The following is a 71576-nucleotide window of genomic DNA, read 5'->3' on the forward strand; positions in this document are numbered from 1 at the left end:
TAAGGTACCCTATTGTAGGTTTTATGCTAGTACTAGCTAGTAAAAAATGAGATCTTGGATACTATGAAGCATTGACACTAGACACGGGCTCCGAAGTCGACATCAATAATAATTTGAAAAAATGAATGAATTGAATGTAATCACGTATGAAGCATTGTGATTTTGAAAAATATGAAGCACCAACACCAAACACAAATTGACACGACGACACCGATAATAATTTGAGAAAATGAAATTGGATGTAATCACATATGTGATACCGTGTCGTTGTCCAGCATTGACACGTGTCGGATATCTGAGAAGTATCGGATACGTCTTCCACAAGAAGTGTCGGTGCTACGTGTAATGTAATAATTTTGATTATACATCTCAATTTTATTCTTTCCCTTATAATTATCATTCTCAACTTTTCACTTCTAGCAGTATTTTTCTGTTATGCATACACTAGTAAAGTAAAGATATTGTGTAAGATTGCGCAAGTGTGGGGAGATAATGGTCGGAAACAGAGACATGGAATTTCATTGCATGCAATTAGTGAATGGCTTTTCTTAAACTAAGCGACCAATTGACCATAGATTGATTAATTGCAATCATATTTTGCAGACCCGAAGAACTGAGTTTCGTAGCGCAGGACTGTCTGGATCAGTTAGGAGAATCGCCAAAACCGAAGGCCTTTTGGGGTTCTACAGGTAGATAGAAATCATAGGTAGGTGATTTATCTTTAATCAATTAATCAGAATCACCAATGTGAAGTTATTTGCAGGGGAAATGGAGCAAGTGTGGCAAGGATTATTCCTTATGCAGGCCTTCATTTTATGTCCTATGAGGAATACCGAAGATTGATCATGCAAGCCTTTCCTAATGTTTGGAAAGGTCCTACCCTTGACCTAATGGCAGGGTCACTCTCTGGAGGGACGGCTGTGCTTTTTACTTATCCACTTGACTTAATTCGGACTAAGTTAGCTTATCAGGTAAATTATATTTCTGCTCAGAAATCAAATCAGTTTTCGTCCATGACTTTGGTTGTATTTTGTGATTACATGAAGTGTTAACTTCATGTGAAATTGAAACTGCAGATTGTTAGTCCAACCAAGTTGAATGTTTCCGGGATGATAAATAATGAACAAGTTTATCGAGGGATCCGTGACTGTCTTTCAAAAACTTATAAAGAGGGTGGCATTAGAGGTCTCTATAGGGGAGTAGGTATGCATTTAAATCTGCTTGTGTCTGGAATTGGTAATTCAGCAGTATTGTATTTCACTGCTGTGTTGTTATTGTAGAACTCTTATGTTAATCATGGCCACAGCTCCGACACTCTTTGGAATATTCCCATACGCGGGTTTGAAATTCTACTTCTATGAGGAAATGAAGCGCCATGTACCTGAGGATTACAAGAAAAGCATCGTGGCGAAACTCACATGTGGATCCGTGGCCGGTTTATTGGGTCAGACATTCACATATCCTCTTGAAGTTGTCAGGAGGCAAATGCAGGTAACGTGCTTTATTTGGTCGGCTGGAAATTATAGATGGATATTGAGTAACATGATACAAAGTTAACTTGACTAGGTTCAAAACCTTGCGGCATCTGAAGAAGCCGAATTGAAAGGGACTATGAGATCCATGGTTTTGATTGCTCAAAAGCAAGGCTGGAAGACCCTGTTTTCAGGGCTGAGTATCAATTACATAAAGGTGGGAAAGTCATAGAACATTAAAGTAATTCACACTCTAGAACCGTTCTCTATAACTAAGCATTTTTTTTTTTGTTGCAATTCAGGTTGTTCCATCTGCGGCCATTGGCTTCACAGTTTATGATACTATGAAATCATACTTGAGAGTACCATCAAGAGATGAAGTGGACTAACAAAAGAATCAGTCAACCATCCTCACATTAGGAATAAGCTCCTAACTCCTCCAGGCTTCAAAACTGGCTTCTTCTTCTTCTCATTATATTCACATTGTTTTCACACATTATTTTAGCTGCACATTGCATTCTTTCGAATTGTAAATAGAGATAGAGGTTATCATGCACTATACCAACAAACAATACCCTGATTCAGATCTCATTGACTTCATTAAAGTAGGAAATAGTTTGTATGTGGTTTAGACATGACAAACTGTTTATGTACAATTAACAAATAAATTGTACTTTTTGAATGTGCAAGTAGAGATAATGATATAGAAATGTTGACACAGTCACATCCTTTCAGTTTATCTATGCAGCCACTGAAATTCTATTGCCTTCCAATTATCATTAGTTATTTTAGTTCTGAATTCAACAAGCAATGCTGAATAATATATATCCACACCGATTCAGCATTGCAACATGCTCATATATTTGTGTGGAAAAGAGGAAAGGAAAATTATTTACCATACAGTTGGTTACTTTAATTTTTTGTAGTCTAACAAACATGTACGATGTGACAAAGGAAATAAACTATATAGGTTAATTGATAGCTGAAATAAAACTTTGTTTGATTTCCCAAACATGGATTTCAACCTTACTCATTTTGGTAGCAAACAAAACAATCTAGCGATATATCACCAGATCAGAGTAACTACATTTGAGTACTTTTTACCAACACTACAAATAATATCTCCACTGGAACATTCTTCTTATTTTGGTTGGATTGAAGGGTTACCCATACGTAAAGGTGGGGTTTTTATGGGAGTGAAACGACGGTTGTTGGAGCCGTTTTGACGAGGGTGAAGGTTGGTGGCATGGTGATGAACTGCATAGGTGCAGAAAGGAGTGGAAGAAGATGAAGATGAAGCCATTGATGCTTCAAGTTTAAGCTCCATGGAAATAAAATAAAGTAAATCCATTCATCAAATAAAATAAAGTAAATTAATTTTGATGAGGAAAAATATGGTTATTAAAAAATAAAGGAAGGAAGAGATAATTGATAAGTTTGTCTGAATTAACAAATGGTGAATACGATCTTATAAATATGAACTACGATTAAAATAATATATTTAATTTTTTTAAAATAAGATATCAATGGTAAAATTGAGAGAAAATCATGATATGGTAAAATTGAGAGAAAATCATGATAAACTATAAGTTAATTGAATTTTCTTACCAAAATAAGTTATAAGGTGATAAAAACAAGTCATAACCTTCCTTTAAAAACAACAATTATAACCTTGTAAAAAGTAGTCATACATGATTATTAGCTCTGAACTTTTTTAATTAAAAGATTTAATTTAGCATATTAGTAGAGACTGCTAAATTAAAAGATTTAATATAATTTGACTATGTTGATAAAATATTGACTATAAATTTAACTTATGTTGTCGATATGAAGACCTCTTTAGAAAGTCTCCGAGATAACTCTAACCATATTAAGTCTCGAAAGTCGAAACACAATTCATTTAAGCTTTTTAAAAATTCATTCAACAAATAAAATAAAATAAAATAAATAGATAGATAAAGCAAAACACACATAAATGTTCTCTTTTTTGGGCCAAATATTACCATTCATTCATTATTTAGGCCAAATACACTACGATATGTTTTGATACGCATATCAGAGAAGTATCGGACAATTAATATTTATTTTTTTTTAAAAAATGACCGATACGTGTCAGGTACGACTAACTTGTACACCGACACGACTAACTTATAATCCGACATCGACGCTTCTGTCTTACATATTTCCTTTTAAAAAAAAAAATTTAAAAGAAAATAATAAGAAATAAAAATACAAGTCTAACAACGCTATCAAAAACATATTGTCTCTTCTTTTGATCATTTTCATTAATGTGAATGTTTATTTATTATCTTTTTTAGTTATGATTACACACTGGGCACATATACTATTAATTTTAAATTTAATTTTTTAATAACTTATCGAGACCGTATTGTATATGGGATTTTGAAAAATGTCCAGTATCACCGTGTCGGTATCGTATCGGTATCGTTTCAGGTATCATATGTGCACACTAACTAGGCATTATACTAATAATAATAATAACTACATAGAATAATAACTCACTAACCAAACCAGAGTACAGAGTACAGCTAAGCAGCATGTAAGTAAGTAACTAACTATATCCGACTAACTAACTTAACTACAGTTACAGCTAAATCATGTAAGTAACTAACTGTATGAATAACTAACAAGAAGAGTGTTATACAAGTTTCGTTTCTTATAGGTGAACCGTTGCATGAGCTTGCTTTTCAATATTCATTCTCACTCTTAACCATACATAAGCCATAGCAAACCATTCAACCGACTTGCTCCTTCATAGCAAACCATTATTCACCATTACAAACATAATCAATCGTAGAACTCTCTGGTTTAGGTATCTTTTTTATTTGTTTCTTGTTTCTTGTTTTTCTTTCTTTCTTCTTCTTCTTCTTCTTCTTCTTCATCTCTTCTAACAAGTTTTCATCTTCCTTCAGGTATCATTTTGTATCTTCTTTATTTCTTTCTTTCTTTCTTTCTTTCTTTCTTTCTTTCTTTCTTTCTTTCTTTCTTGTTTCTTTCTTCTTCTTCTTCTTCATCTCTTCTAACCCTTAACATTGTTAACTTATTGTCCTTTAACTGAACATGGTTTATCTTTTTTGTGCAGATGGCAGGGGCTAACAACATTCACAATCATCACCATATTTGGACTGAAGAGGAAGAAGATCAACTTCTTCTGGCAAGGGCAATTTTCCCTAACAGACGTGACTGGATAAGGATCAGGCAAGATCCAAGGTTTCATGCTTTCTTTGGCCACATGACTGTGGATGCTTTACGTGTAAGTGGTTTGTCAATTGTGCATTTCACTGTTATGGATATTGTTATGGTAATGAATAGTTTGGCTTCGATTTTATTAGTGTAAATTTTGATAATTGAATCATTGAAAGTCAATGTAGAGTTTTAGAGAATAACAAAAGCTGAGTTTTTGCATTCCTAAGTCCTAACCATTACTGTTACATAAGAGGGGAACTTAACTTAAACTGCTTAAACTAACTCGAAAAACTAATTCACCTGAATCAGTTAGTAAGTTAGTTACAGTTACAGACATAAGGTATCGTAGGTTCTATACTAGCTCGTAAATAATGTGATCTTGAATACTATGAACCATTGACACTATACACGGGCACCAAAGTCGACACCAGTAATAAGTTGAAAAAATGAATTAATTGAACGTAATCACGTATGAAGCACTGTGATCTTGAAAACTATGAAGCATCGACATCAAATACGAAACTGACACGTCGACACCGATGAGTATTTGAGAAAATAATTTAATTGGATGTAATCACATATGTGATGTCGTGTCGTTGTCGGATATCTGAACCATATCGGATACGTCTTCCACAAGAAGTGTCGGTGCTACATGTAATGTAGTCATTTTGATTATACATCACAGTTTTATTCTTTCCCTTATAATTATCATTCTCAATTTTTCACTTCTAGCAGTATTGATGTTTTCCCTCTTTTTTCTTATGCTTTTTTCTGCTATGCATACACTAGTAAAGTAAAGATATTGTGTAAGATTGCGCGAGTGTGGGGAGATAATGGCCAGAAACACAGACATGAAATTTCGTTGCGTGTAATTAGAGAATGGCTTTTCTTAAACTAAACGACCAATTGACCATAGATCGATTGATCACAATCATTCTTTGCAGACCCGAAGAACTGAGTTTTATAGCACAGGACTGTCTGGATCAGTTAGGAGAATCAGGTAGATAAAAATCATAGGTAGGTGATTTATCTACTATCAATTAATCAGAATCACCAATGCAAAATTATTTGCAGGGGAAATGGAGCAAGTGTGGCAAGGATTATTCCTTATGCAGGTCTTCAGTATATGTCCTATGAGGAATACCGAAGATTGATCGTGCAAGCTTTTCCTAATGTTTGGAAAGGTCCTACCCTTGACCTTATGGCAGGGTCACTCTCAGGAGGGATAGCTGTACTTTTTACCTATCCGCTTGACTTAATTCGGACCAAGTTACCTTATCAGGTAAAATATATTTTTCATCAGAAATCAAATCAATTGTCATCCATGACTTTGGTTGTATTTTGCGATTACATTAAGTGTTAACTTCAATGCGTTTGAAATTGAAACCGCAGGTTGTTAGTCCAACCAAGTTGAATGTGTTGGGGATGGTAAATAATGAACAAGTTTATCGAGGGATCCATGACTGTCTTTCAAAAACTTATAAAGAGGGTGGCATTAGAGGTCTCTATAGGGGAGTAGGTATGCATTTAAATCTGCTTGTGTTTGGAACTGTTAATTCAGCAAGCAGTATTGTATTCCACAGCTCCGACACTCTTTGGAATATTCCCATACGCGGGTTTGAAATTCTACTTCTATGGGGAAATGAAGCGCCATGTACCCGAGGATTACAAGAAAAGCATCATGGCGAAACTCACATGTGGATCTGTTGCCGGTTTACTTGGTCAGACCTTCACATATCCTCTTGAAGTTGTCAGGAGGCAAATGCAGGTAGTTTGCTTTATTTGGTCGTCTGGAAATTATAGATGGATATTGAGTAACATGATACAAAGTTAATCTAACTAGGTTCAAAAACTCGTGGCATCCGAGGAAACTGAATTGAAAGGGACCATGAGATCCATGGTTTTGATTGCTCAAAAGCAAGGCTGGAAGACCCTGTTTTCAGGGCTGAGTATCAACTACATAAAGGTGAGAAGAATCATAGAACATTAAAGTAATTCACACTCTAGGACCGTTCTGTATAACTAAGCATTTTTTTTTTTTTTTGCAATTCAGGTTGTTCCATCTGCGGCCATTGGCTTCACAGTTTATGATACCATGAAATCATGCCTGAGAGTACCATCAAAAGATGAAGTAGACTAACAAAAGAATCAGTCAACCATGCTCACATTAGGAATAAGCTCCTAACTTCTCGCAAGCTTCAAACTGGCTTCTTCTTCTCATTATATTCACATTGTTTTCACGTATTATTTTAGTTGCACATTGCATTCTTTCGGATTGTAAATAGAGATAGAGGTTATTACGCGCTATACCAACAAACAATACCCTGATTCAGATCTCATTGATTTCATTAAAGTAGGAAATAGATAGTTTGATTTCAACAGGACAAACTGTTTATGTACAATTAACAAATAAATTGTACTTTTTGAATGTGCAAGTAGAGATAATGATATAGAAATGTTGACACAGTCACATCCTTTCACTGTATTCAGTTTATCTATGCCGCCACTGAAATACTATTGCCTTCCAATTATCGTTAGTTATTTTAGTTCTGAACTCAACAAGCAATGCTGAATAATATATATCCACGGAGACCGATTTAAGCCAACCCCGCTTATTGGGATAAGGATTGGTTGTTGTTGAACAAACATGTACAATACGACAGAAAGAAAGAAAAATACTATATCGGGGGATTCATACATGAAACAAAACTTTGCTTGATCTTCCCAAACTAGGATTTCAATCTTACACATTTTGGAAGCAAACAAAACGATCTAGCAATATATCATCATGTCAGAGTATCTACATTTGAGTGCTTTTTACCAACACTACCAATAATCTACACAGGAACATCCTTCTTCTTATTCTATCCAAATTGTTGTTCACATATGTTAGTTGCACATTGCATTCATTCAGATTGTACATAGAGATAAAGGTCGTTATGCACTATACCAAGAAAAAGAACCTTGATTCATTGATTTCATTGAAGTAGCAAATAAATTTTATGTTGTTCAGACAGGATAATTAAAGGATAAATTGCACATTTTAAATGTACAAATGGCGATAATGTATTCGGTTTATTCTACGCAACCACCACCATATTTCTATTACGTTCCAATTATCTTTGGCTATTTAGTTCTCAACTCAATTAGACAAGCCATGATCAATAAGATATCTGCAGAAACTGATGTAATATCACAACATGCTCATGTTGTTCAAAAATGAGGAAAAGCAAATAATTAATTATACTGTTGGCCTTTTTAACTCTTCTAGTCTAACAAACATGCACGACAAAGAAAATAAGCTATACAGGTTAATTCATAGATGGAATAAAATTTTCTTTCATCTTTCCAAACATGGATTTGAACCTTACAGATTTTTGGCAGCAAACAAAATACAATCTAGCAATATATCATCAGAGTATCTACATTTGTCTACATTTTTACCAACACTACCAATAATCTCCACAAGAGCATTTTCCATCTTTGAAATGATGGAATCTCTTGTTGTCCCTCACAATGAGCTCCCTTCCAACAATCTTGGACATGATTTTGATAGCATTGTGACAGTCTCCACATATACGTAGATTCTTGATAATTCTAAGCGTAGTCCTCGGTGGAGTACTGATGAGACCATAAGCAATTGCCAAACGTTCACTATGATACTGCAAAGCCTTTTCTTTTTCCTCCTCATCAATGTCATGGAGAACGTATCTCGTATCAGGAACATAACCTGCTTCCCTCATCTGCCCAGTCAAACCTCTCAATTTCACATCACCCTCTTCTTTATAGGGCATATTACACCGATATTCACTCACTCTATTCTTCTCCTCCAGCATGTTAATTGCAGACTGCTTCTTTCTCTGAGGGAGTGGCACTTTATCAGCAGCAGCTTTCGAAGGATCAAGAACAGTTAACAGCTCATCAGCATGATCCTCACGTTCTAAGTCTCCATGAATTCTCGCAAAATTTCGCAGAGTCTCCCAAACCTCAACTCCGGCTTCAATTGGCATATTCTCAATAAACTCCTGAGCTTCATCCAACTGACCAGCACACCCCAAAATATTAACAACACCCAGATAATGCTCCATCCCCGGAACAATTCCACACTCCTTCATCGATTCAAACTGCATTAAACCTTCTTCCACACCGTCTACCAACGCACACGCCGCCAAAACCAATGCAAAACTTTCCTCATCAGGCACTACCCCTTGTTGCCTCATCTGCTTAAAAACCAACAAACCATCATTCCCTAAACCATTCACATTATACCCACTAATCATCAAATTCCACGAACCGACATTTCTCTCAGGCATTTTATCAAACACTTTCCGCGCATCCTTCACACAACCACATTTCACGTACAACCCAATCAATCTATTACACAATTCAACATTCCCTCCGAATTTTGATCTTCTCAAGAATTCATGAACCCTTTTCCCTAATTCAAGTGACTTCAAATCCGCACATAGTTTCAAAAGAGAAAGAAAATCACTATAATCTGCAAAAACACCTTGACCCATTAATTCTAAAATTTGATTTACGTTACCCTCTTGAAGAAAATGCGCAAAGTTTGCATTTTTATGTTGATTGCGGCTTTGATGATGGTTCAATTTTGGTTGGATTGAAGGGTTACCCATACGTAAAGGCGGGGTTTTTCTGGGAGTGAAACGACGGTTGTTGGAGCCGTTTTGACGAGGGTGAAGGTTGGTGGCATGGTGATGAACTGCATAGGTGCAGAAAGGAGTGGAAGAAGATGAAGATGAAGCCATTGATGCTTGAAGTTTAAGCTCCATGGAAATGCTACTGTTACTATCTTCTATCCATTCGTCAAATAAAATGAGATTATTTTGATGAGTAAAAAAACTATGGTTATTAAAAAAACAAATTAAGAGATAATTGATAAGTTTTTAATTAATTAGCTTTTATAAAAGTATTTTTTTTTTTGACAGAAGCTTTTATAAAAGTATTTGAACTTCGTCAATTTAGTTTTTACAGTAAATAAAAATCTAAACAATGTAAACATACTGCATAGTCTCTAAACTATATTAAATCTTTTAGGTTGTGTTTGGATCACCAAAGAAAGTAAAAGGAAAGATTGTAAGAGGAAAGATTGTTAAAGGAAAGAAAGTATGAAGAAAGTGAATGGAAAGTGACATGATTTGTTAGGTTGTTTGATTATAGTGAAAGTGAATAGAAAGTGGAAGGAAAGAATAAACTATATTTTGTAAATGTCATTTATACCCTTTTATAAAAATGATATATACACATGTATTATACAATTTTAATTTAATATAAACAAGATGATGGGTGGGTTTTATGTCTTTTCAATAAAAAGACACTTTCTGCAACGTTTCTCACCAAGTTGGAGTGGATTGTTTTTTGCTGCGGGACCCATCAAAAAGTTTCTTTCCATCCTTGTTTATAATCAAACCAAACCATGGAAGCACAAAATCCCAAAAACTTTCTTTCCTATTAGGCCCCCTTCCTTCCACAATCTATGGTTCCAAACAGACCCTTAATTTAGTAGTCTATGCTACTAATATGCTATTTTTTTTTTTTTTACAATCTCTGCTACTAACATGTTAAAAACTAAATTTATAAATTTTTATTTACTGTAAAAACTAAATTGACGAAGTTCAAATACTTTTATAAAAACTAATTAATTAAAAATTTATCAATTATCTCTTAATTAATTAAAAACTAAACTGATTGTTTATTCAATAATAAAGAGTTGTTTTATACCTCAATTAAATAAGTAATAAGTCATTTGTCCAATAAACATAGACATTTGATACTAAAAAAGAATTTTATCATTCTAAAATCAATATAATTAATAAACTCAATTTCAATTTTTCTCGATGTTTGTAGAACGGCTGGATGGTGAGTTAAGGGTGAAAGACATGAGGATTTTCAATGAAAGTTTGCTTTCAAAGTGGAGATGGCGGTTATTAACCGAGGGTAATCCTCGGTGAAAAATGTGTTGGTGTCGAAGTATGGTGTCGAGGTGGCGGTGAACCTGGATTTAAGTAGTGTTAGCACTCTTCATATTCTTAAAGCCTTCAAACTTGTTTCTTTTTCTCATTTTATTCACATATTATTTTGGATTTAAGTAGTGTTAGCACTCTTCATATTCTTAAAGCCTTCAAACTTGCTTCTTTTTCTCGTTTTATTCACATATTATTTTAGCTGCACATTGCATTCTTTCGGATTGTACATAGAGATAGAGGTCATTATGTAACCATACTGACAATACATTGATTCATATCTCATTGATTTCATTGAAGTAGGAAACAAATTTTATGTACCAAACTATATATATGTACAATTAAAGGATAAATTGCATTTTTTGAATGTGCATTGCAAGTTGAGAGAATGATATAGAAATTGTTTATTCACAGTAAATATGGTCATGTTCAACCATACTCACACATATTTATCTCTGGTCATCTATCTTATAGTTGCTGCTTTTTCATGGTCCATAATAGGCTTTTACATAGGAGAAAAATTTATATCTTTATTTAAAATCTCGTTTTTTAGTTCCTCCATTTTAAGTTGACATTCAAATATTTGATGATGTAAGTGTCTTTGATTTTACGACAATGTTTGATCAAATTATCATTTAATGTTTTTTTTTGAAAGGAAAAATTATCATTTAATGTAACCATGCCCGAAACTACTTAGCATAGGATAAATAATCAAACGGTAAAAATTCCTCTTCTGCTAGCCAAAGTGTTACTAGACCCCAAACATTTGCAGACATAAACAATTATTGGCGTAAGTAAAACATGTTAAACTTTTGTACCCAAAAAAAACATGATAGTTTTTTTTTTTTTTTTTAAATTCACTCATACTATTTGTTGTAATTCATTTACAATGCAAAAACAATTCTATTGATGCTGCATCAAAATTAAATTCTTTTTTTTTTGGTAAAAAAAATTCTTTATATAATGTATAATATAATATATATTCGAAAAGAGCAAGCAAAAACTTATAATCTGGTCTTCCAGCTCACCTTCCTACAAACTTCTAAATAATACACCTAAAAAGTCAATTTTGCTTATATTTAGAAATGGATGGAGTATAAGTTAATAAATATCTTACCAAAATACTCCCTTTGTTCCTTTTTAAGTTTTTTTTTTTAAGGAACTTCCGTTTCATTTTAAGTGTCGTTTTAGTATATCGTTGTCATATGTCATTTCTAAAAGGGTTATAAAACAATTCCCATAAGTTGCATTCATAACTAATTTATTCGAAATGTATCTCTAATGTCAATATGCTATATTTTAGCTAGTACCAAGTTGGAGGATTACATGGCATATTTTGAAAGCTAGTATGATAAGTTTTGGCCACACAATAACCAATTTTCATATAGTAAGTATCTAATTTCCAAATAATAACAGAAGTAAAAATAAATCCAGTAATCATATGCAAGTTTCAAATTCAATTTTCCAAAGCTATGTGTATATGCATCGATTGCGTTGTCTTAACACTTTCCTCCAACATCAATACTAATATAAACACACATATTAACATAAAAGAATATCATAGAACAAATAAGTAAGGTTATCTAACTATATCACACTATTCTAAATTAAATGTTATCATTCATATGGTTTACCAAATTAACTGGAGCTGTTGAGTATATCAAATCATTGATGTATATGTTTTCAGTTTTCACACACATAAATACATTTGCGTGTAAGTGTTAAGTTGAGTAAATTAAATCAAAATTACAAGGATAAAATTAGCAAAGAAATGATAAAAAGAAACTTTTACTACTTTTACTATAAAATATTAAGAAACCCTTTTATTAATTTCTACACAGTACGCATGATGTTCTTTTCTGATACCTTAATGTCCTCGAGCTACTGATTGGTTACCACTGCCACGCTGGCACAAGATCCCACTATATGATTGGTTCAACTATTTGCCATTTGGATCAAACCCTTTTTCTTAATGGTTAATACCCATTGAAATATCCACCTCCATGAACTAACATAAGACTCAAATATTCAATGTTACACAAACTTTTGACAAATCCAAACAGTAAAAAAACTCTTGACCAATAAAAAAAAATATTATATTGAATTGGCCAAAATTTGAGAACACTCTCATTGGCTATTTGAATTGTCGTACGTTGTCTCTGCCATTACCATTTACGAGAAAATCTTGTGTGGTCCTGGTTCACACAAGTGGTCTTTGGTCACACAAAGAGAAAAAAGAGAAGAGAGAGAAGAAAGAAGAGAGAGAATATGGAGAAGAGAGAAGAGAAGAGAGAGAAGGAAAAAACTTGTGTGTGTGACCAAACTAAAAATTCTTGGTCCTGGTCCACACAAGTGTTTCTCTACCATTTACCTCACTCACTTTACCCTAAGAAAAAAAACCCTTTTCTTTGTTTTTTTCTGAGACTATTTTCACTTCATAAATACATATATCCGTGCAAGATTTTGAGCATAACACAAATCTCAGTGTGAGATACCAACATAGGTGAAATATTAATATGATAAGTCAGTTCAGTGATTCTTATTGGTTGATCACTTATTTCACTGACTTTAGTTGTAAAAGAATTTATTATACTCTATGAATGTTAGGGCTCAAATGGAAGAGGGGAAAAGAGAACCAAGAATGGAAAATTTATATCTTTATTTGAAATCTCATTTACAAGTTCCTCCATTCTAAGTTGACATTCAAATATTTGATGATGTAAGTATCTTTGATTTTACCACAATGTTTTCAAATTATCATTTTGAAACTACTTAGCATATGATAAATAATCAAAAGGTAAAAATTCCTCATCTGCTAGCCAAAGTGTTACTAGACCCCAAACATTTGCAGACATCAACAATTATTGGCGTAAGTAAAACACGATAGATTATATTTTTATTTTAAATACACTCATACTATTTGTTGTAATTGATTTACAATGTAAAAACAATTCTATTGATGGTGCATCAAAATTAAATTCTTTATACAATATATAATATAATATGTAGTATTTGAAAAGAGGAAGCAAAAACTTATAATCTGGTCTTCCAACTCACCTTCTTACAAACTTTTAAATAAATGGTTTATGAGAGTATGTTAAGGTTATTATACGTACATTTTACGGTTTAATCTCACTTATCATTGACTAATTTGTTTTTTTCCTTATATATAAACCAAAAAAATGTTATAAAAATATATATAGACTCTCCTATTAGATTTGAAAAGCTCCTCTCACCTGTTATTTAATTTTTTTTGGTAAGTAGTTCTTATATTTAATTTTAATACATTACTCCCTCCGGTCCTATATATAAGAAAAGATTATTTTTTTAGATACATTTAATAATTAATGTATCTAGTCTTCATCGTAAACGAGATACATTAATTATTCAATGTACCTAAAAAAAGAATATTTTCTTATATATAGGATCAGAGTGAGTATTATTTTTTTATTTATTTTTTTATGATGCTTGTAATTTTTTAATATAATATTTATTGCATCATAAGTGACTATTTTAAATCCCTAAACAAAAGTGACTAGAGTTGGTGCATTAAAAGAAAAGAGTCGTATGTAGTTGTAATGGATTATCTATGTTATTATAATGGACTAACAATGAATTAGTCAAAGTGGTAACATATTTGACCATCTTAAACACGCGATTATATGTTTGATTCTTAGTTTATGTGTATGAAAAATATCCAACTGGAGAGGAGAGAACTCACCATATGTAGGATAATGATATGTTGCACGACATGGTTTTTATCTTTTATTTAATGAGAAATCACAAACATATATCTTTCAGGGGCGTTGTGATGTGAATTCCAGTTACTACAAATCAATTCTATGATATAATATATTGCCTGTTTGGTTTGGCTTCTGAGAAGCAATTCTAGCCCAAAATCAATTCTCTACAGTGCCAAAAGCAATTCTAGCCAAAAACAACGTGTTTGGTTCAGCTTTTCAGAATTGCTTTTATCCTCCAAAAGCAATTCTCCATGAAGCTACAAATCCTAGCTTCTAGCTTTTCTAGAATCAATTCTCCTTGAACAACGTGTATAAGTTTGTATATTTTATTATTACAACATGTTATTTTACTTTATTGCCCTTTATCAATTCTCATTCTTTATCAATTCTCCTTTAGCTATGTCTATTTTAGTAATTATACATTCAAAAGCAATTCTACATAATTGCATCCAAACATAAATCATTTTGTTTAATCAATTCTACATAATTGTATCCAAACATAAATCAATTCTCTCAGAATCAATTCTGTCAGAATCAATTCTATCAGAATCAATTCTCTCAGAATCAATTATATTCAAAGCTGAACCAAACGGGCACTAAATAACTCTTCAATGATTTACTTTACACTTTAATCTTTATCCATTGGAAAAAACACTTCTTTGGACTATAGCAATACCGACGTGACAGTGATTATAGCAACATTGTTTAGATTATACTGACTTTTTGTTTTAGTATTTAGTATGTTGTTGTAATTATGCTGACAGTTTGCAAGCCTTATAATAGAGCAAAATGGGTGTAGTTTGTGCTGGTCGTACAAATTCGTGGGGGAAAGAGCGTCGTGCTAAATAGCACCGCTCCCATATGTATTCCATAAGTTCTTTGACGATGAGAACTCACCCCTAAGACATTTAATTGAACTTATGACTCAATTTGTTAAACACAGTGGTCTAACTTCTTTTTGTCTTCTATTCATAATGTGGCAAAAGCAAATTCAAGCATATTACACCAAATGCAGTTATGGTAAATAAGGTAATTAATGCTATTGGTGGTAAAAAATTCCACAAGTGGAACCTAGAAAGATGGTGATGGAAAACCAAGCCAAGCCAACAGGACAATGGTTAAGAAAAGGTGTTGCATCTCAAAGTCATTATTTATTTACTTTTGTTTCTCTAATCCCATTAGAAAATGAAAGAAAGAGAATCTCACTTCCTACTTCCCTCTAGTTTTCGTGTCTCTAATTGATCTTTACCACAACAAAACCAAGCCATGTAAAGGTTAGTTTCATGTCACCTTTTTCTTTTTGTTTGTATTCTTTTTTTAGATGTTTCTTAAAAATCCATTTATATCTATTTTTGCTTGATCCTCTTTTTCTTACTGTTATTTCCCTCTCTAGATATTGTTACTTCAACACACACACATTCATATTCACATTCACACTCTTCTGTTTTTTTGCTTTTAACTCTTCAACTTCTAAGAAAAATGTCTAATATTTGGGATGGTTGTTACCTATTTATTATTTTCATCTTCAATCCATTCTTACATTTCATTGTTGATGTTTTTTTTTCTTTTTCTGAATGTGTTTAGATTTCATGATCATGATCTTCGTGTTCATCATGTTTCATGTTCATGATGTTTCATGTTCATCATGTTCATGATCATCTCCATCTTCATTTCATCCATGCTACATGTTACATTACATCTTTCCAAACTTGATAGACTTTTACCTTATTTTTTCGTTGTTAATCTTGATATATTTTTTGACTTTTTCAAATATTCAAACTACTTCTACTTCAATCTTCTTCTTCTTCTGAGAATCTGATTTTGTTTCAGCTTATGAAAGGGAAAGGCATGAGATGACCTGCTTGTGCAATTATAATGATGGATGGTGCTTGTCTTGCAAAGAAAATCATGAAAAGCCCAAGAAGCCATGGCAGCAAGAAGAGAGGGAAGCTGGTGATGAAGTAGCATTTGAACTGTTTCGGTGCGTATTTATACTTTTGTTTTTATTTTTGTGATTTATAAATTTTTATTTTTATTTATTCTCTCTCTATTTTAGGTTGGATGAGTTGAAGAAGAATAGAATGAGGTTTGAAGTTGCTTTAGATTTGTGGGAAGCTATGAGTGAAGATGAAAAGTTAGTTTGGAGGGACCGTGGAGCAAGACATTGCTTTGAAGCAAGACTTCATGGATGGGAAGCTCTAGGTACGACATCCAGAGAGATGAAAGAAATGTATTGCCGACTTTCTAATGCAGTTGATGTTGCTAACGAAGAGAGAGCCAAACTGAGAGCCGCCACCGCTGCTGCTGCTAGTGCGGCTGAAGCCTCTTCCTCCAACCAAGGAGGTGAATAGCTAGGTATGTTTTTATTTGCTCATGTCATTTCTGTTTAGAATGTTCTATTCCTCTCTTCCTATATGTTTTTCATTTATTCATTTTCATTTATGATTGTTTGTTCCATGCATTGTTGATTTAATTTGAGAATGATCATCTATTGGTCACTGTTATTGATTTGGTAGTCTACTAGATTTAATGAAAATTATAAGATAGAAGATGAGATATGCTCACAAGAATTTTAATTCCCTCTTGCCTGCTAAATTAAACAAAACGAAACTAACATTGATGAAAGTTTACCCTTTCAGAAATCTATTGTCGAGTTTTTTGGATTCATAAGTTTTTTCAAAACTTCGCAATCATTTTTTTTTCTGTGTACAGATTTTTAGTGTCTATTATCGGTTGTTAGTCGCTTGAGGTGGATTTTTTTGGATTTGGGCATGTGCTGTTTTTGTGGCCTCTTTTGGTGTGTTTAGCAGACTATTTCAGGTTCTGTTTTGGTAGTCTTAGGTCTTATTTGAGGTTTGGGGATCAATAGCCTCTTAAAAAAAAAATTCAAAATTTACATTTGATTTGTTTTGCTCCCTGGTGTGCTGCTGCCGAGGTTTTTTCATGTTTTTAGCAGAGATTTTCTTTGAGTTGGTCTTGTTTTTTAGTTTGGCAAATGCTTCTGAGTTGAGGTTGTGTGAATAAGAGTAATAGTTGTGTAATAAATTCACTGACTCATTTATTTTCATTTGAATGTTGGAAAAGGTATGATGTGCTTACTGAAGGACAAAGGAAAGGACAGTGTGCTTAGCTTGACTGTTGGTGATATTAGGAGATGTTTACACTAGCCTCGACTCGACTCAAGTCATGAACTATTTTACTATTTACTATTATAGAATGTTTGTTTCCACGTTGGTGTGGAGTTAGACTCGCGTTTACTTAACTCTACTAGTTGTAGCTTACGTGCTACCGTGTGGTGTGTTCCTATCGTTGTTTTCAAGTTTACCAAACATACACTAAATTTCCTACTTATATATTGAACATATTGTGAGTTTGAATTTCATATTAGCTGAGCTTATTGACCATAAACATATTTAACTTATTTAACAAATTGAGGATTACAAATTCCACCAGAGTATTTGTCAACCTTTACCATATCTGATATTCTCAAAACTGACATAAAGTCCACCTGTTAAGATAGTTAAGTGTTAGTTAAATAGTTAGAAATTAGTTACTCACATTAATCACTATCTTTTATCAATCAAATATGCTTTCTTTCTATTATATGTGTATGATCCTATTTGAGGACATAGCCACTATGGGATATACAATACAACATGTTTTGAGATTATGGCGTTTTAACTCTTTTACAAAAAGGATATGAAATGTTGACAAGTGAAAAAAATATTTCTGAAGAAATGATTTGAGGTCTAAAAGAGTTAGTAGATGGTTGGCCCTTAATATTCCTTTGCTATCACGTTTTTTTTTTTTTTTTGGAACCAGCTAAATTTTATTAACAACGAGAGGGTACAAGACACACCGCCACTCGGGGGCAGAAAAACAAACAAAATACAAAAGTCTCCGACATACCGGAAAACTCCACAGCCATAATCCCTAATGACCCCAAAAAACCAGAACCAAGCCTTGGCCAAAAAACACACTGGCGAAGCGCCCTGCAGCTAAAAACAGAAAACTGATACTGCTGAATATGCAAGCTGACAGCAGCCAGAAACTGCACCCCTAACGAAGCAAACACTCCTTTGAGTTCCAATGCCATTCATAAAACATACAAGCCGACGAATTCAACCGGCTCAAACACCATCTCCATGAAAAAACCTTAATGGCCTCCACTAACTCATCCACTTCACCAATATTATAGTTGAAAATTCTGTCGTTTCTAGCCCTCCAAATACTCCACACTACCGCATGCCAAATCATTCAAAAACCATTACGGATCTTATTGCTGATCGCAGCACCATCCCAGCACTCCCAGAGAATAAATAAATTTGGCGGTGTCAAAAAGTGCATTCCCAGCCATCTCATGATACTGTCCCACACCTTCCTTGCAAAGTCACAATGCAGGAACAAGTAGTTTGCCAATTCCAACTCCCCTTCACACATCACACAATCTAAAGAGGTTTCCTTGTCGGAATCCTATTATGAAGTAGTTTCCAAGAAAACGCCACAACTTTAGAAGGAGCCACACTCTTCCAAATCCGCGAGAACACCCTACCTTCCACAATCACAATAGACCCATCCTCAAGCATCAACCCTTCCAACTTTGTATACATAGATTTCGCCGTAAACCTCCCATTCTCATCCAACCTCCACCACCAAGCATCCTCCACTTGGCTCCCCCTAAAATCCTCCAAATCCTCCAACAACTCCTATGCTATCACCTTGTCTTGCTGATTTCACATTTGGTTGAATATTCATTATATGCAATTTCCAAAATGTCGTTTTGGCCTTTCACCAAATACTAGTTCCACAATAATATAGTTTAAAAAAGACTAGATATACTTTAAGGTGGACAAATAAATATTGTTGTACAAAGAGATAGCTAGTTGTAGTCGACATTACTGCCACCGCCATTGTCCTCAAGATGTATTGCTCTATCCATCATATCTGCTGCTTCAAACCTTGCACCAGTAAATACTAAAAATTAATCAAATAAGTATTTTTGGTGAATGGAAAGGGACAAAACCCACTGCAAAGAAAGCAACTATCATATATAGATCATATCTATACATTTTGACATAAATTTATAACTGTTTTATATAAGATAAAAGTGGTGTAATTGTAAATACAGTTTTAATCTTTAAGCAAAAACTGAGTAATGTGTAAAAATCAATACCTAAAAGTTACTATGCCTGCCTTCCTAACGATGTCAATTGCAACAAGTGGTGGAGAGTCTTGAAGTAGATATGCTACCATTTCTATTATCTTCTCTTTATATATCGTTACATCACCCACATCCAGTTTCAATGACTTCAATCTAACAAAGCAAGGTAGTTGATTTCTCATTGAATCATTATTTCTTAGAACCTGCATGATTAGAGCGAATTGGATACATTCAAATGAATATTCTGATTAATACCTATCATGAGCAACATAAAAAATATAAAGAGGAGAAAAGATACTAAAGTAACTTACCATAAGCATCATCTTAAGGGTTTCGAAACCGAGAGTCATTATCTTGACATTAGCGAGTAATTGCAACCAACTCATGACGATTAAACGTTCATTTGATAGACAAAGAAAAGAGTAAACAATATTTACTTCTTCAAGGAAAGGTAAATGGCATGCAAAGGAGGCTGGGAAAGAAGGACGGCCATTGATGGTGAGAGAAGTAAGTTTTGGAGTACAAAACACAACTTTGTAATTGTTAGCTTCTTCAAACAAGTGGGTATTATCTATGGTCAGACTAGAAACGTTGGAATTGGATATGGAGAGGGTTTGGGCATCATCCTGTAAAAACCAACCCATAATGAACAAATAACTCAACATGTTGCATATTGAAAAGGGCTCAGCACAGCCATTGTCACTTGTAGTGAAGGTGAGATCAGTAAGATGCAAGGTTTTCAATGCCGGCAAGTTCAAAGATTTTGGAAACATCTTACCACGGCCATATGAACATGTATACCGAAAGTCAAGCTTAAGAAATGTCAAAGAATGACAATTAAAAATGGAAGTGGGAAATTCGAGATCCTTTACGTTCCATCGCTCAACCTTGATCGTGACTTGTTGCACATTATGTGACGCAGCATATTTCATGACCTCTAGGAGTGTGGTTTTAGGGCAATATACGGCATCATCATGTACATATTCTAGGCTATGAAGGGGAAGAGAGCCGTCACGACCAGACAAGATTTGGGATGCAAATTTGTTGAAAATATCACTCCTCGGCTTCTTGGTGTGATGCAACGTGATATTAGTGAGACTTTTCCAAAGGTTCTTCCATCGTTTAGACAAAACACAAGTCTGAACAGATTGTTTTATATTCATAAATTCAATTATATGCAGAAGGACATGGTCAGGCAGTTCACTAATTCTATCACTTTTCTTTTGTCTTTTCCTCTTCATCATTCCTTCGTTTCTTTATCTTTAACTTTATCTTTGTCTGCGGTAATACTTGACTGACCTAACAAAGTTACACAAATACTTCTTAAAATCATTTTGTGCAGTGAACATAATCGATTTTCAATGAAACTGAGTTGAATTTATATTGATGTATGTTTAGATGTATGTGTAAAAGTGAATTTGACAATAACTTTAAGACCAAAATCAAGTGCAGAAGCCAAAAACTACAGATTTTAGCTTCAAATTGAATCAATTCTACAAGCAAAATTAATTCTTATTTAAATCATTCAAACATGATATAATCAATTCTAAAGAGTCTAGTTTGCATCATAAACACATATCCAAAACAAAATATACATAAAACATGTTATAATAATTTTATCAAACTCGTGTAAACTAATTATGGCATGTCTATGACGAATCTAAGACATATCAAAACGTTTCTGACCTCTTAAATTGTCTTCCTTCAATTCTTGGATCGGCAGCGTCTCTGTTCTGTTCTGTTTTTTGCACGACACAAATCTGCCTCTGGATTTTAATCCTAGGTTTATTTATTTATTTAGTTTATTGGGCTCTTGTAATATTTATGACCCGATTGCTTGCCTCGCACGCTCCAAAAAATTACAATAATACTTTTCAATGGTAGTTAATGTCGTTAGCTCTAAACTTAATGTTTAGAGCAAAATACAGTTGATTGTGGATATTAAAAGGAAGAGCAGTGTTATTTGAGCAACAATTTGAGACAACTATGGTGACAAAAATTTTTTCATCCTTTTTATTGGTAAAAAACAATAAAGAGAGAAAAATAAGAGAAATGATATTTTGACAACTACTTTTTGACAACTTTTGGACAACTTTCCCTCTCATACTCACATGATATTGTTATCCTCTCTCTTCCTTTTTCTCTCTCCATTGTTTTTGACCAATAAGAAGTGAGAAAAACAAGGTTGTCAACAAAGTTGTCATCAAATGGATGTCAAAATATCATTACTCGAAAAATAAAGATAGAAAATAAGAATATAATGTGAATATGAGAGACAAAGTTGTCATAAAGTTGTTGGACATATATCATTTCTCTAAAAATAATTTCGGGTGTGTGAGAGCTGTTGTGAATTCGGACTCAAAATCACACCAATACAAACTATGATGTGTGGAGCAAAGGAAAGTAGTAACCAATTTCAAAGTAAACACAAGCAATAACAGCAATAACAACACCTAGATCTAATCTAGGAATCAAAGTGAAAAGCTCAAAACCACAAGCATATGAAAGCAAGAAAGAAAACAACAAACACACCAAGAGATGATTACCCAGTTCGGTCCTAACTTGACCTACTCTGGGGGAGAGATTGATCTCTCCAATCCACTATCAATGAGTTCTTACAAAGGGATACAAATGGGTTACAAGAAATTAGCTTCAACAAGCTCACAAAGAACAACCCTAATTTCTACCCATTTTCCCAATCTCACCAATGAACAAGACACTCAATGATTTTCACTCACCCAAGGTGTTTACAATGTTTTTCCCAACCCAAGAGAACTCTAATCAAAGACCCTCAACCCTAAAGTTACCTCCTTTGATTTCCCAAGTTTTCCTCTCTTCAAGCTCTCCTTCAAAATCTGCAAAGAACACTTAAATAGTACTCTGCAACCGTCAAAATCGTGTCACGCTTTCCCAAATCGTGACACGTTTGGTGCGTACGACCCAAGGTACGACCAACCTTATCCTGAAAACTTGCCCAGCAAGCCGAAAATCGTGTCACGTTTTCCCGAAATCGTGTCACGATTGGACACCCTGCAAAACATGCTCACGGCACTACCAAAATCGTGACACGCTTGCCAAATCGTGTCACGATTGTGTTTTTTCACAAACTCAATTTGGAAGGCATAAACAACATTCTCCACCTTGCCTTCAAATTGATGATGATGCCACTTTAACCATCAACCACCAATCTCCTTTTCTTTTCCTTGCATCCAACTACACCAAGTAGCTCCACAAGTCTACACCAAACCCTCTTCAACCACGGAACGTCTCCCGCTTCCTTGAAGATCACCTTGCATCCAATCACCCTTGGTCTTTTAGGCAATCACACAAGTCACACCATACATTCTTCAAACCCCGGAATGCCTTCCGTCCTCATGAAGAATTCACATGCTCACAACTAGAGCATAGCACCCAAGGCCTCCATAGTTGTACCATTCCTAGTGTCACCAACTCCACCTCAAGTTGAGCTTTCTCTACCTCAACTTCCAAATGCATACACACACTATGCTTTCGCCTTGTAACTCCACCTCAAAGGTTGATCATGAGTATTATTCACACCGCCTCTCCAGGCTGATGTTGAGTGTTTAACGTCTCTCCAGACGAACACCGCTCTACAAAGAATCAATACCAAGGTGAGAAACCTCACCATCATCCTCCCAACAACTCACCACCAAAGCACCCGCATCCTCATACTCCTCGGACACAACTTGTGCGGAGTTCTCATTGTCCTCCGGACAATCCCTCTTGAAGTGACCAAACTTGTGACACTTAAAGCACTTATACTTATCCTTGTTACCGCTCTTTGAGCTTCCTCGGTTACCTCTACCTCCACCATTTCCTCTTGAAACACTAAGGCCTTCACTGTTTTCATCCGCTCTCAAGTCCTTGGACTTGGTCAACTCCTTGGTTCTCAAAGCCGCTTGAACTTCTTCCAAGGTGACAGTGCCTTCTTTGCCATAGAGCATGGTATCCTTGAAGGATTCAAATGATCTCGGTAGAGCACACAACAAGAGTATAGCTTTGTCTTCGTCTTCAAGTTGCACCTCAATGTTCTCCAAATCATCAAGGATTTTGTTGAACTCCGTCAATTGCTCCATCACGGTCTTTGACTCCACCATCTTGAATGAGTAGAGTTGTTGCTTAAGGAATTGCCTATGAGCCAAAGACTTGGTCATATACAATGACTCCAACTTTGACCACATCGACGCCGCGGTAGGTTCCTTCGCGACATCCCTCAAAACTTTGTCCCCGAGGCACAAGACAATGGCACTCCTAGCCTTGTCCACCATCTCGGTCTTCTCCGCTTGTGTCATGGTGACCGGCAACGCACCTTCACCCTTCAAAGCTTTCTCACACTTTTGTTGTATCAACACCGCTTGCATCTTCACCTTCCATAACCCAAAATCATTACTTCCAGTGAACTTTTCAATATCCCACTTTGAACCCATGGTACTCACTTAACCAATTCACTCCTATGCCCCACGGTGGGCGCCAATTGTTGTGAATTCGGACTCAAAATCACACCAATACAAACTATGATGTGTGGAGCAAAGGAAAGTAGTAACCAATTTCAAAGTAAACACAAGCAATAACAGCAATAACAACACCTAGATCTAATCTAGGAATCAAAGTGAAAAGCTCAAAACCACAAGCATATGAAAGCAAGAAAGAAAACAACAAACACACCAAGAGATGATTACCCAGTTCGGTCCTAACTTGACCTACTCTGGGGGAGAGATTGATCTCTCCAATCCACTATCAATGAGTTCTTACAAAGGGATACAAATGGGTTACAAGAAATTAGCTTCAACAAGCTCACAAAGAACAACCCTAATTTCTACCCATTTTCCCAATCTCACCAATGAACAAGACACTCAATGATTTTCACTCACCCAAGGTGTTTACAATGTTTTTCCCAACCCAAGAGAACTCTAATCAAAGACCCTCAACCCTAAAGTTACCTCCTTTGATTTCCCAAGTTTTCCTCTCTTCAAGCTCTCCTTCAAAATCTGCAAAGAACACTTAAATAGTACTCTGCAACCGTCAAAATCGTGTCACGCTTTCCCAAATCGTGACACGTTTGGTGCGTACGACCCAAGGTACGACCAACCTTATCCTGAAAACTTGCCCAGCAAGCCGAAAATCGTGTCACGTTTTCCCGAAATCGTGTCACGATTGGACACCCTGCAAAACATGCTCACGACACTACCAAAATCGTGACACGCTTGCCAAATCGTGTCACGATTGTGTTTTTTCACAAACTCAATTTGGAAGGCATAAACAACAAGAGCAATTTCATAAGTTTAATGAACAATTTCCAACTATTAATTATAAGGGTAAAAATGCCAAAATTGTGGAGCTCAATCTCTTAACTAGGTTCAAACACCGCTCTTTATTACTAGACCCAATGCCTTGATTGGGTTCAAACCCCGCTCTTTAAATATACGACCAGAGTTTGATTTTTGACTCATGGATTCGGAAACAATCAAGTTGGAAGTAGAGAATACATCTTGTGTGCCACACATGTTCCAGTATTGAGATCAGTCATTGTTAAGCGTCGATAAAAAACTTGTACCAATATCACGGAATTTTAAAAAGGAGAATGTTAAACAGTGTTCTTAGGGCATTGGTTAAGCAATCGAAACAAGTAACTTTTTATTAAAAGTAATGTAATTATTACTTAATCAAAAGTAAAAACTTATATTTTCACGATAAATTTTCTATTTATAAATTTCTTAATCATTCCTATGAGGGCACTAGTTAACAAGACACTTTAAAAAAAGATAAATTACACTTTTTGAGTGTGCAAGTTGAGAGAACGATATAGAAATAAATTGTTTATTCACAATATGCTTTTAGTTATTATATATTCAATTAATCCTTGAATGTTTAAAATTGTTTGACTTTAATTCAAACTATTTAAAACTCACTCATAATATCTGCTGTAATTGAATTTTTTTTATTAACTATGGTCATGATTAGCCATGCTCAGCACGTACCTTTCTTTGGTTATTTATCTTGGTTGCTGTTTTTCAAGGTTCATGATAGGCTTTTACATAGGAGAAATAATTTTTTCTTTTATTTCTAATTCCTGCATTTTTTTATTTTTTTATTGGACGAAATGACAAAATTATTATAAACTCACACACATAAGTGAATGTGTCGGAATTTAAACCTCAATCAAAATGTTCAATATAACAATTTTAACATTTTAATCAGTTGAACTATGACATTGATTCAGTTCCTTCATTCTAAGTCGACTTTTAAATATTTGATGTTTCAAGTATCTTCGATTTTATAAAATTTAGCGAGAATAATCTTGGTACTATAATGTTTGATTACATTATCATCATCTAATGCAGGCATACCTGAAGCTCTTGTAGCATAAGATAAATAATCAAACCGTAAAATTCCTCATCTGTTAGCCAAAGTGTTTCTAGACCCCAAACATTTGCAGTTGTTTGCCACAACATAAACAATTATTGGCGTAAGTAAAACATTATGGGTCTTGTTAACCAGTGCCCCTGGGGCACTGGTTAAGAAAGCCAAAAGAGAAAATTTTAAATAAAAAATATACCTTTTCAGCTTTTAATGCACTGATTACACATCTCTCAATGCAAATCCTACTATATTTGACCCTTAACCAGTGCCCCGGGGGCACTGGTTAACATTTTCCAAACATTATAGAAATTTTTTCCCGAGTTTAATTGAATAATTGGTATACTTGTGACTTGTGAGTAGCGTAAAGATTTTTTAGACTATATTTTTTACGAAGTAATCTAGTGGTAAAAATTAACATTTTAAGGTGAATAAGCAGAGAATTTGGGATTCGAACTTAGACACCATTACATATATAATTTAATGTTCCTGTCAACTGAACTAAGCTCGTGATGTCATTTTAAATGAAAAGAAATTCAGAAGCGAACTGATTTTATTGTAAGATCAGACCTAACCATAGCATTTAATGATATGCCCCTAAAAAAATATTTCATATTAAGCACACTAATCAATCATTAGTATTGCAAAACCCAAGTGTAAATTGATACTATCAGAAATAAAAAACAGTTGCACTTTTTGCAATACAAGGAGAGTGGAACACGCAAGAAACATGCAGAGCAAAACAGAAATAGAAAAAACAAGGACCACCAAGAGGATAAGGATAGCTGTGGAGAATAACTTAAGATGTTTCATTTGGAGGAATGAATAATAAGAAGTATATATATGATGGAATGCATTCTAGTATAATCCGTTTTATTCCATTCAATTTTTACGAATTCAAAAAATGGAATTCTTATCTATTCCATTCCATCAAATTCAAAAACTTGTAATATGATATTCCACCTCCCCACCAGCTTACAAACTTTTAGATAAGCAATGCTAAATGGTGCGAAGGTTTTTATCGCACATAACACACGAAGGTTAGTTTAACGCACAACATCATCACATAAGGCTGCTTTTTATTAAAATAAAGTAAAAAATGGTCAAAATATAATATTCATAAAGACTCATTTCTGGTAACCATCTCTATGCAAGACAAATTTTTTTTAGAGTAGCTACCACTACCAGTTTGCCACCCACATGTAGTCTTTTTTTCAACCTGTTTGTTTGTCGGTCACCGTCGCCGCTGTCGATCACCGTCATTGATGCCACTGGTCTGCGTTAGGGGTAGGTCTTTGCAACAATCATTCATCTGTAAATTGCGGCAATCCATCACCCTTGTTACAACCAACGCAGCGCAGTGTTTCCAATGATTTCACGTTGCACTGGGTGCGACTCCAAAATGGTGTTTCCAATAGTGAAGAGGTGAAATTTTCTCTGTGAATAATTATCTGGTAGCAAAAATAGCACAGTTTAGCACCCATGTTTTCACGTTGACATTTTCAAGGATTAAGTTTGTCATTTTGGCTGAAATAGTGATTGAGATAGAGGGGTATCAGACGGTCATTAATAGTACAACTCATTCGCGTGGATGGTGCGAAAAAGTAATTCGCACCCTTAATCATTTTCCTTATGGGTATATTAAGATTAGTATACGTACATTTTAAAATATTTTGATTTTTTCTTCTTTTATCATTTTAGAAAGAGAAACATCAAATGTACCAAAAAAAAAGAAAAAGAAAGAGAAACATCAACAAAGAAGAAAGAGTTGATACTTGAAACAACACAAAGCACAACATTCATGAATGAAGATTGATACCTATTCAGATTTTATCAGGATCATTAAAAGCATGCTGCTTTGTCAACAAATGGATAGTAGCATCAAGCTTCATTTTGGTTGTGAAAACATTATCAATTTTTATTGTTCAAAATATATATTTTCAAATTACTAAGAAAGATACGTAAGATTCAAGTAATAAACAAAATTAACCTTTACATATTTTTGAGCCGAAAAGCCCATCAATAAACCTCTTTGAATAAGATTTACACATTCAACAAAAACACGTACATTCTTCTTCTTTTCCTGTATCGTCTTCTTCCTCTTTCTCTATCGTTAGGGTTTTCCAAACCCTAGCCATGTCTTCTTCCAAAGTTGCAGACCCAACCCTAGGTTACCTCACTCGAAAAGATACTGAAGTAAAACTTCCACGTCCAACTAGGGTTAAGAACAAAACCCCCGCTCCGATTCAGATCACAGCGGAGCAAATTCTTCGTGAAGCTAGGGAGCATAAAGAAGCTGAGATACGTCCTCCAAAGCAGAAAATCACCGATTCAACCGAACTCAGCGAGTATCGTCTCCGGAAAAGAAAGGAATTCGAGGATTTAATTCGGCGAGTGAGGTGGAATGTTAGTGTTTGGATTAAGTATGCACAGTGGGAAGAGTCGCAGAAGGATTTTACACGTGCACGTTCGGTTTGGGAACGAGCATTGGAAGTTGATTATAAGAATCATACTTTGTGGTTGAAGTATGCTCAAGTTGAGATGAAGAATAAGTTTATTAATCATGCGCGGAATGTTTGGGATCGCGCTGTTACTCTTTTGCCGCGGGTTGATCAGTTGTGGTATAAGTATATTCATATGGAGGAGATGCTTAGCAATGTTGCGGGGGCGAGGCAGGTTTTCGAGAGATGGATCAAGTGGATGCCGGATCAGCAAGGATGGTTATCTTATATAAAATTTGAGCTTAGGTATAATGAGATTGAACGAGCGAGAGGGATTTTCGAGAGATTTGTTTTGTGTCATCCTAGGGTTGGTGCTTGGATTCGTTATGCCAAGTTTGAGATGAAGAATGGCGAGGTTCCTAAGGCGAGGAATGTTTATGAAAGAGCGGTGGAGAAGCTAGCGGATGATGAGGAAGCAGAGCTGCTTTTTGTGGCGTTTGCCGAGTTTGAGGAAAGGTGTAAGGAGGCAGAGCGTGCGAGGTGTATTTATAAATTTGCACTTGATCATATTCCGAAGGGGAGGGCTGAGGATTTGTATCGGAAGTTTGTGGCATTTGAGAAACAGTATGGTGATAGGGAAGGGATTGAGGATGCTATTGTTGGGAAGAGAAGGTTTCAGTATGAAGATGAAGTTAGGAAAAATCCATTGAATTATGATTTATGGTTTGATTATGTAAGATTGGAAGAGAGTGTCGGGAATAAGGAAAGAACTAGGGAGGTTTATGAGAGAGCTATAGCTAATGTTCCTCCAGCTGAGGAGAAGCGATACTGGCAGCGCTATATTTATTTGTGGTACGTTTGATTTGAATTCTGTTTTGTTATCGGTTTGTTTATTTATTATTTAGTGATTTTGCATTTTCTAGTGGTATTTATTATTTTCTGCGTGTATCTTAGGATTAATTATGCACTTTATGAAGAACTTGATGCTGGAGATATGGAGCGAACAAGAGATGTGTGCAAGTAAGCAGTCTTTTGTGAACTTCCAAGTATTTTGTTTAAGTCTCTGTTTTGTTGGATTTGTAGTACTTTCTGTCTATGCTTTTCCTGAATTTTATGCATATTTTTTACGGGGCATCTTTCCTGGATATCTGCTAGTCTAATAGTATATCGTTCACTGAAAATCATTGCAAGGTTTTTAGACTTGAATGTAAGATATATCTTTCTGCACAACTTCTTTGCTCTTGATTCTTCAGCCGCATTTGATTCAGAGGTTGACTTGCTGTTTTTTTTTTACCTTTTCTGGTTGAGTTCTATTGCCATCATGGTTATTTAAGACATATGTTTCTGTACTACTTTTTTACTCTAGACTCTACAATCACGGTTGACTCTGATTTGTCCAGTTCTATTGCCATCGTTTACTAAATTAACTCCAAAATTATTAAATTTATCGTTGCAGTATTATCCTACTGAGTATTGACACTACTTTCATTTCCTTAGGGAGTGTCTCAACCAGATACCTCACCAGAAGTTCTCATTTGCAAAGATATGGCTTCTAGCAGCCCAGTTTGAAATACGTCAGCTGAATCTCACCGGTGCTCGTCAAATATTAGGAAATGCTATTGGAAAGGCTCAAAAAGATAAGGTTATAACATACTAATATCTATCTAGATGAAATATTATATTGCTTACTTTCATTGCTGCATGGTTAACTTCACAGACACCTTTTATCTTTGTCAACAGATATTTAAGAAGTATATAGAGATAGAACTGCAGCTTGGTAATATAGATCGATGCCGAAAACTATATGAAAAATATTTGGAGTGGTCACCAGAAAATTGCTATGCATGGAGCAAGTATGCAGAACTAGAGAAATCTTTAGCTGAGACCGAACGAGCTAGATCAATATTTGAGTTTGCAATTGCCCAACCAGCACTGGACATGCCTGAGTTGTTGTGGAAGGTACACATAAAATTTATTTCTTTATTGTACAAAAGCCAAATCATAGCATTTATGTCCTATGGAAGCTTCTAATATAGTTGTGCCGTGCCCTAATGTGATTTCTCTTTCTCCTTTGTTGTCATCTTCTGATGCATACCACATCTATGAACCATCTATGCATGCTGGTCATAACCTAACTGTAAAATTGTGAATATATAACAGGCATACATTGATTTTGAAACTGTTGAGTGTGAATTTGAGAGAGCAAGAGTGCTTTATGAAAGGCTTCTTGATCGAACAAAGCACTTGAAGGTATGGATGAGCTATGCAGAGTTTGAAGCAACAGCTATAAATGAGAGTTTAGACTTATCGGAACAGGAACAAAAGGAGCAATGCCTTATTCGTGCGAGAAGTATGTGATCAAGCTTTAAGCTCATGATTGTATGTTTTGTTTGAACTGCAACATAATAATTTTATGTATGATTCTCATCATATTTTGTTTTGTGCCCGTTTATAGAGGTGTTTGAGAATGCTCTAAACCACTTCAGATCATCAGCTCCAGATTTAAAAGAAGAAAGGGCAATGCTATTGGAGAAATGGCTCAACTTGGAGGCTTCATCTGGGGAGCTAGGTGATGTCAGCTTAGTCCAGTCTAAGCTGCCCAAGAAGCTCAAGAAGAGAAGACAAGTTTCTACTGAAGATGGTTCTTCTAGGTATATGTTACTAACTCATTGTTTGTCTTTGAGTGGTTTACAAGGGTTAGTTTATATGGCCTTGTTTTCAATTTGGTCACTGCTATTTTCGTTGACTACGATATTCTGTGTTAAATTTGTTAATAAAACAATTTCTTTTTTCTTTTTGTCTTTTTTCCTACTTCATTCTTCTCAATTTGATTTTGCAGAATCGAAGAATTCATCGACTATCTATTCCCTGAGGAAACACAGACAACCAATCTCAAGTTCTTCGAAGCTGCTTACAAATGGAAGAAGCAAAGATTGTCTTCTGCTGATGAATAATAAGAGTATCTTGTAGCTTGGCATGATTCCATTCTTGTATAACCAGCAAATACTGTAGCTTAAGCTTAAGTCAATCAACTAAGTCAAATTCTGGGCTATTGAAGTTTGTAGCAGAGGAATGTAGTTTCTTATTCAAGAAAAAGTATGCAACAGAGACCAACATTTGAGAAAGATCTGCATTCCTAAAATTGTGAATTGATGAAAGTAGTTGTGTTTTTCGTCATTAAGGAAATGTGTAAGGTCGGTACCAAAGTCAATTATTGAGTGTACATATGTCAATAACTACTTACACGTTTAGATTCTTTGAATTCTTAACATTAACGTAGTTAATGCTTTAGTATATATACTATTTTCCTTCTAGAGATCTATATAACTTGATTCATAGTACAATATTTCTTTGGCTAAAGTGCAACTTTGGCCCCCTATCTTTCAAAAAGTTGCGATTTTGACCCCCTAAGTTTGAAAACTACAATTTTGGTCCCCTACTTTTTAGCCCCTTTGCATATTTGGTCATTTTGGTCAATTTTGACCAAGTCAACACATACGTGGCATGCCACGTGTGTAATTAATTAATTAAAAAAAATAAAAAATCGAAAAAATCAATTTTTAAATTAAATAAATGAAAAAATAATAAAAAATTTCTGGAAAAATGAAAAATAATAAAAAAATATCAAAAAATTTAAATTTTTTCCAGATTTTAAATTAAATAAATGAAAAAAAAATCCAGAAAATCAATTTTTAAATTAAATAAATGAAAAAAATAATAATAAAAAATAAAAAATTAATGAAAAAATTCGAAAAAAATAATGTCAAATTTTCCAGATTTTTTAAAAAATTCGAAAAAAATACGGAAATTTTTAAAAAAAATCTGAAAAATTTGACATTATTTTTTTTGAATTTTTTTCAGAAATTTTTTCGAAATTTTTTTTTCAAATTTTTTCCAGAATCTTTTACAGAATTTTCTTTTTTTTTTGAAGACACTTTTACAGAATTTTCTAATGTTGAAAATTTGACATTCTAAAGGCGCAAGGAAACGAAAAAAGTATACACAAAAACACCGACGAGGATACAACTTGGCCACAAATTTGGTACATATTTCTTCTTTAGGGAAATGAATGTTTCCATGACATTACTTTTTCGAATAAGTGATTCTTGGAATTGTCCATGAATTTTTGTGAATTTTTTTTTTGTTTTTTTAATCATTTTTATTAATATTTTTTATTTTTCAAGAATTTATTTCATTTTTTTGTAATATTTTTTCGTTTTTTAATTTTTTTTATTTTTTCATTATTTTTCATTTTTTCAAAATTTTTTAATATTTTTTTATTATTTTTCATTTTTCCAGATTTTTTTAATATTTTTTATTATTTCTTTCACTATATAAGCAGAACTTATGTATCCTAAGAGACACACTTTTTGATTCAATAAAATTATTCGAGATTTTCTCTCAATTTCTGGTGGATTCCGAAACCCTTATTTTGATAAGTTTGTCGCTTGCAACCCTATTTTCACAAGTTTGTCACTTGCAAACTTGTTCTTTTCTATCTAGGTTTAGCGTTTGCTAACCATACGCTTCCGTACTGCGTCACCACTTTAAAATTAAAGAGGGTGTTTGTTTTAGAGAGACCCAGACGGTGTTTCTCTATGTTCTTTTACATGTACCATGTTCGATGTTATGAAAATTCATTCGGTATAGTTTGATCAATTTCTGCAGTTGAATAATTGTTGTATTTCAAATATGAGAATGACTGGTTTTGTTCTTGTTATAAGTTTATCTATGTATCACCTGTTGAGACAAAATCCTTATTTGATGTTTTAAAGATTACAAACATATTATATTTATTTAATCTTGTTATCTACTAATTCATTTTGTGAGAATTTGTTTCATGAGAACAATCTGAGAACGTTCTGGCAAATACGATGAAAATGAAACAGTACATCAAAAGTGAACAAGTCTGCACAGCAAGAAAGCATGGCAAAATAGCATTTAATAAATGTCTCTTGGGCCTTAGGAAAAGGGTTCGACCCATTTGGATCCAAGAAGCCCATTAAAGAATAAATGCACATGGCTTAAAGCATGACATCACTAAAACAAAGGACAATGACATCATCTGCATTGGGCAACAAGTTATACAGCTCATAACAGCTGGTTATCTCATGCGCAAGCAAGCAACAGTGCTGTAAAAGCCAGGTTGTTCATACAGAACATTCTGAGAACGTTCTGGCTATTTTAAAGAAGAAAAGAGAAATCAATTGAGTCTTTGGACAGCTATCAAAAACGTGTCCAACAGCTCTATTTTCTCCCTTGATCACCAAGACACTCCTCACCTATAAATACAAGGGCCTTTGAAGGTTATAAGCAAGAGTTTTGCAAGCTAATATCTCTCTAAGTGAAAATCATCACTACAAACAAAGCTCTTCGCAAACAAAGCAAATTCCAAGCTCTCTCACTATATCTCTTGGATCTTCTCTTTCGAATTTGCTATTGTAAAACTCAAACTACGAGTTGAGTATTTTATTTGATCCACACAAATCTCATTATACAAAGTGTGTTGTATTCTTCTCAAGTCTATTGGGCTTAATAGTTTGAGGTAGAAAATTCCAACCTTTCTTTTGCTAGTGCGCAAAGAATTGTAGAAGCCTGCTGAGGTTGATAATACAGGTGTAACGGACTGATCTGGTGTGATCAAGATCTTATAGTGCTAGTCAGAAGTTTCTGTTAGCAAGAAAACTATAGTGGATAATCTCACACGAGGTGTGGGGACTGGAAGTAGCCGGGTTTGGTGAACCAGGATAACTCTCCTGTGTTATTCTTCTTTCTCTCTCTCTTTATTTAAAGTTACACAACACACACACACTTTATCACACTTACATTAATCTCCAGAACATTCTGGTCCAAGATAAAACATTTACTTAAATATTTAACTAAGGTTTAAAATCAGCATATAATATTGTTTTATCATTCTGTCATCATTCTCCAGAACATTCTAGTCTTTGTTAAAATAAACTTATATTTTAACTTAACATCATTTTTCTCATTCTGCTTATAATCATTCTTTAGAACATTCTGTTTTGATTAAATTGTTATATACTCTAAACTTGTTGAACTAACGTACACCAAGAACATTCTTGAGTATATAAATCCAAACTTAACTTTCAGGAATAATTTTTAAAAGGGTCACAATTCAAACCCCCCCTTTCTTGTGACGTTTATTGCTACTTCAATTGGCATCAGAGCCCGGGCTCTACAAAAACACCTAACAAGTGTTGGAGGAAAAGATTCAGGAAGAAGGCAATGTCAAAAGAAAAGTATATACCAGAAGGTCTATCATGCACAAGACCACCATTCTTCAATGGAAAGAACTATTATTTCTGGAAAGGAAAAATGGAACTATTCCTCAGATCCCAAGATGTGGATATGTGGAAAATAATCACAAATGGGAATCATGTACCCGTGACAACTGATGCAACAACAAAGGTGGAAACAATTACACCAGAAGCATCATGGTCAAAAGAAGATAAAGAAAAAATACTCCTAAACTCTAAAGCTCGACTCTTTCTATCATGCGCACTAAGCATGGAAGAAAGTGAAAGAGTTGATGAATGTGATACTGCAAAACAGGTTTGGGACACTCTAAAAATCCATCATGAAGGAACTAGTCACGTAAAAGAAACAAGAATAGACATTGGTGTAAGAAAATTTGAAATCTTTGAAATGAACGAAGATGAGAACATTGATGAAATGTACTCCAGATTCACATCCATTGTGAATGAATTAAGATCACTTGGAAAAACTTATACCACTCATGATCGGATAAGAAAAATATTAAGATGTCTTCCAAGCACATGGAGACCCATGGTAACTGCAATCACACAAGCTAAAGACTTAAACTCTTTAGCCCTTGAAGATCTCATTGGATCATTAAAGGCTCATGAGACGTTACTTCAAGATGATAAACCATCAAGGAAAGGAAAGATGGTTGCTCTCAAAGCATCTCAAAGCGAACAAGAAGATGCCATTACACAAAGCGAAGGAATCAAAGAATCCAATGAAGAAGAAAACATCCAAGGAGAAGCAGAAGACGAACTAGCTCTCATCACAAAGAAGATTCAAAGAATGATCAGAAGAAGAGATCAGATAAAGAAATACTTTCCTAACAAGAAAGACAACTCAAAAGGAGAAATTGACAAAAGTCAAGTAACCTGCTTCGGATGCAACAAACTAGGGCATTACAAAAATGAATGTCCATTAAACAAGAAGACTCAGAAGAAATCTCCCTACTCAAAATCGATGTTTACATGGGATGATCTTGAAGAACCAAAAGATGAAGACACTGAAGCCAACATGGTTCTAATGGCGAATTCAGAAAACGAAGAGGTAATTCTTTTTGACCAACCTCAAGTATACAAAGAGTTAGAAAATAAATTTGATAGTCTTCTATTTGATTCAAATTTTTTAACAAACAAATGTCACTCTTTACAAAAAGAAATTTCTGATTTAAAGGAAGAAAAAGAAAAGCTTCAAACTTTGAATAATGATCAAAAGAAAACTATTCAAAGTTTACAAGATTCTTATTTTCAAGCAACTGAAAAAATAAAAGCCTTTGGAAAAACCAAACTTCCTGAAAACTCTAGGAATGAAAATATTGTTCTTAAAAGAGAAGTCAAAGAACTTAGAAATGATCTTTCACAGTTTATAAAATCAACAGAAACATTTCAAAAAATTGTAGGTTCACAAATGGCAGAATTTGACAAAACTGGTTTAGGTTTTAATCAAATTTATGAAAAGTGTCTTATACCACAAAAATTAAAATGTTCATTCTGTAAGAAACAAGGACATCATGAATCTATTTGTTTTCATAAAAAGAGAAAACAAGAAATAAAAATAGATCAGACTATCTCAGAACATTCTCAAGAACATTCTTCTTCAGTAAAAAGAAAAGAATGCTCATATTGCAAAAGATTAGGTCATCTAGAAGTAAACTGTTTTCTCAAGATTAAACACCTTGAGATTTGTGAAGCTAACCAAAAAGGACCCACATCTTCATGGGTACCTAAGGAACCACTAACTCAAAATGCAGGGATCCTCACAAGATGCAAGAACAAAGCCATGGTACTTGGACAGTGGCTGTTCTAGACACATGACTGGGGATAAACAATGCTTCATCTCCTTCGTAAAAAAGGAAGGAGGTCTAGTAACCTTTGGAAATAATGACAAAGGACAAATTAAAGGTAAAGGTATTATTGGTAAGAAAGACTCTGCAAAAATTGAGGATGTTCAATATGTTGAAGGTTTAAAACACAATCTATTAAGCATAAGTCAATTATGTGATAGTGGATTTGAAGTTGTTTTTAAACCTAACATATGTATAGTAAAACATACATCCTCAGGTAAGATTTTCTTTACTGCATCTAGAAAGAAAAACCTATATGCTTTATACTTAGATGATATTCCAGCTGAAACCTGTTTTATGACTCTTGAAAAAGATAAATGGATTTGGCACAAAAGAGCTGGACATATAAGTATGAAAACTATTTCAAAAATATCTAAACTGGATCTTGTAAGAGGACTTCCAAAAATTGATTTTGAAAAAGATAGGATATGCGAAGCTTGTACAAGAGGTAAACAAGTTAAAAGCAGTTTTAAAACAAATGATTTTATTTCAACCAAAAGACCTCTTGAACTACTTCACATAGATCTATTTGGTCCTGTTAGAACCGCCAGTTTAAGTGGAAAACAATATGGTTTTGTTATTGTTGATGATTTTTCCAGATATACTTGGGTTCTATTTTTAAAACATAAAGATGAAGCATTTGAAGCATTCAAAACTTTTTGTACATTAGTTCAAAATGAAAAGGAATCCAAAATCATTTCAGTAAGAAGTGATCATGGAGGAGAATTTGAAAATGCATTCTTTAAAGACTTCTTTGATGAAAAAAGAATTTTTCATAACTTCTCATGTGCAAGAACTCCACAACAAAATGGAGTTGTTGAAAGAAAAAATAGAACTCTTCAGGAAATGGCAAGAACAATGCTAAATGAGTCCAACGTAGAAAAATACTTTTGGGCTGAAGCTATAAATACTTCTTGCTATATCATAAACAGGGTTTCAATTAGAAAAATTCTAAACAAAACCCCATATGAACTCTGGAAAAATATAAAACCTAACATTTCATATTTCCACATTTTTGGATGTTATTGTTATATTTTAAATGATAAAGAAAATCTAGGAAAGTTTGATTCAAAATCAGATAAAGGAATATTTTTGGGATATGCAACAAATTCCAAAGGATATAGAATTTATAATTTGAAAAATCAAACCATGGAAATTAGCATGCATGTTATTTTTGATGAGTTCGATGATTTAATAATCAACAAAGAAGATGAAGAAGAAATCTCTCAAAAGGAAGATGATAACATTCAAGAACATTCTCCACAAGTTCTTCCAAGAAGCTGGAGAACCATTGGTGATCACCCTCCTGAACAAATCATTGGAGATACATCTGATGGAATAAGAACAAGACGATCATTCATAAATAATGATGTCAACATGGCAATGATCTCTCACATTGAACCAAAGAACATACAAGAAGCAATATGTGAAGAATCATGGGTAAAAGCCATGGAAGAAGAACTCTCTCAATTTGAGAAAAATGAAGTATGGAACCTTGTTCCTAAACCTCAAAATCAATCCATCATTGGAACAAGATGGGTATTTAGAAATAAACTAAATGAAGAAGGAAAAGTTATCAGAAATAAAGCTAGATTGGTAGCACAAGGGTATAATCAACAAGAAGGTATTGATTACGATGAAACTTTTGCTCCGGTAGCCAGGTTAGAAGCAATTAGAATTCTTCTTGCATATGCATCTCATAAAAATATTAAGTTATTTCAAATGGATGTCAAAAGTGCCTTTTTAAATGGATTTTTAAATGAGGAAGTTTATGTTCATCAACCTCCTGGTTTTGAGAACGCAAATAAACCTAATCATGTGTTTAAACTCACAAAAGCACTATATGGTCTCAAACAAGCTCCTCGAGCTTGGTATGAAAGGTTAAGTACATTCTTAATCAAAAATAATTTTTCTAGAGGAAAAATAGATACAACTCTTTTTAGAAAAAATGACAACACAAATTTTTTAATTGTTCAAATTTATGTTGATGACATTATATTTGGTTCAACAAATGAAAAAATGTGCGATGATTTTTCCAATCTCATGCAAAGTGAATTTGAAATGAGTATGATGGGAGAATTAAGATTCTTTCTTGGCTTACAAATTAAGCAAGAATCAAATGGCATTTTTATTTGTCAAGAAAAATATATAAAAGATCTTCTCAAAAAATATAAAATGAATGAAGCCAAAATAATGGCAACTCCCATGCATCCAACATCTAACCTAGATAAAGATGAAAATGGAAAAACTATTTCTGAAAAAGAATACAGAGGAATGATTGGATCTCTGTTGTACTTAACTGCCAGTAGACCAGATATTGTTTTTGCTGTTGGTTTATGTGCACGTTTTCAAACTTCTCCAAGAGAATCCCATTTAACTGCTGTAAAAAGAATTTTTAGATACCTAGTAGGTACTACTGATCTTGGCCTTTGGTACAGCAAAGGTTCTTGTTTTGATCTTATAGCATACTGTGATGCTGACTATGCTGGAGACAAAATAGAAAGAAAAAGCACAAGTGGAGCATGTCAGTTTCTTGGGAATGCACTTATAAGTTGGTCATGCAGAAAGCAAAACACTATTGCTCTGTCAACTACAGAAGCAGAATATGTGTCAGCAGCCAACTGTTGTTCTCAAGTTCTTTGGATTAAAAATCAACTTGAGGATTTCTCTATAAGGTACACAAATATTCCAGTATTTTGTGACAATACAAGTGCAATAAATTTATCAAAGAATCCCATTCAACATTCAAGATCAAAACATATTGAAATTAAACATCATTTCATTAGAGATCATGTTAATAAAAAGGAACTTGAATTAATTTTTGTTGATACAAAAAATCAATTAGCTGATATCTTTACTAAACCTTTAGTTGAGGATCACTTTAATTTTATTAAAGAAAAATTACACATTATTCAAAATCCTTGCAAAAGGTCCAAATAGGAAGAGTCTTCTCTTCATCAGAATGTTCTAAAAACATTCTTGAAAGAAACACCCTCCAAGACAGACTTGTGGGACATGTCTCAACCATGTCCTTTCAAAATAGTTTCTTCTATTTAAACCTAGTCTCTAGGTAGAAAAGAAATTACCAATATCAAGAAAAATTACAACTCATTAATGCTCTTGTTCCCTCTCTCATCATTAAACCACTAAAAGTCACTTCTCACCTTTTTCCCTCTCCCAAAACCGGTTTCTACTTTCTCTCTCTAAAACTTCCCACTCTCTTCTTTCTCTGAACCGTCTCATCTTCTTCTCTCAAACCACCACCGTACACCACTTCCTTCACCTCACATGGCTCGAACCAAAGGTGCCGGAAGCACTAACCCTGACAACTCATCTCCGCTTTCACCATCTCCAACTCGTTCTCCTTCTCCACCGTCTCCTCCGACGAAACCACCGTCATCCCCCACATCACCACGTATTGATTTAACTCCACCACCAACCAAAGAAACTACTCCATTCGAAACTCCACCACAATCTCCGCTCAAAAACACTGTTGAACAAACCATGCAAGATGGTTATCTCACCACCGAAACCACACCAGAAAAAACTCCATCGAAGAATGATGAAGAACTTCCCTTCATCCCTGACCCAGAATCTTTCCATCCACTTGCGATGGTTGTGTATGTTGAACCACAACCAACATTTGTCAACCTCAATCTCAACCCACCAACAGAAGCGGTTGAAGAACAACAAACCGCTCCTCAGGAACCTCCAAACCTGAACAAAATGGCTCCTCATCTCAGGAACGCCACTAAAAGGAAGATGCCTCCAAAGAAGGCTAAATCTGCTCCTAATCCAAGACCTAGAAAATCTCTAAGGCTTCGCTCTGCAGTTGGAACAAGGAAAACCAACAGTGTGGACACAACTGTCCATGAAATCTCTGATTCAGATGAAGAAACTGAACCACCTACCCCTTTGGTTGAGAAAACTCCTTCTCCTCTTAAGCCTAAGCCTAAGAGTAGCAAAAAGGTCTCAAAACCTTCTGTTAAGGCTTCTATACCAAAACCAAAGCCTAAACCAACTGTGAAGGACAAAGGAAAACAGAAGCAAACTGTTGAACCAGATCGTTCTCCAGAAGGCTCTTCAGAAAGCTCTTCAGATGAAGATGACAAACTGTCTTCAGATTATTCTCCAGAATGTTCTCCAAAGCGTAAAACTACCTCAAAACCAAAGAACATTAAAATCTCTCAAGGAAAGAAGGTACCCCTGTTTGATCCAACATTGAAAAAGGATTTCAAGAAGAAATGGGAAAACAGGTCTATTGGAATTGGAAGGTATTATGACTTTGTCAAACTTGAAAAAGACAAAGTTGATCTTAAGGAATATGTGGATGAGCAAGGCTGGACCAAATTTCTTCAACTTCGTGAGAGACACTACCCAAAGCTTATTCAAGCTTTCTACTTCATGGCAGAAGCATACCCTGAGGAAAGCCTGATAGTGTCTAGGATCAAGGATGTTGAGATTCGTCTCACTCCACAGGTAATCTCTGACATTCTTGGTATCTCTAATACTGGTCGTACTGTTTTTGGTGATGATTGGTTTGAAAAACTCGAAGTAGATTCTGAGAATGTTCTCAAACTCCTTTTCAAACCAAATGTCACTGAGTTTGTTTCTTCGAACCTTCTGCCTAAACCAAAAATGTTCCATGGTATAAGTCAACACTGTGTCTTACCTAGAAATGGCAATTTTCAAAATGTAAGTCCAAATGATCTTTTAGTCATGTATCATCTCTACATGAAAGAAAAATTGAGTCTACCTCATATCATAATTCATAACATGATCAATGTCATTCAATCTCGAAACAAAAAGTCATGTCTGCCATATGGAATGGCTCTCACTAAAATCTTCATCAAAAATCATGTTCCTTTTGAGGGTGAACAATCTCTATTTGAGTATTCTCAATTCACCCCAAAAAATCTGAGTCACATGAAGCAGGAACCTGATGTTGAGCCTCAAACTGACCTCAAAAGAAAGAGGGAAGATGAGTCTGCTCTGCAAAATCCTGTTCCAGAAAATGCCTCTGATGAACACTGCATCCCTCCAGAACGTTCTCCAGAACGTTCTCCTGTGATGGAGGAGGATCAGGAATTGCTTGCTAATTTTGGCAACAATGCATCTTTCTCGAAAGTCAAAGCTTCTGAGATCCTTCAAAGCCTCACAGAAAAACCCGCGGTCACAAAATCATCAAACTTGTTTATCTCTCCACAAAAGCATGAATATTCTGCTTTATTCCAACCTGACTCGGTGGACAAACTCTTTGCTCCACAAGGTTTTGATACATCTGTCCAGATGGATTCTTTCAAATCTCTTCAAACCAATCTCACTTTTCCTTCAAGGTTTACTGAGTCTCCTTCTATGGCACAAAGGATTGTTGAGAACAATGAAAGGCCAACTAAAAGGTCTAAAGTTGAGAAAGATTGCAGCAAGACACGTAATGATCTGACTAGGGTTATTGAAGGGAATAATGCTATTTTGCATTATCTGTCTTGGCTGACTTATGAAGCTACTCTGTCAAGGAAATGGAAGAACACCATGAGTGACAAGAAAGAGGTACCTAAACCTGAACAGAATCCCTTTCCTGTTCCCATGTATCCCATGTTTATGCCTACCATCTCTTCATCATCTGATGCTTCCTCACCAACCATTCCACCTGCTGCTACTGCTCCTGTTGCTGCTGCCCCTTTTCATGATGACAAAGGGGGAGATGATTTAGGGGAGTTAGGGGAATACCAATTAGGAGGACCAGGAAAACAGCTAGGATCTAGGGAAGAATAGATTGCTGCTTATGCTGTTTTATTATGTTATTTTGATGTTTTAAAAACTCTGTTTTTATTTCTCTATTTATGCTTTTAAATATGTCTGAACAAGGATCAAAACTGCTGCTAGTATATGCGCAGGTGAACATTGCATTTTGGTGAATCTCTGATGTTTTGATATGAATCCTTGTATTGATCTTTATGATCTTTTTATCTAAATGAATATGTTGGTTATGTTATATATTCTCATGTTTGCATATAAATCTTGAATGCATGAATTGAGGGGGAGTTCTTTGATAAAATTATCAAACTCAATTGCCATAAACAAATTCTGGAAATACTCTCAAAATGGCACAAAATTTTAGTTGCTAAAGTTGAGGGGGAGTTTTTAACAAATCTTTCAAAAACTCAAATCAAAATCAAAATAAATTATAAATGTTTGTCATCATCAAAAAGGGGGAGATTGTTGAGACAAAATCCTTATTTGATGTTTTAAAGATTACAAACATATTATATTTATTTAATCTTGTTATCTACTAATTCATTTTGTGAGAATTTGTTTCATGAGAACAATCTGAGAACGTTCTGGCAAATACGATGAAAATGAAACAGTACATCAAAAGTGAACAAGTCTGCACAGCAAGAAAGCATGGCAAAATAGCATTTAATAAATGTCTCTTGGGCCTTAGGAAAAGGGTTCGACCCATTTGGATCCAAGAAGCCCATTAAAGAATAAATGCACATGGCTTAAAGCATGACATCACTAAAACAAAGGACAATGACATCATCTGCATTGGGCAACAAGTTATACAGCTCATAACAGCTGGTTATCTCATGCGCAAGCAAGCAACAGTGCTGTAAAAGCCAGGCTGTTCATACAGAACATTCTGAGAACGTTCTGGCTATTTTAAAGAAGAAAAGAGAAATCAATTGAGTCTTTGGACAGCTATCAAAAACGTGTCCAACAGCTCTATTTTCTCCCTTGATCACCAAGACACTCCTCACCTATAAATACAAGGGCCTTTGAAGGTTATAAGCAAGAGTTTTGCAAGCTAATATCTCTCTAAGTGAAAATCATCACTACAAACAAAGCTCTTCGCAAACAAAGCAAATTCCAAGCTCTCTCACTATATCTCTTGGATCTTCTCTTTCGAATTTGCTATTGTAAAACTCAAACTACGAGTTGAGTATTTTATTTGATCCACACAAATCTCATTATACAAAGTGTGTTGTATTCTTCTCAAGTCTATTGGGCTTAATAGTTTGAGGTAGAAAATTCCAACCTTTCTTTTGCTAGTGCGCAAAGAATTGTAGAAGCCTGCTGAGGTTGATAATACAGGTGTAACGGACTGATCTGGTGTGATCAAGATCTTATAGTGCTAGTCAGAAGTTTCTGTTAGCAAGAAAACTATAGTGGATAATCTCACACGAGGTGTGGGGACTGGAAGTAGCCGGGTTTGGTGAACCAGGATAACTCTCCTGTGTTATTCTTCTTTCTCTCTCTCTTTATTTAAAGTTACACAACACACACACTTTATCACACTTACATTAATCTCCAGAACATTCTGGTCCAAGATAAAACATTTACTTAAATATTTAACTAAGGTTTAAAATCAGCATATAATATTGTTTTATCATTCTGTCATCATTCTCCAGAACATTCTAGTCTTTGTTAAAATAAACTTATATTTTAACTTAACATCATTTTTCTCATTCTGCTTATAATCATTCTTTAGAACATTCTGTTTTGATTAAATTGTTATATACTCTAAACTTGTTGAACTAACGTACACCAAGAACATTCTTGAGTATATAAATCCAAACTTAACTTTCAGGAATAATTTTTAAAAGGGTCACAATTCAAACCCCCCCTTTCTTGTGACGTTTATTGCTACTTCATCACCAACATTTTAGACTGCAGTTGTATTTCAAATTGAACGTGTCAATAGAGGTGTTGTGTCAAGTGTTTTGTTAGAGGCAGTTTCATAACTAGCGTTCGTGGCACTATTTAATAGATTACGACAATAGAAATAGAAATAACCATCGGTAATGACTTAGGCTCTGTTTGCGAGTTTGGAGGGGAAGGGAGGGGAAGACTTAGGAAAAAATGAATGAGCAAGTGGAAGAAATAGAGGAAAATGGGAGGAGAGGGCTTTTGGGGGTTAACTTTTCTTCATAATACTAAATCTTCCTCATTTGGGGGAACTAAAAAATTGTATCGGAGGAGGGTTTTGATGAATTCTTCAAATTTAATCTATGTTGTTATGTTATTTTTTAAACTAAAAATATAATAATCATATGCATTAATTTATCATTCTCTAAAAAACTACTATTTTAAAAATTTTGAAAAATTTCTTCATTTTCCCTCATATTTTCCACCCCTCAAAGCCTTCCCTTCCCCTCCCCTTCAAACTCGCAAACAAAGCCTTAAATGTCAATGGTTTGAGTACAACAAATTTAATCAATGATAGAACACGTTTAATTCGTGATTAAATGATGTATGTAATCTATAATAAAAACAATATATATTATTAATTAAATAAATCTAATACGTAAAGTTTTACTTATAATAGTGATCTAATTCATGTTGAGTTTTTCAGTAGTTCATGTCAACTTCTTCTAGTTATTATTTAAATAAATTAATACACCAAATATATGATTTGAAAGTTTTAAACATATTTATTTAAGTCAATGTCAATTGAAATTGACTTAAATGAATGTGTTTAAAACTTAATTGTTATATTCCACACAAATTTGGCTGTGTAAATTTCAACCAACTAATAGAAAAAGCTTATGAAAAATATCAGTAAAGAGCATCAACTCTAAAAATATGTGTTTATATTCTCACTCTAATATAGTACGTGTTTTTTCACGGAATCTCTAAAAATGTGTGTCTGCTCTAGAAACTAATTTTATAATCTTATCAGTCCAAATTTATTTGAAGAAAAAAAAACAAGATTTTCACCATAGCTTTAGCTTCTATGAGAAGGATAGACACGACAACCGTAATAATTTTTTTTTTTTTTTTGACAAAACGACAACCGTAATAATTTTTTGATGATAATAATAATACTATATAATTTAATTAATATGTACGATGTAAGGTTATTTACACATAATTTGTTGCCACGTTATTTGATGTGTTTGAAAACACGTCAATTGTGATATTCTCTAATTGATATGAGTGTAAAATAGCTTTAAACTTATTTATTAGCCAAAGCTTTATTTTATTTTTTCTTTCAAAAAAACCCCTTTATTTTATTTTTGCTTTATTTCAACCCCAAAACTACTGTTTTTTATGATTTTTTTTATTACAAATTTTTATGATTTTTTTTATTTGCCATCTATTTTATCCTTTTTCTTTTCAATATTTCTGAATCCAATCGTATGTATCTGATTAAAATAAGAAATTTATTTGGATTTGTTATCTCATATGAAGAGTTCATAGCAGGACATTTACATTTGAACTTTGAAAAATTCTTAGTAGGGTATTCTTAGCTTCTTGAAAAAGATTTGGTTTCTTAGAGTCTGATTTGAAGTCACGCAATGTCATACTGGATACATTCCAATGAAGTGTCTGATTGGATACATTCAAATGAATATTCTCAAAGACAAGATTGTTTATTGCAAATATTTTGGCATAAGGATTAATACCTATCTTGAGCAACATCAAAAATATAAAGAGGAGAAAAGATACTATAGTAACTTACCTTATAGGGTTTCTAGACCGAGAGTCATTTTCTTGACATTCGCTAGCAATTGCAACCAACTAAAGACGATTAAACTTTCATTCGATTTACAATGAAAAGAGTAAATAATATTTACTTCTTCAAGGGAAGGTAAATGGCCAGTAGAGGGGGCTGGGAAAGTAGGACAACGAACCTTGATGGTGAGAGAAGTAAGTTTTGGAGTACAAAACACAACTTTGTAATTGTCAGCTTCTTTATTCATGTGGATATTATCTATGGTCATACTAGAAACGATAGAATTCGATATGGAGAGGGTTTGTGCATCATCCTATAAAAAAAAAACCTCTAATGACCAAAGTACTCAACATATTACATTACATGTTGAGAAGGGCTCAGCACAACCATTGTCCCTTGTAGTGAAACAAAGATTCTCAAGATGCAAGGTTTTCAATGCCGGCAAGTTCAGAGATTTTGGAAACATCTTACCACGGCGATCTGTATATGAATATTGAAACTCAAGCTTAGGAAATGTCAAATAATGAGAATAAAAAAATGGAAGTGGAAGTTCGAGATTTTGGTTACAATTACTCTTGTTTATTCAATAATAAAGAGTTATTTTATACCTCAATTAAATAAGTAATAAGTCATTTGTCCAATAAGTATAGACATTTGATCCGAGAAAAGAATTTTATCATTCTAAAATCAAGATAATTAATAAACTAAATTTCAATTTTTCTTAATGTTTGTAGACAGGCGGGATGGTCGGTTAAGGGTGAAAGACATGGTGATTTTCAACAATAAAGGTTTGCTTTCAAAGTGGAGATGGCACTCTTCATATTCACATATTATTTTAGCTGCAAATTGCATTCTTTCGGATTGTACACGAGGTCATTATGTACTTTACATAAAAACATTACATTGATTCAGATCTCATCGATTTCATTGAAGTAGGAAACAATTTTTATGTGTTTGCACGAGGAAAACTATTAACTATATATATGTACAATTGAAGGATAAATTGCACTTTTTGAATGTGCAAGTTGAGAAAATGATATAGAAATTGTTTAGTCACAATAATTATGGTCATGTTCAACCATACTCAACACATATTTATCTCTGGTCATCTATCTTAGTTGCTGCTTTTTCAAGGTCCATAATAAGCTTTTACATATGAGAAAAATTTATATCTTTATTTGAAATCTCGTTTTTTAATTCCTCAATTCTAACTTGACATTCAAATATTTGATGGTGTAAGTATCTTTGATTTTACCACAATGTATGATCAAATTATCATTTAATGTAACCATGCCTGAAACTCCTTAGCATAGGATAAATAATCAAAAGGTAAAAATTCCTCATCTGCTAGCCAAAGTTACTAGACCCCAAACATTTTGCAGACATAAACAATTATTGGCGTAAGTAAAACATGATAGATTTTTTTTTTTTTTTAAATTCACTCATGCTATGTGTTGTAATTGATTTACAATGTAAAAACAATTCTATTGATGGTGCATCAAAATTAAATTCTTTATATAATATATAATTTAATATGTAGTATTTGAAAAGTGGAAGCAAAAATTTATAATCTGGTCTTCCAGCTCACCTTCTTACAAACTTTTCTCAATAAATGGTTCATGAGAGTATGTTAATATTATTAGACGTACATTCTCTGGTTTAATCTCACATGGCTCTTCTCCTGCGCATGCCTTCTGCTGTTTGTCCTGCCTCAAATCCAATGGTTGACAAACCATAAAGAAAAATAAATATAAATGTAATCTAGAAGAGAGAGAAACACAATTATCATTGACTAATTTGTTTTTTTTCTTCTTCATATGTATCAAACAAAAAAATGTTATAAAAATATATATAGTCTTTTCTATTAGATTTGAAAAGCCCCTCTCACCGGCTTTTTAAAAAGATTCTTATATTTAATTTAAAGAGACCAATCTCATCGTCTACTAGTAGAGACTATTTAAAGTTAGAACAAAGCTCCATATGAACTAACTCAAAAATTGGAAACCATAATGATTCAACCTCATACCTTGACCAAGACTTGTCTTTTTAAAATAATCAATATTCACTATTATAAGTATTAAAAATTTAAAAAAGTTGAATTCTGATTTGCCGACACTTTTGAGAAATAAAATATAATTGTTATAATTGTAAATGATAGAAAATATATTTTTTCTAAAAAAAATAACTTATTAAACTATTAATTTAATATATAGGTGTACCGGTACACTCAATTTTTTTGAGTGTACCATAGAAATTGCCTTATTTCATTTATACTATTATATGAAAAGAATTTTAAAACACCAAGGCTCTATTTCGATATTTTAAAATGAACGGAGCAAAGCGAACTAGAACATAATAGAATGATGTGGACTTCTTCAAAAAAAAAGAATGATGTGGAACATAGTTGAATGGAACACAAATTTCATTTCATTGTTTGATTATTTTATGATGGAACTGGACAAAGTTACCATTCCATTATTTGGAAAGTAAATGTAATGAGTTATAATTATTTTATGAGTAATGATATTTGTACTACTGTTTTATAACAACTTTGGAGATAATCTTCTTCTTCTTCTCTTTTCTTATTGATAAAAAATAATCTAGAGATAAAAAAGAAGAGAAATAGTAAAAACGCAATGAGATGAGAGAGAAAGTTGTCTAAAAATTGCTTCTAAATGGTTGTACAAATATCTTTTTTTATTTTATTCTATTTTTATCATTATTTTAATAACAATATTATGTCAAAAATTAACAAAACATATAAAATTAATTCTATTTCAATTAAAAAAAATCAGAAGCACAATAGTTTTATTGCAAGACCAGACATAACCATATCATTTAATATTAAGCCACCTAAAAGAAAGCATTTAATACTAAGCACACTAATCATTAGTATTGCAAGACCCAACTGTATCAATTATCATCATTCAACAAATAGAAAAAAAATAAATAAACCAAGTTAATGGGAGTGATGAAAGGAAAGTACATACATGCAGCCTTAAATAAGAGCACAAATGTTGGGAATAAAAACAGTTACAATTTTTGCAATACAAGAAGAGTGTAACACACAAGAAACATGCAGAACAAAACAGAAATAGAAAAAGCGTAAGTGAGACCTGTGGAGAAAAGGACACACTACCTGTTCAAATAAAAAGATCAGGGATAAAATAGTAATTATAAAATTAAGATGTTTCATTTTAGGGAATGAAAAAATAGAGATGATGATATATGATGGAATGCATTCTACTATAATCCATTTTATTCCATTCAATTTTTAACTCTAAATGTTGGTCTTGTGCGTCAAAATTAAATTCTCTATATATATTTGAAAAGAGGAACCAAAAATTTATAATATTATGTTCCACCTCCTCAGTTTATAAACTTTTAGATAAATAGTTTATGGGTATATTAAGATTATTATACGTACCTTTTAAAGTTTAATCTCACTTAACATTGACTTATTTGTTGAAATTAAACTAGTAAACTTTTTTTTTTTGACAAAAAAATTAAACTAGTAAACTGAATGTTCCTACTATAGTACTATGCAATGTTGATTTTAATATTTTACTATCAGTTTTTTGTCAACCCTACCCTAAGACATTTAATTGAACTTTTAGCTCCATTTGACTTGACTTATTTTGAGATTATAAGGTTACAAATAAATAAAAAAAGTTTTAGAAATAAAATAAAAGTTGTTTAATGACAATTGTTATTTTTAGTTTAAAATGCATTTTTTTCCCTGAAAGAGTGATACAATTTGAGTCAAATGATATAAAAATATATTGCATACGTATCAACCAAAAAAATTATATTAAAGTACATAAAGTTATCAACGGTCTTCTATTTGATTCCCCTAAAAAAATGATCTCATATTTGATTTGAAAATTCCTCTCACCGCCTTTTTTAAAAATTTCTTATATTTAATTTAAAATAGGAGTAAAAGATAAGCTCATTAAAATGAATATTTTGTTAAACACAGTATGGTCTAACTTCTTTTTGTCTTCTATTCTTGATGTCGCAACAAGTAATTCAAGCAAATTAGGAAATGCTGCTATGGTAAATAAGGTAATCAATGCGGTAAAATTCCACAAGTAGACCAAGAAAAAAGGTGATTAAAAATTAAAACCAAGCAAGATGGTTAATTATGGATTGGAATTTTACTAGTGTATTTTGATGAAGATAAATGCAAACACTTTGTTTTTTAAATTTGAAAGTTTTCTCTACCTTAAACTTAACACAATCTCCTCGCCCTAAAGTTTATTTTATACAAAAGAAAATTTTAATTTAGTTACCAATAATCACTATTTATACCATTTTGCTCTCAAGTTGTTACATAGAGGTTTTAAGGCCTTATTGGACTAGATGCATGTCCAATTCACTATTCAACTAGATGAACTAACTGTCTTCATTTCCATGTTACATCAATGACTATTTATGGAATAGAATGTTTCATTATAAATTAAATTAAGTAATTCCATTTTTATCTTGAGATAAGAACCTTCACAGTTACTATTTTAAGGCATGTTGATTTTTATTACCTTGATGTACATCAAATTAAATACCATTTTTGTCAATGACTATTAAGTCATCAAATTAAGATAAGAATCTTTCCATTTGCATTCAATATTTAAAAAGTTTAAGACTTTTGTTTTGGTACACAAAAAGTTTAAGACTTTATCCCTTTAAAATACAATTCATTATTTAAATTCACTTTTATCTCTTTAACTTGTGCCTCTAATATAAGTTAGGGTCATGTTAATTTATGCCTAAACCATATTTCTATATTAGTTTTCTTAATTAGTGCTTCAAACACACTGATTAACATTTTTCTACAAGGTTATAATATAACTATAAGGTTAACATGACTATCATCTTTATTTGTTGGAATTGAAGAAACAAAAACTAATGGACAAATGTGTAAGAACAAGATGTAACAAAAAAAAAAGTGTCGGAAGACAATGATTAGGCAGTTAGTGATGAAGTGTAGTGGTCAAACATCTTTAACAAATTATTCATTACTAGTTTTTTTTAAAGCAAATTATTTTGTTTTAATGAGTATGGAGTATAATAATAATTCCTTTAAAAAAAGAATATTAATAAAAATTATTCGTTTACAAGTCATAACTCAACTGATAAAAATGTTAAAATTGTTATTAGACGTTGTGGTTGATGTTCGAATCCTAACTCCTTTAGTTGTATGCATGAGTTATCAATAACTATTGTGATCTTGTCTATTTATCAATTTTTTTTACTAATAATGCTTCAAAAAATAACTAAATTAAAATAACAATAATAAAAAGAGCAAACAAAGTTTGACTCAATTGATAAAAAATAACTAAAAATTCAACTTTTTTTGCCAACGTGAATACCTCTTTAGAGAGTCTCCGAGGTAGCTCTAATCCTATTAAGTTGCGAAACCCAACTCATCTAAACTTTTTTTTGGGCCAAATAAGGAGCATTGATTATTTTTTTTTAATAAAGTAGCATTGATTTTGATTATCCACTAACACCATTAATTCATTATTTCTTTATTTTTGTTTCTGTAATCCCATTAGAAAATGAAAGAAAGAGAATCTCACTTCCTACTTCCCTCTAGTTTTCGTGTCTCTAATTGATCTTTACCACAACAAAACCAAGTCATGTAAAGGTTAGTTTCATGTCACCTTTTTCTTTTTGTTTGTATTCTCTTTTTAGATTTTTCTTAAAAATCCATTTATATCTATTTTTGCTTGATCCTCTTTTTCTTACTGTTAGTCAATTTTTTTCTCTTTTTGTTTTTTAATTATTATTACTTGTTCATACGGTTACTTTATTCATTTTTACTTCATAATTTGTTACATGTTACCTGACCAATACCATCACTTCCCCCTCTATATATTGTTACTTCAACACACACATTCATATTCACATTCACACTCTTCTGTTTTTTGCTTTTGAACTCTTCAACTTCTGAGAAATATGTCTAACATTTGGGATGGTTGTTACCTATTATCTTCATCTTCATCATCTATCAATTCTTACATTTCTTTGTTGATGCTTTTTTTTTCTTCTTTTGATGTTAATTATGTGAACATGTTTTGATTTCATGCTCATGTTCATGATGTTCATCATGTTCATTTTCATGATCTTAACTATTGAGAACGTTCTTAACATTGCATTCTTGATTGCATTTTCTTAACATTTCATCCATGATTACTCGTTATTTCAAATTTATCCATCATGTTACATTACATTGCATTTTCTTGTTTCTTTTTTTGGTTACATTACAGTTTTTTTCATCTTCAATAAATTCTTACAGTTTTTTTGTTGATGTTAATTGTCTGAACATGTTTAAATTTCTTATATGTTCATCATGTTCATGTTAATCTTAGCATAACTATTGATTATTATTATATTGTTTACTTTCTTAACCAATTCTTTTATAATTGACATATTAACATGAGATTTATAATGCTAAATGTTAGCATATGAACCTGATCGAGTATATGAACCAAATCTTAACCAAATCTTAGCATATGAACCTGATCGAGTATTTAACTTTCTTAACCTACTAATTTTACTTTCTTTAACTTTTCAGCCTATGAGAAAGAAAGGATGGAGAATACCGGTTTTTGCAGCTATGCCGATGGATGGTGTGCTTCTTGCAAGCGTAAATATGAAGAGGAAGAAGAGGAACGTGCAAAACCCTGGCAGCAAATCAAACAGGAAGCAATTGAAGAAATTGCTTTTACGTTTTATTTGTATGTGTTTTTAATGCTCTGATCTATTTGAAGTTTCTGATTCTTTTTTAATTAATTCTTACACTGTTTTGCTCTCTCTTTCAGCTCTGAATCTGATAAGCTTAAGAACCCCCAGAATGTTGTTGATTGCTCTTGGGCTAAAGCAAAGGGTTCGTGGTCGGAAGAGACTTATGATGAAAAGCTTTATTGGAAGGACTTGGCTGTAGGCCATGTTTGTCATGGACGTAATCATGGGTGGGATGCCCTAAGAAGAAATGAAAACATGCCTGAGCATCTGTTGGACGCGTGTAAGAAGTGTGCTCAAGCATTTATAAGAGCCGAAGAAAAGAAAGAAGCTGAGACAGCAGCTGCAGCAAAGAGAGCAGCTGGGGGCACCGCTGACAAGGCATCTTCCTCCAAGGGAAGAGGCAAATTTTAGGTATGCTTTGATCATTGTCATTGGCTTGGCTGTCTACTAGATTAAATGAATGCTTTGATTTTATATCAATTATAAGATAGAAGGTGATGCTCACAAAAAAATTTATTCCCTCTTGCCTACTAAATTAAACACAAATGAAACTAACATTGGTGCGATAAGAAAAAAAACCATAGGTTATGTATTTATTGCACCTATAAACTGAGGAAAGGAAAAAAAGGCATATAATTGTTCTTGTCAGACGATGTTTTGATCCGAACTGATATGCATGATTATCTGCAAGTTCTTTGTTTATGTGTACAGATTTCTATTATCTGTTTTGGCTGGCTGTTTGTATTTGTTTTTTAAAAAAAAATATTGGATAAATAGATTCTTGAAAGTTTACCTTTTCAGAAATCTATTTCGAGTTTTTTTGGATCCATAAGTGTTTTCAAAACTTCGCAATCATTTTTTTTCGGTGTACAATAACCTGTATTTTCAAAATTTGCATTTGATTTATTTTGCTTCCTTGTGTGCTGCTGCAATGGGTTTTTCAGGTTTTGAGCTTAGATTTTATTTGAGTTGATATGGTTTTTTAGTTTGGCAAGTGCTCTTGAGTTGAGGTTGAGTTAATCAAGCTGTTTTTCTTGCCTCTTGTGGTGAATTCCTCACATATATTTTAGGGTTCTGTTTTGGTAGTCTTAGGTCTTATTTGAGGTTTAGGGATCAATAGCCTCTTCTTTAAAAGTTTTTTCAAAAGTTACATTTGATTAATTTTGTTCCTTAGTGTGCTGCTGCCATGTGTTTTTTTGGTTTTTAGTAGAGATTTTCTTTGAGTTGGTCTTGTTTTTTAGTTTGACAAGTGCTTATGAGTTGAGGTTGTGTGAATAAATTCACTGACTCATTTATTTTCATTTGAATGTGTGAACAGGTATGATGTGCTTACTGAAGGACAAAGGAAAGGACAGTGTGCTTGACTGTTGATAATATTAGGAGATGTTTACACTAGTCTCAACTCAACTCATGAACTATTTTACTATTTACTATTATAGCATGTTTGTTTCCACGTATATGTGGAGTTAGACTCGCGTTTACTCAACTCTACTACTTATAGCTTTCATGCTACCGTGTGTTCCTACCGTGGTTTACTACTTTACCAAACATACACTAAATTTCCTACTTATATATTGAACATATTATGAGTTTGAATTTCATATTTACTGAGCATATTGATGATAAACAAATTTAGCATACTGAGCACAATGTTTTGATTGCTTAAACTAATGATGAATGATGAGTAACTTGTCCCTCATTACCAATTTCACTTTTTTGATAGTTGAGTCTTGACACCCTTGTGCCACAAACATTATGTAAAACCAACTAGTTAGTTAATGGTGTTGGGTCACACACACAGCTTCGCAATACAAATCGAACATAACCATCGAAGGATTAACTGCAAATGAGATCTTAAATTCTTAATGATGTAACTGCAATTGCTTTTTTCCCAAAGTCACTGATTCATCCATTGTTCTTTGTTATTAATGATTTGAGAAATTATTGTTTTTAATGATTTGGGACCATGCGAATTTGAGTCAATTTTACTTTGAGGATTACAAATTCCACCAGAGTATTTGTCAACCTTTACCATATCTGATATTCTCAAAACTGACATAAAGTCCACCTGTTAAGATAGTTAAGTGTTAATTAGTTAAATAGTTAGAAATTAGTTACTCACATTAATCACTATCTTTTATCAATCAAATATGCTTTCTTTCTATTATAAGTGTATGATCCTATCATTCTTTACACAATCATTTGAGGACATAGCCACTATGGGATAAGTTACAATACAACATGTTTTGAGATTACGATGTTTTAATGAAATGTTGACAAATACAAGTGAAATAAATATTTCTGAAGAAATGATTTGAGGTCTAAAAGAGTTCGTAAAATATTCATTTGCTATCACCTTGTCTTGCTGATTTCACATTTGGTTGAATATTCATTATATGTAATTTCCGAAATGTCGTTTTGGCCTTTCACCAAATACTAATTCCACAATAATATAGTTTGAAAAAAGACTAGATATAATATAAGGTAGACAAATAAATATTGTTGTACACATAGCTAGCTAGTTGTAGTCGACATTACTGCCACCGCCATTGTCCTCGGGATGTATTGCTCTATCCATCATATCTGCTGCTTCAAACCTTGCACCAGTAAATATGAAAAATTAATCAAACAAGTAAATAACTTTTTAGGGGAATGGAAGGGACAAAACCCTCTTCAAAGAAAGTGGAGAGTTAATGTGAATGGAAACGTAAAAACCTCTACAAGAAAGCAACTATCATATAGATAATATCTATATTATATACATTTTGACACAAATTTATAACTGTTTTATTTAAGATAAACATCAAGGTGTAATTGTAAATATAGTTTTAATCTTGAAGCAAAAACTGAGTACTACGTAAAAATCAATACCTAAAAGTTACTAAGTCTGCATTCCGAACGATGTCAATTGCAACAAGTGGTGGAGAGTCTTGAAGTAGATATGCTACCATTTCTATTATCCTCTCGGTAGATATGGTTGCAAAAAGCACATCCAGTTTCAATGACTTCAATCTAACAAAGCAAGGAAGTTGATTTCTCATTGAATCATTATTTCTTAGAACCTGCATAATTAGAGTGAATTGGATACTTTCAAATGAATAATCTGAAAGACAAGATTGTTTATGGCAAATATTTTGGCATAAGGATTAATACCTAACATGAGCAACATAAAAAATATAAAGAGGAGAAAAGTAACTTACCATAAGCATCTTCCCAAGGGTTGTGAATCCGAGAGTCAATATTTTGACATTAGCCAGCAATTGCAACCAACTAACCGGGATTAAACGATCATTCCGATAAGAAAACTGAGAGTAATTAATATTCACTTCTTCAAGAAAAGGTAAATTACATGCAGAGGGGGCTGAGAAAATAGGATGGCCATTGATAGTTAGAAAAGTGAGTTTTGGAGTACAAAACACAACTTTGAAATTGTCAGCTTGTTTACACAACTTGGTACTACCTATGGTCAGACTAGAAACGTTAGAATTCGATACGGAAAGGGTATGTGCATCATCCTGTAAATACCACTCCACAATTACCAAAGTACTCAACATGTTACATGTTGAAAAGGGCTCAACATAGCCATTGTTACTTGTAGTGAAAGTAAGACCACGAAGATACAAGGTTTTCAATGCCGGCAAGTTCAAAGATTTTGGAAACATCTTACCACAGCCATATGTACATGGATGATAAAAGTCAAGCTTAAGAAATGTCAAAGAATGAGAATCAAAAATGGAAGGAGGAAATTCGAGATCCTTTATATTCCATTGCTGAACAATGACCGTGAGTTGTTGCACATTATGTGACCCAGCATACTTCATGACCTCTAAGAGTGTGGTTTTGTGGCAATCTGCGGCATTATCATACTTATAACTTAGGCTATGAAGAGGAAGAGAGTTGTCACGACCCGACAAAATTTGGGATACAAACTTGTTGAAGATATAACTCTTCTCCTTCTCGGTATGATGCAAAGTGAGATTAGCGAGACTTTTCCAAAGGCTCTTCCATCGTTTAGACAAAACACAAGTCCGAACAGATTGCTTTATGTTCATAAATTCAATTATATGCAGAAGGACATGGTCAGGCAGTTCACTAATTCTATCACTTTTCTTTTGTCTTTTCCTCTTCATCGTTCCTTCGTTTCTTTATCTTTATCTTCTGTAACACTTGACTGACCTAAAAAAGTTACACAAATACTTCTTAAAATCATTGTTTATATTTTGGTTGTGCGGAGAACATAATTGATTTTGAGTGAATTGATTCAGGATAAAAGTGAGTGACACGTAAATTGATTTATGTTTTGATGTATTTGCATAAAAGTGGGTTTGACCATAAATTTAAGGTTAAAATTAAGTGTAGAAGGCAAAAGCTACAAATTCTACCTTCAAGTGAAATCTATGAAGCACGGACACGGAAACGGACACGGACACTGACATGCTGACACATCTAATAATTTAAAAAAATCACACAATTCAGTGTAATTACAAGTGTCGGTGTCGGACACTGACACCAGGACACGTCTAATCCGAGGAGTGTTTGTGTTTCATAGAGTGAAATCAATTCTACAACCATAATAATACTTAGGACCCCATTTGGATTGAGCTTATTTTGAGCTTATGAAAAATAGTTTATACAAATAAATAAACTTTTATATTAATTCATAAGTTCTCACTAATGAAAAATGTATCTTCATAAGTTGTTTTTTCATAAACTACCTTACCAAACTTATGAATAATAAATAAAAGCTTATTTATCTGCATGCATAATCTTAATTCAAACGGACCCTAAACCATATATCAAACATGGAAGGAAGGAAGGAATAACAGAAGATTAGGGATATGATTCATCCATCACAAACACATATCTAAAACAAAATATGCAAACAACAACATGTTATAATAATTTTACTAAGGAAGTTTCAAAAGTTTCTGACCAATGAAATTGTCTTCCTTCAATTCTTGGATCGCCGGCGTCTCTGTTCTGTTTCTTTGCACGACTCGAATTTGCTAGATTTTGTTTTTGTGAATCCTAGGTTTGTTTGATTTTGTTTTTTTTATATTTATTTATTTATTTAAATTTATTGGACTCGTGTAATATTTATTGACCCGATTCAATTCTACCATGCGATAAAAAAGTCATTTGCAAACAATTAACTAAAAGATTAATTAGAATAGATTTGATAGTGTAAAAAAACTTTACACTATCAACCAATTAAAATCATATAATTAGACGTATCATCTTAAGTGTTACTCCCTTCATTCCTTTTTAAGTGTCGTTTTAGAATTTTAACACAAAAATAGCGAAGTGTATTTTTGCACACTTTTTTCCTATTATACCCTCATTTTAATCCACAAATAATTCCTTTTTTTTGCACACACTTTATCTTTCCAATAATTTTAATATGTAACAAACAATTGTTAGTTACTACTCTCTTTCTCCAACAAATTTCGATTTTTTTGTGCGCTTTATCTTTCTCTCATAACAAACAATTTCCAATTTTCTAAATTTTAACTCTTCATGGAACTATTATCATAGGTAACAAAATTTTGTTTAATTTGAAGATAACAAGAAACAAATTTTGTTTTAAAACAAAACAAACAAACTTTGTTTAAAAAAACAAACTTTAGTTTTTTAAATATATAACACTGATTAGTTTTATTGAAAATATAAGAATAATTGACAAAGGGCATAATTGACAAATCATACCTTTAAAATACCAAAATGACAGTTAAATAGGAACGAAAAATTCACCCTAAAACGACACTTAAAAAGGAACGGAGGGAGTAAAAAAGAAAAGAATCAAATAAAATAAGGTTAAATATGTTTTTGGTCCTTATAAAATTGGGAACTTCTAAGTTTAGTCCTTACTTCCCTCAAAAAAAAAGTTTAGTCCTTACTTAATTTTAATAGGTTTTTTAGTCCCTACAAAAAAAAATATTACTTCTAATTTTAGTCTCTGTTACAACAAAGCTTGTTTAATTATCCTTAAACTCTTAAATTTTTTAACGATTTTTTTGAGACAAGTTTAAAACGCTATGAAAGGTTCATTTACTAAAATTTAGAAGTTTTTAACATGAAACGGATTAAATATTAATTTTTTAAAACGGCAAAAGTTAAAGATAAAATTAACAAAAACTTGAAGTAGAAATTAAATTTTACGACAATTTTTTGCAAAGGAGCTTTTAGTAATGTTCTTAACACGTATTCAAAAAATTGTTCAAAAACTCAAGAGTTTAAGCATAAATTAAACAAATTTGAATTGAGGAGGGACTAATACTAAGTAAAGAAAAAAAATTATGGACTAAAAGAACTATTAAAATTAAGTAAGGACTAAACTTAAAAGGTCTCCATTTTATAGGGATCAAAAACATATTAAACCCAATAAAATATGGACAATAAATGTCACATCCCACGTTTAATTTAGGGTTAAATATGTTTTGATCCCTATAAATATATCAATTTTTCGTTTTAGTCCCTCTAAAATTTTCCTTCGACTTTTAGTCCCCATAAAATTTTCCATCTTCACTTTTGGTCCCTCTTTTAAAGTAAACTCATATGTAGAATTCATAGTTTTGAATAAAATTTTGCATAAAAATTTATAATATTATAAGAATCTCTCCCAAAAACAATTAGAATTTTTTAACAAAACATGAATTTAATATGAATTTATATTTTTGACGGTTAAAAATTCATATTTAATTTTTTTAGGTGGATGTTTTAATAAAAAAATTCTAATTTTTTTGGGGAATTGTTTTTACAATATTCTGCACAATTTTATTAAAAAATTCAAAAATTAACTTAAAAATATGGACCAAAAGTAGTGATTGAAAATTTTATAGGGACTAAAAGTTGAAGAAAAATTTTAGAGGGATTAAAACGAAAAGTTGGTATATTTATAGGGACCAAAAACATATTTAACCCTTTAATTTATTAGCCTAAAACAAGAACATCAGCCACTTAAATCTCTATTGCTTTCTCTGACCTTCTCCTACCTTTGTCTAGTTCCCGTAAGAAATTTATCACAAAACGATAATAATTTCTATCAACTTTGACATTCAAATATTTGATGATGTAAATGTCTTTGATTTTACCACAATATTTGATCAAATTATCATTTAATGTAACCATGCCTGAAACTCCTTATTATAGGATAAAAATTCCTCCTCTGCTAGCTAAAGTGTTACTAGACCCCAAACATCAGCAGTTCCACAACATAAACAATTATTAACGCAAGTAAAACATGATAAAAAAATATTCCCGAACATAATATTTGTTGTAATTGACTTTTTTTATATGTCAAGTAATCTAGTGACTAAAATTCACATTTTATGGTGAATAAGTAGGTTCGAACTCAGATTCTTGCATATAATAATAATATAACAAAATGTTGTGGTGATGAGGTGATGTGTAGTTTATGGTGATAAGAAGGTAAGGTGATGTTGTTTGGGATTTTAGCGGGTGCGTTGGTTTTTTGGAGTGGCTTTGATGCGAGTAGCGTGCGATAAGTGTTTGGATTTTGTTTATGTGGCCATTCACGATGGAGTGAGAGGTTTTGGTTCAACTTTTGATTTACGTTGGTTTGTAGGGGTTTAGCTTTGGTTAGAGTGTGATTTGATTTTTTACGTTGGTTTGTAGGGGTTTAACTTTGGTTAGAGTGTGATTTGATTTTAAAGGTTTGCTTTTTTGTTGGTGTTTAAGATGTACGGTGTATGCATTTCCTTTTAGGTGTTCCGCCTAAATATAACGCTTTGCTTTGTACTTTCTGTCTTTACGGTCCATGTTCGTCTTATGCATGGACTTAGTTATTAATAAATTTTACAGTTAAAAAAAAACTATAATGAAATATTCCTATCAACTAAAGACCATATATAACAATAGCATTTAATATGGGGAATTAGTCACTTTCGTCTCTGAATAGGAAAGATGTAGTCACTTTAGTACCTGAATGCAGATAAATTGCAAAACAGTCCCTGAATGTAGACTTTATTGGTCAATTTCAGGGACTAAAGCAACTAACGAAGTCTATATTCAGGGACTAAATTGACTAACAGAGTCTGCATTCAGGGACTAAATTGACTAACCGAATCTACATTCAGGGACTATTTTGCAATTTATCTGCATTCAGGGACTAAAGTGACGACTCATTTCAAACAACATCACCTTACCTTCTCATCACTTTAGTTGTCATGCACTTTTCCCCCTAAAATAAAGCATTTAATACTAATCACACTAATCATTAGTATTGCAAGACCCAATTGTATCAATCATCATCATTCAACAAATAAGAAAAAATTAATAAACCAAGTTAATAAGAGTGATGAAAGGAAACTGCATACATGCAGCCTTTAATAACAGTCTCAACTCTCAATTGTAGTAGGGAACAAAACCGAATGCAACACACAAGAAACATGCAGAACAAAACATAAATAGAAAAAGCAAGGACACACAAGAGGATAATTTTTTTTTTTTTTTTGACGTACACAAGAAGATAATGACAACTATGGAGAATAACGTAGGTGAGACCTGTGGAGAAAAGGATACACTACCTGTTCGAATAAAAAGATCAGGGATAAAATAGTAATTATAAATTAAGATGTTTCATTTGAGGAAAGAAAAATAATAAGAGATGATGGTATATGATGGAGGTTCCGTTTAAAATGAACCTGTGAAAATATTGGTCTAAGATGGACCAATTTTTTGTACCGTTGGATCATATGAACCCGCCAAACCTTATCATGGTCATTAAACACTAAATTTAACACATATAACCTATCACTCTCATTCACTCTCTCTATTCCTTACCTTCCAGATTTCCAGAGAGGCAGCAGTAAAGTCTAACGTTAATTAATCAAATAATAAACAAGATTAGATAAAATAATTTAAAAAAAACTCATAGACCGTGAAATTTTAATTACCCTCTCAATACTCACAACACAAGTAACTCAAGGTTGTGCTACCATAGAGGGTTATATCTTTGTTTTCTATGGCTTTTTGTTATCATTTTGGCACATGCTTGGTAATATGGCAAGCTTTTTTTGAGTTTTGAATTTTCTCACTCTAAAAGAAACGATGAAACTTGCTTCAGCCTTGCAAATGGTGTTTCTATAATATAGAGAAGTAGTAGCAGGGATTGGGAGCTTGGGTCAGCCATCTGCAGTAGAAAATTAGAATATGATATGATTTTGGTTTTGGGTTTTTTGGGAGTTGAGATTGTGAATGGAGCTCTTTATAGTTCTTACAATTTGATGATTAGTATTAAGCTTTGAAACACTTTGAAAGAGAAAGGAACTGAAGTTGAAAGAGAAAGAGAAAGCTTGCAATGATAGAGAGATGAAGTTGATGGGTTGTATTTGATGCAGATGGACTATGATAAGAATTGGTAACTGATTTAATCTAATGGTTAAAAAAATATTGGTCCATCTTGGACCAAAACTGAAAAGGTCCAAGCTAAATGGCACCTATGATGGAATGCATTCTACTATTATCCATTTTATTCCATTCAATTTTTACAAATTCAAACAATGAAATTCTTATCTATTCCATTCCATCAATCTATATATTTGAAAAGAGGAAGCAAAAATTTATAATATGAAGTTTCACCTCCCCAACTTACAAACTTTTAGATAAATAAATAGTTTACGGGTATATTATGATTCTTATACGTACATTTTAAAGTTTAATTTCACTTTACATTCACTTATTTGTTGAAATTAATCTAGTAAACTAAATGTTCCTAATATAGTACCATGCAATGTTGATTTTAATATTTTCCTATCAGTCTTTTGTCGACCCTACCCTAAAACATTTAATTGAACTTTTAACTCCATTTGACTTGACTTATTTTGAGATTAAAATGTTACAAATTAAAAAAAAAAGTTTTAGAAATAAAGCTAAAATTGTTTGATAATTATTGTTATTTTTAGTATAAAATGAATTTTTTCCCGAAAGAGTGATACAATCTGAGTCAAATGATATAAAAATATATTGCATATGTATCAATCAAAAAAATTATATTAAAGTATATAAAATTATCAATAATGGTCTTCTATTTGATTCCCTTAAAGAAAATTATCTCATATTTGATTTGAAAATTCCTCTTACCACCTTTTTGAAATTTTTTTTATTTTTAATTTATAATAGGAGTAAAAGATAAGCTCATTTAAAATGAATATTTTGTTAAACACAGTATGGTCTAACTTCTTTTTGTCTTCTATTCTTGATGTCGCAACAAGTAATTCAAGCAAATTAGGAAATACTGTTATGGTCTAACTTATTTTTGTCTTCTATTCTTAATGTGGCAACAACTAATTCAAGAAAATTAGTTTTTTAGTGAGAGAAACTCCAACTTCTCTCTAAACTTTCTTTCTCTTTCGTTCATCGAGGAGGGGCGGTTTTATGTCATTTTTTGACCTAGAATCACCCCTCTACATCTTTTTCCCCTTTCCTTTCAATCTAAATAAGTGGTTTTCACATATATCAAGTTTTTCCTTTTGTGTTTTTTGTGATTTCGTCGTCTAAGTGCGGCGTTGTGTTGTTCGTCGTCTTGTGCGGCATTTGATTTCGCGTCTTGTCACGGTGTTCGTTTAATTCCTATTGAAAGATCTACATCAGTCAATTACAAATTCAACCAATGATTTGGACTTCAACGTTGCAGATCCGGAAGCATGGGTATTTCGGTGATTTAGGTTTTATCATATTGTTTGTAGGCATTTTGCCGTTGTATGCTATTAAATTGGGTGTTGTGAGTTTGTTCGCAGATTCACCCTTTACGTTTTTAGCGATGTTTGAATCTGATGTACTCTATCGATTTGAATGAATGAATATCCTTTTGTTTTTGTCAAAAAAAACTAATTCAAGAAAATTATCAAATGCCGCAATGGTAAATAAGGTAATGAATACTACTGGTGGTAAAATTCCACAAGGTGACGAAAAATCAAGCCAAGCCAAATAGTTAAGATAAGGTTTTGGATCCCAAAAGTTATGGGTTAGAGTTTTACTAGTGTATTTTGTGGAAGATAAATGTAAACACTTTTATATGTGTTTTTCACATTTGAAAGTTTTCTCCACCTTAAACCGTAACACAATCCCCTTAACCCTAAAGTTTATTTTATAAAATAGAAAATTTTAAGGGTTAATACATTTTTACCCCCCTGTAATATAGGCGAGTTCCGGTTTTCCCCCCTGTAAAAAAGATTCTTTCGATTCCAACCCTGAAATATGAAGATTCCGTCGAAAACACCCCTGGTCAAATCTGGCACACGCCAGGTGCTGATGTGGCGCGCCACGTCATCTTTTTTGATGACGTGGCACGCTGACTGTATAATTATTTTTATTTTTTATTTTTTTAATAATGACATGTGGCATTTCCTATTTTTTAATAAAAAAAAATATTTTTTTAATAATTAAAAAAATATTTTTTTTTTAAAAAAAAAAAAACGAAAAAAATTCTTAACAAATAAAAAAATTCTGGAAAAAAATAAAAAAATACCGAAATTTTTTTTAAAAAAATGGAAAAATTAATAAAAATGAAAACAAAAATCTGGAAAATTTTAAAAATAAAAAGTAAAATCTGGAAAAATTAAAAAAATGAAAACATTATGGAAAAAATTAATAAATTTTGAAAAATTCATATTTCCAGATTTTTTCAATACCGGAAAAATGAAAAAAAATCATATTTTTTTTCGGAAAGTACTTGTCATTCAACCGTATAACATGATTTATATACCGGTGTCAATCAATATACATTGTATCTTGTTATTCGGACATGATTTTTATAAATATGATTAATCTTCAAATTTTTGAAAATGATGAATCTTGAAATTTTTGAAAAAAGATTAATCATATTTACAAAAACTAAATTTTCGAAAAAAAAGATAAAAAAATATGAATTTTCGAAAAAATATTTAAATTTTCGAAAAAAATATGGTATTTGAGTCAAACATAATTCATATTTTTTTCGAAAAACATACAAACTGCTCAAAACATTTTTTATGTTAGTGTCTACTTGGTTAATTGGAAAAGATTAATCTACTATTTAAATATTTTTTTCGAAAATTCATATTTTTTTATCTTTTTTTTTCGAAAATTTAGTTTTTGTAAATATGATTAATCTTTTTTCAAAAATTTCAAGATTCCTCATTTTCAAAAATTTGAAGATTAATCATATTTATAAAAATCATGTCCGAATAACAAGATACAATGTATATTGATTGACACCGGTATATAAATCATGTTATACGGTTGAATGACAAGTACTTTCCGAAAAAAATATGATTTTTTTTCATTTTTCCGGTATTGAAAAAATCTGGAAATATGAATTTTTCAAAATTTATTAATTTTTTCCATAATGTTTTCATTTTTTTAATTTTTCCAGATTTTACTTTTTATTTTTAAAATTTTCCAGATTTTTGTTTTCATTTTTATTAATTTTTCCAATTTTTTTAAAAAATTTTCGGTATTTTTTTATTTTTTTCCAGAATTTTTTTCATTTTTTTTATTTGTTAAGAATTTTTTTCGTTTTTTTTATTTTTTTTTAAAAATTTTTAAAAAAAACTTAAAAAAAAATATTTTTTTAATTATTAAAAAAATATTTTTTTTATTAAAAAAATATTTTTTTATTAAAAAATAGGAAATGCCACGTGTCCTTATTAAAAAAATAAAAATAATTATACAGTCAGCGTGCCACGTCATCAAAAAAGATGACGTGGCGCGCCACATCAGCACCTGGCGTGTGCCAGATTTGACCAGGGGTGTTTTCGACGGAATCTTCATATTTCAGGGTTGGAATCGAAAGAATCTTTTTTACAGGGGGGAAAACCGGAACTCGCCTATATTACAGGGGGGTAAAAATGTATTAACCCAAATTTTAATTTAGTCATCAATAATCACTATTTATACCATTTTGCTCTCAAGTTGTGACAGAGAGATTTTTAAGCCTTATTGGACCAGATGCATGTCCATTTCACTATTCAACTAGATGAACTAACTGTCTCCATTTCCATGTGACATCAATGACTATTGATGGAATTAAGTGTTTCATTATAAATTAAATTAAGTAATTCCATTTTTATCTTGAGATAAGAACCTTCACAGTTACTATTTTAAGGCAATGTTGATTTTTTTACCTTGATGTACATCAAAATAAATTCCATTTTTATCAACGACATTATGTACATCAATTAAGATAAGAATCTTCCCACGTGCATTCAATATTTAAAAAATTTATGACTTTAACACTTTAAAATAAAATTCATTATTTAAATTCATTTTTATCTCTTTAACTTATGCGTCTAATACAAGCTAGGGTCATGTTATTTTGTTTGTATTCTTTTTTTAGATGTTTCTTAAAAATCTATTTATATCTTTTTTTTTTTGAAGAAAAAAATCTATTTATATCTATTTTTGCTTGATCCTCTTTTTCATACTGTTGGTCAAATTTTTTTCTCATTTTGTTTTTTAATTATTATTTTGAATATGAATTGTTATTACTTGTTCCTACGGTCATTTTATTCATTTTTACTTCATAATTTGTTACATGTTACATGATCCATACCATCACTTCCCCCTCTATATAATGTTACTTCAACACACACATTCATATTCACATTCACACTCTTCTGTTTTTTGCTTTTGAACTCTTCAACTTTTGAGAAAAATGTGTAACATTTGGGATGGTTGTTACCTATTATTTTCATCTTCATCATCTATCAATTCTTACATTTCTTTGTTGTTGCATTTTTCTTTTTTTCTTTTAATGTTAATTATGTGAACATGTTTTGATTTCATGCTCATGTTCATATTCATGTTCATCTTAACTTAACTATTGGAAAGGTTCTTATCTTAGTTGTTACATTACATTGCATTTTCTTCTTTCTTTTTTGGTTTCCTACATCTTCATCTTCAACTTAGTGCAGACTTGGTTTCTTAGGATTCTTAATCAATAACTTGAAAATTTTAATGATTTCTATGTTTGATAAAGTGGAACAGTTTGTTACCGATGAAAAATAGAAAAACTTTTTTTTGTGCTATTGAACATTGTTATAGAAAGCTCTTGCCTTGATGATGATCAAACCCTAGTTTCTTTTGAAGACTATATCGGCTTTTGTTTTTAAATGTGTATCCCTACTGCAAGGATATTAGGATCTTGAAGTCATATTTTGTTCAGTCTTCAGAACCATGTTTATATATCAAAAGTTACCCATATGATTTTAGCTTTGAGAAAAATCTTGGCTTTTTCAAGTTTATAAAGATAGATAGATATAATAATGCAAAACACTTTATTTTTCTTCGTCTTGTTTTTTACTAAAGTAACTTAAAACCTTATATTGGTTGAAAGTTCAGCTTAGTAACACGTGGTATGATTAACTTTCTATACATTTTTCTTTTTCTTTATGCTTACTTCACTATATGGTTACACTAGGTTGTCATTTTTTAATAATGTTGCACTGTTCGATCAGAATCTAACAGATACAAATTTTATAATATCTATAGTTTGATCGAAATTTTGTACTATAAAGATCGTCCATGTAAAATTTTACATAAATTATATTAATTTATTTTCATTTGAATGTTGGAACATGTATGATGTGCTTACTGAAGGATAAAGAACAATGTGCTTGACTGTTCCTGATATTAGGAGACGTTTACACTAGCCTCAACTCAACTCATGGCCATTTACTTGACAGTGTGGTTGACTGTTTTGATTTTACTATTTACTATTATAGCATATTTGTTTTCACGTATGTGTGGAGTTAGACTCGCGTTTACTGAACTCTTCTAGTTGTAGCTTTCGTGCCACCGTGTGGTGTGTACCTACCGTGTTTTTCAAGTTTACCAAACATACACTAAATTTCTTACTTATTAAACATATTGTGAATTTGAGTTTCATATTTTCTGAGTATATTATTGATAAAAAAATTTAACTTATTTAGCATAGTGAGCACAATAGTAAGATGTGATTTCAACATATGAGATAAGAACTGATTGCTTAAACTAATGATAAATGATGAATAACTCGTCCTGCATTACCAATTTCATTTTTTAGTTGTTTGCTAAAATTAGAATTGATGACAACATGTAACAATTATGGGGTTATCCTTCTGCTTTCTTCGGTCTATCTTTTATTGTTTTGAAAAGAATTCCAAGGCATAATAAATATGTTTATTTATGATGTTATTTTGAAAATTTCTTTTTTAAAATACTTTAACTAGTCCTTTAGTGATATCAAATTAGTGAGAGTGCATACTATGAAAACATATAATTCAGATGAGGTTGTTGCACTTGCACTTTGCCTATCACACAAAGTGAAACCTTTTAACCTATGCTTTCTTTGGTTGGTTTGGAGCCACATGAATTTTAAGCGGCATGTTGAGAATTGAATTGTTATTCATTATATCATATAATACTATATTGTTGTATGCTTTCTTTGGTTGGTTTGGAGCCACATGAATTTTAAGCGGCATGTTGAGAATTGAATTGTTATTCATTATATCATATAATACTATATTGTTGTGATTGTTATGTTGTATATGTTGATCTATGTCGGATGTTCATCTACTAATGTCTTATACTTTTAACATGATGTGTAATGTATTCACATGTTCTTTATGTCCCTTCTTGCACGCATATTTGTATGCAAATTATAATCAACTCAGTCATGACAAGAAATCGTTGGATCACATAGCTTATGAAAGCAGAAGTAAGACTTGTGTCTAGCTTTATTTATTTTGATTTTTTTATTACTATTGTTTATTATGTTGTAATACGTCTAAGGATTTACTTTTGCTATTTATTTTATTTTTAAGTTTTCAAATTTATTTATAATAATATTATTGTAATCCTCTTGTTCACAAAAAAATAGTATTGTAATCTTGAAGTATACTTCAAAAATTATTTAGAATCAAATGTCATATAATGACTAGCACCAGAATCAATAACCTAGGTCCTCTTTACAGCCAGTACCGGGGCATTAAGTGATTTGGAGGAAAAAACTCTTATCCCTTATTCTCATATGAGTGATGCCAAATCAAAAAAAAAATCAAAAGCTTGTGATACTACGTAGAAAATTATACTAACATATTTCAATGTGTCAAAAGATACAACAGCTCTTAAGTTTAAAATATATAACAACCTAAATCTAACGAGCTGATTTAACGGGTCACATGCATAAATGAAAGTCACTAAATATATTAATATTTAAGCTATTAATTACAACACTTAAGAAATGTCAAAGAATGAGAAATTCGAGATCCTTGATGACCAATAGCTTAACATCGAACGTGAGTTGTTGCACATTATGTGACGCGTTAATGACCTCTTAGAGTGTGGTTTTAAGGCAATCTACAGGTCCCATTTAGAATGGACAAATGTAATACTTGTGCACAAAACACAACTTGTGCATTTACCTACAGCTGCAGGTTTTGGTGGGTCCGGTGACCTGTTAAAAATAAATAATTAATAAAAGAAAACATATTATATTGGAAAATATTGGTTTTATTGTTTTTTCTGTATACACCCCCAAAACTTGAACAGAGAGTAGTAATTTCACACCACCCTTAGAAACACGTGCTTGGTTCTCTTCTCACATCTCACCTTAGTTTTCTTTCCCCCATCCTTCATGTTTGACAGAGAAGCATATTCATCCCCCATGTTCTTCATATTTTCAGAAAATTTTACTCACCATCAATCTACCCATTATCTTAAGATCTCGAAACTATCACTTCTCACTCCCCGTCACCCTTTCCCACATCAGAACCCTCCACCACCCTCTCACTCTCACGCCACCTATTTCAGTATACAAAATCTTGCTCGCTCACTCAGTCCACAATCCACCTTCTCACCCAAAATCCATCTAGGAAGGTTAGTGAATCACAATATCCATCTTTCTATATTGATTTTATTTATGCTAAGGTGTGATTTAAAGTTTTAGGGTTTCTGATTTGGGGATTTTGATTTATGCGCTCCTTCACCTTTGATTAGCTACGAATTTGTAATTTTGGGTTTTAGGGTTTCACCTTTGATTTGCTGCGAATTTGTGATTTTGGGTTTTAGGGTTGCTTTAAATTTGATTTGATGCCAAGTTTTTGATTCAGTAAATTGTGTTCTTCTGGTACAGTGACGTATGTTTTTGGGTATTTTGGAATTCCATGGCATACCCTTGTTTAAGATTAAGAGTGAAATATTTTATTATGTGCAATCTATTTATGTAGTGTTTCAGGATGCAAACTTTGTTGTACTATGTTTACACTTAAATTTATTCATGTTATTCATGAGTGCCTATGTTCATGAGTTTTTATTTTTGTTGTATATAACCTCAGTCAAACAGTTAAATTTTATGCTTTATAAATATATTTTGTTCCAAGTGTTTTAGAAAAACCAGTGAGAAGCCAAATCTCATGAAAATCTAGGGTAAAAGAAACATCTTTATCATTACGAGCATCTGGCCTACCTGTACTAAGTAGCAATGTAACATCTCTTTCTTTTTTAAGTTATTATTATTATGATAACTAATGGGTCTCAACTTTCAACTCATCAATGTAACCTAACTACTTAATTTCACAATTTTATATATCGATTTATATTTTGCTTTTGGTGTTGTCTTATTCAGGTGATGCATATGTTGATTTTAGTCTAATTTTGATGTTGTGGGTTCTTAATTTTCTGCGAAGATCTTTATTGTATAAAGTGGTTAACTAGTTATTAATTGATCTTTTGTGTTTGCACTGCTGCTAAATTTTGCAGGGGATTGTTCGTGGCCAATCATTTCAACTCCAAACCATGAATGAAGCTATTTGACCAAATTTTAATGTGAGAGAAGTCACCAACTTTTGCATTTCTTGCATTAGATTGTTCTCTACTGTGACTGATCAGATGTAGTTGTTATTTGCAAAAAGAAAGTAATAAATTTTAGAATTGTGGCTGAACAAGATAAACATAATTATAGAGTGTGGGTTTTAGTGACAATGAAGCAGGTCATTTAATTGTTGTTAAATAGTTGGTTATTGAATTCAATTAATAGCTATGTAAGCTATCAATGGTCTAATGTACTTTAGGTATTGAAGCTTAGAAGTTAGGGCCTTCAAATATCAAACATCGTGAGTCTTTAGGTTTTGGTATTGTTAATGAGTCTATTGTTCTATTGGAGTTTCTTTTTTCTGTATTGTGATTGGGTTATATCTTTTCCTCTTCATAGGTGTGGAGTTGACAGATGCTTCCATATAATTCTCGCTTGGGAAGACTAAGAGGAAGTTATAAGCCTGTAAGCTTCTTTTGAATAACAATTTGGCTCAATAGCTATTTTCAGTCTATTTAAAATTTGTATCTTAGAGTTATTTATGCCATTGCCATTTTATCAAATTTGTAGGGAGAAGCAAAGATGGCGCATGTTGAGTAGTTTAATGATAGAGAGGATTGCAGATAAGGACCCTATCAAAGCAAATGGGCGAGTAAGATAATTTCTGGAAAAAGCTTGATTTCATGAAACCTGATGTTGCTTCTTGTGATGCGGCCTGGAAAAAGTGGATCTTATATGCTTGGCTCTTGCAAAAAGGTAACAGTTTAGACTAACAATTATAACATTTTAATGCATAGTATAGTTTTGGTACTCTTTAATGGTATGCTATGCAAATTCAGATAAAGTATCGAGTAAGATTTTGGGTTCGTTCTATGTAAATTCTCTATCATTTGTTTAAATTATTTTTTTGTCCACAGCTCCACACATGATAAATTGCTTTAGTTGGTTTTAGTATTGGACATGCTATAATAGCAAGATATTATTTGGATGCCCTGCGCTGAAAATGATAGAAAGAAAAAGCTTTTGTTTTGACAAAGGTGTTACACATTTGACATGTTATTGTG

General features: G+C 32.6%; 6 protein-coding genes, 1 long non-coding RNA gene and 4 pseudogenes across 12 annotated transcripts in view; 8 read left to right on the forward strand and 3 right to left on the reverse strand.

Moving 5' to 3' along the window:
• Positions 1 to 2196, forward strand: part of LOC146918673 (mitochondrial carrier protein CoAc2-like) — a 3214-nt gene extending 1018 nt beyond the window's left edge. The window contains exons 2-7 of one of the 2 annotated variants that reach the window (XM_085720297.1): positions 604 to 689; positions 764 to 971; positions 1077 to 1203; positions 1307 to 1491; positions 1567 to 1689; positions 1775 to 2196. In XM_085720297.1, coding sequence (XP_085576423.1) covers positions 604 to 689; positions 764 to 971; positions 1077 to 1203; positions 1307 to 1491; positions 1567 to 1689; positions 1775 to 1861 — 816 coding nt within the window. In that variant the 3' untranslated portion in view covers positions 1862 to 2196. The remainder of the gene's footprint in view (positions 1 to 603; positions 690 to 763; positions 972 to 1076; positions 1204 to 1306; positions 1492 to 1566; positions 1690 to 1774) is intronic. The other variant, XM_085720298.1, reaches the window with a different exon arrangement.
• A 1374-nt stretch (positions 2197 to 3570) lies between these two features.
• LOC146918674 (mitochondrial carrier protein CoAc2-like) lies at positions 3571 to 6850 on the forward strand (annotated as a pseudogene). Its single transcript, XR_015016704.1, has 7 exons — positions 3571 to 3588; positions 4576 to 4794; positions 5728 to 5961; positions 6072 to 6198; positions 6263 to 6447; positions 6523 to 6645; positions 6733 to 6850. The product of XR_015016704.1 is annotated as a mitochondrial carrier protein CoAc2-like (transcript).
• Positions 6851 to 7994: 1144 nt separating this feature from the next.
• Positions 7995 to 9560, reverse strand: LOC146918675 (pentatricopeptide repeat-containing protein At2g15690, mitochondrial pseudogene; annotated as a pseudogene). The gene has a single exon (XR_015016332.1). The product of XR_015016332.1 is annotated as a pentatricopeptide repeat-containing protein At2g15690, mitochondrial pseudogene (transcript).
• A 6192-nt stretch (positions 9561 to 15752) lies between these two features.
• Positions 15753 to 17788, forward strand: LOC146918676 (uncharacterized). 2 transcript variants are annotated; one of them, XM_085720299.1, is made up of 4 exons: positions 15753 to 15904; positions 16237 to 16387; positions 16463 to 16761; positions 17491 to 17788. In XM_085720299.1, the coding sequence occupies exons 1-3, from the start codon at positions 15886 to 15888 to the stop codon at positions 16755 to 16757; spliced, it is 465 nt and encodes a 154-aa protein (XP_085576425.1). In that variant the 5' UTR covers positions 15753 to 15885; the 3' UTR covers positions 16758 to 16761; positions 17491 to 17788. The 2 variants fall into 2 exon arrangements, with proteins under 2 accessions (XP_085576425.1, XP_085576426.1); XM_085720300.1 differs by having other exon boundaries at positions 17511 to 17788.
• A 342-nt stretch (positions 17789 to 18130) lies between these two features.
• Positions 18131 to 21342, reverse strand: LOC146918677 (F-box protein At4g22280-like). The gene is made up of 4 exons (XM_085720301.1): positions 21254 to 21342; positions 19879 to 20866; positions 19580 to 19770; positions 18131 to 19364 (listed from the first exon to the last, which is right to left on the reverse strand). The coding sequence occupies exons 2-4, from the start codon at positions 20809 to 20811 to the stop codon at positions 19286 to 19288; spliced, it is 1203 nt and encodes a 400-aa protein (XP_085576427.1). The 5' UTR covers positions 20812 to 20866; positions 21254 to 21342; the 3' UTR covers positions 18131 to 19285.
• A 6691-nt stretch (positions 21343 to 28033) lies between these two features.
• LOC146918678 (uncharacterized) lies at positions 28034 to 31511 on the forward strand. The gene is made up of 7 exons (XM_085720302.1): positions 28034 to 29238; positions 29341 to 29406; positions 29884 to 30028; positions 30127 to 30345; positions 30547 to 30736; positions 30842 to 31037; positions 31226 to 31511. Exons 1-7 carry the CDS (start codon positions 28082 to 28084, stop codon positions 31338 to 31340), a joined length of 2088 nt encoding a protein of 695 aa, XP_085576428.1. The 5' UTR covers positions 28034 to 28081; the 3' UTR covers positions 31341 to 31511.
• A 2993-nt stretch (positions 31512 to 34504) lies between these two features.
• Positions 34505 to 36495, forward strand: LOC146918679 (uncharacterized; annotated as a pseudogene).
• A 2220-nt stretch (positions 36496 to 38715) lies between these two features.
• LOC146918680 (secreted RxLR effector protein 161 pseudogene) lies at positions 38716 to 39454 on the forward strand (annotated as a pseudogene).
• A 13105-nt stretch (positions 39455 to 52559) lies between these two features.
• LOC146918681 (uncharacterized) lies at positions 52560 to 53132 on the forward strand. The gene is made up of 2 exons (XM_085717463.1): positions 52560 to 52714; positions 52799 to 53132. The coding sequence occupies exons 1-2, from the start codon at positions 52569 to 52571 to the stop codon at positions 53130 to 53132; spliced, it is 480 nt and encodes a 159-aa protein (XP_085573589.1). The 5' UTR covers positions 52560 to 52568.
• A 1902-nt stretch (positions 53133 to 55034) lies between these two features.
• On the reverse strand, positions 55035 to 57768 carry LOC146918682 (putative F-box/FBD/LRR-repeat protein At1g78760). Its single transcript, XM_085720303.1, has 4 exons — positions 57655 to 57768; positions 55922 to 56897; positions 55593 to 55783; positions 55035 to 55318 (listed from the first exon to the last, which is right to left on the reverse strand). The coding sequence occupies exons 2-4, from the start codon at positions 56849 to 56851 to the stop codon at positions 55240 to 55242; spliced, it is 1200 nt and encodes a 399-aa protein (XP_085576429.1). The 5' UTR covers positions 56852 to 56897; positions 57655 to 57768; the 3' UTR covers positions 55035 to 55239.
• An 11516-nt stretch (positions 57769 to 69284) lies between these two features.
• LOC146918683 (uncharacterized) overlaps positions 69285 to 71576 on the forward strand; it is a 2780-nt gene continuing 488 nt past the window's right edge. Inside the window, exons 1-4 of one of the 2 annotated variants that reach the window (XR_015016333.1) lie at positions 69285 to 69578; positions 70461 to 70526; positions 70912 to 70977; positions 71083 to 71268. This is a non-coding gene — a long non-coding RNA (uncharacterized LOC146918683). Of the gene's footprint in view, positions 69579 to 69662; positions 70185 to 70460; positions 70527 to 70911; positions 70978 to 71082; positions 71269 to 71576 lie in introns of those variants that run through there. The other variant, XR_015016334.1, reaches the window with a different exon arrangement.

The sequence above is a fragment of the Medicago sativa genome, chromosome 6 (assembly GCF_051527215.1).
Source record: "Medicago sativa cultivar Bolivia chromosome 6, Bolivia_mono, whole genome shotgun sequence".
In the NCBI taxonomy this organism is placed as follows: Eukaryota; Viridiplantae; Streptophyta; class Magnoliopsida; order Fabales; family Fabaceae; genus Medicago; species Medicago sativa.

Coding starts and splice junctions, on each gene's coding strand:
- LOC146918676 (XM_085720299.1), top strand. Junction 16,388..16,462: donor GTAGCATTTGAACTGTTTCG/GTGCGTATTTAT, acceptor TCTCTATTTTAG/GTTGGATGAGTTGAAGAAGA.
- LOC146918677 (XM_085720301.1), bottom strand. CDS start 20,811: ATGATGAAGAGGAAAAGACAAAAGAAAAGTGATAGAATTAGTGAACTG. Junction 19,771..19,878: donor CCCTTAAGATGATGCTTATG/GTAAGTTACTTT, acceptor CTAATCATGCAG/GTTCTAAGAAATAATGATTC. Junction 19,365..19,579: donor GCAGGCATAGTAACTTTTAG/GTATTGATTTTT, acceptor TACTGGTGCAAG/GTTTGAAGCAGCAGATATGA.
- LOC146918682 (XM_085720303.1), bottom strand. CDS start 56,851: ATGAAGAGGAAAAGACAAAAGAAAAGTGATAGAATTAGTGAACTGCCT. Junction 55,784..55,921: donor CCCTTGGGAAGATGCTTATG/GTAAGTTACTTT, acceptor CTAATTATGCAG/GTTCTAAGAAATAATGATTC. Junction 55,319..55,592: donor GCAGACTTAGTAACTTTTAG/GTATTGATTTTT, acceptor TACTGGTGCAAG/GTTTGAAGCAGCAGATATGA.
- LOC146918681 (XM_085717463.1), top strand. CDS start 52,569: ATGGAGAATACCGGTTTTTGCAGCTATGCCGATGGATGGTGTGCTTCT. Junction 52,715..52,798: donor ATTGCTTTTACGTTTTATTT/GTATGTGTTTTT, acceptor TCTCTCTTTCAG/CTCTGAATCTGATAAGCTTA.
- LOC146918678 (XM_085720302.1), top strand. CDS start 28,082: ATGTCTTCTTCCAAAGTTGCAGACCCAACCCTAGGTTACCTCACTCGA. Junction 29,239..29,340: donor CAGCGCTATATTTATTTGTG/GTACGTTTGATT, acceptor CGTGTATCTTAG/GATTAATTATGCACTTTATG. Junction 30,346..30,546: donor TGCCTGAGTTGTTGTGGAAG/GTACACATAAAA, acceptor AATATATAACAG/GCATACATTGATTTTGAAAC.